Genomic DNA, 72,089 nt, shown 5'->3' with positions numbered 1-72,089 from the left:
CATTTGGTGCATAAGTGCGTTGGCCTGGCCGCATGGTGGGACGTGGGTTGGGCTGCATCGATGTGTTGCCCTCCTGTCTTCAAAACGGGCCGAAAACGGGAATCTCGAATAAAAACGGGATTCCGCAAAAATGGGTGGGATGAGACCTCACCCGTTTTCGGATGAGTCCGTCCTGTTTCCGTCGTTCCCGCCAAAAAACCCAAAAAACGAAAACAGCCGGGATAAAACAGGATACAGTTGCGGGACGGGACAGGATTTTCGCGTTCATCCCTAGGTGTTTTAGTTCAAGAAACCACTCTGGTACAATCTGATTGTAGCATTATCAGGTTTTGGCACTACCAAGATGTGAATCAGAGCTCCTTGATACAAGCCTAAGCCTCTGCTTCATCTTGTTCGGCACCCGCCATACTGAACACCTAAGCATAATGCTTCATCTTGTTGCTCAGGCATCAGAATGTGAGGAATCGTACAGAGTGCTAGATCAATGTTCAGTAGAACTGGTGAAGGAAGTTGAAGAAATCCTACAGAAACAAGCCAGCATCGATGCATCAGCAGCTCAGCCTGACGTTGAGGACATCCAGATATCCTTATCTGCTAGTACCACAGACAATGAATCAGAACAAGCAATGGACTACTCGAGCAGTACAAGAGCAAAGAGGCCAAAAAAGAAAAGCTGTAAAGGTAAAAGTCAAATAAGAAGATGTGTCGGAAAAGGTTTTGCAGATTCAGAACAACCTGCAATGCAGTTTGCCATGTTGGATGCTCCTACTCAACCTGGAAATATTTTGTTTCAGGTAATTGCAACATTGTCCTTCACTATGGTGGTGAATTTGCATTATGCGTCTCCTATATCCAAGCAGCGTGCTAGTAATCCTATATTGAATTTATTATGAAAAATAACCCTGTGTTGATTTACCTCTCGATAACAACATGGATGTGCTATTGAACTTTCCTTTCTGCAAACCTTTAGCAAATCCTTGGATTTTCTTTTGGGGTGGTTCTTCTGTGCTTCATTCTTTCAAGGGGTGTTGGCATGCTGCACAATCATAAAGCATTTGAACCGTAGACTCTAGAATCAACCTTTGGCCTGTGCTTTAGAATTTATGTAATTCTTGAAGAGTAAAGCATTGTCCAGAACTCTTGTCAGATTGTGCTACATAATGTGTCCTATGAACTTTGCTGCAAGTGTGGAAAGTCCAGAGCACTAGACACTATTCTTAAAGTTCTTTTCATATGTGATGCATCCAATAAACTTCCCTGTTATCCTGAGATTATGTGGCTCTAGGCCTCCAGAATTCAACTGTTATTGTATGATTCATCTCAAGTTTACGTTAGTTGTGCCTTTGTCCTGTTTTTTTTTTTTTCACATGCTTCATCTCTAGGATAGAAGAATTTATTGTATGTTTCATATGAAGGGCAGTAAATAAAAAAATTCCAGTGCAAAGAAAAAAGTCCCTCTGGATTGCCATAGATCAGCTGGTCTTACGTTTTGAAGAAGACATTTTCAATGCCATTTTTCATAAATTTTGTGTTTCATAAGCCTTCTACAATGTGCAGTTCAGGGGGTTTAGCTGAAAGCCAACCAAAACTATCCATATCACCCATAACTAATAACTAGTGGTAACTGGTTGATTTCCACTGTGATCAACTGTACCTTGGAGTGAAGAATCTTATCCTCACAATAGTGCCCACCCCACAATATTTAGTCCAATATTTCCTAATACAACCATGTCACGGTCCTCGGATAAAAACCGCAACATGTGACTATGTGAGGTGAGCCCATGGGTGGACATGGCCCTAGGGCACCAGGCTGCAAGGCCCTAGAGATGCACGCATTGAAAGAGGAAGTGGTGCACACATGGGAGGGAAATGTGCAGCAGTGGGGGAGAGAGAGATCTGTGGAGAAGATGGACTGACATAATCTACTTTGTTTATTCCTGCTTGCCAAAACCAAAGGATTATTACCCTACTAACAGTAGAGTTCCTGACAGATTATTACTAGATGGTTTATTTGATTGAATCGAACTAAAAGATAACGAGCTAACAAACTGAATCAGCTAATAGATCAGGTGTGAAGAAACTATTTTATCTTCTCCTGTTGGTGACGATCTTGTGTGCCTCATTAGCCCATTATGGATGACATATGGAATATAAGCTTCTGCCAAAGATTCATATGTTTTTTGCAAACCTCTGGCCACTTCATATCAAATATTTGGTTATGTTAATTCCTTCCTTTTCCTACATCCAGGGGGTTGGCCTTTCAAGTTCATTTCCAATGGGACAATTGAATTACGAAAAAACACAGCCAGGCTTAAATCCTACCTTCCCTGCCGTATCGAGAGTACTGTCAGTTGTCCTTCACTCTCTCTTTTTTATGAAAAGAAAAAGGAAAAGATACCCTCCACGTCTTACTTAGGTATTGCAAAAATTATTCACGCAGCCATTGCCTTTCAGGAACTAGGTTTTGTCACATATCATGCTTCGGAACCATGAAGTAACAGCGTGCAGTTGCCTCTTTCCCTTCATGTTTAAATCTACATTTCTTTTTCATTAATCTGGGGCTCTGTCACTTCTTTCTTGTAACGAGTGAAAAAGTTATTAGTAGTTGATTTCAGCGGTTTGCTTTCCATGTTTTCAGGGTTTGTGTCGTAAGTGACAGTGCTCATCCGTTTGATGGAGGGGACCTGCCACCTCTTCAAGATTGAATCTGTTGTAGCAAATGTGATAATTTGAGCAATGATATTATTCCACATATACAGAGACAAAAGGATAACAACATGAAACAAGTATACATGACCTTTGAAAAGAATAACAATAAAGTAAAATTATCAGATTTCATAATCATGTATATCACAAAATCTAGACAATAGGTGCTTATGAAGAATAAAAGAGCTCTCAGAATAAGCATAACAGTTGGCCTCAGGACATAAACAAGCCTCCTCCCTAACTGTTCTAAAGAATACATCATTGACTGGACAAAATTCACAGATAACAACTAGATTAGAACTTGAGCAGTATCTAAAGAAGATATATTATCACTCTGGTCTTAGCTGCTGTCACAAACTGAGTGAAGAATGTTGTGCCAAGAACAATCACACAATAGTAAAATCTAATAAGAAGCCAAAGGGCTAATTTGGCTACTGAGTCAGGAAACAAAAGAGACATACACTCGGTACAGACAGCAGCTATCAACTCAAGTTTCAGGCAATTCACCAGAGTGATAACCAAAGCATTCAATTCAGTTGACCAGATCAGATCAGGTCATACAAGGAACTTAGATACCAGTGACCACCAAATAGAAACAAACTCTTAGATAATGCACAAAACTAACTATTGTACTCAAAATTCTGTCCAGTCTCTGTATATGTATTCATCACCGAGCAAGGAAAATAAGCACCTAAACTGTCCAGATTTACAGAGAGGGGAGGGAGATGCGAAGTGGATATACTCACAGTGCGATGCACTCAAACGAGTCAATCAACGAGGCAGGGCACGTCAAACAAGCCGCTGACCCAGAAATCCTATTCGCCGCAGTAGCCGTCGGCGAGAAAGTCGGAGATACAATGCCTCACTGCACCGCAACAGTGCGTACGGGCGAGTCTTAGCTTTCACGGCTCCGAGCAACACCAACACAGTGACTCCCCACACAATCTCTTCAAGAACCGAAGCACCCAGATTGGAGCACAGAGGTATTTTCAACTCCAAATCACGGATGACAATCAAATCGAAGAAGGAGACAGTGAGAAAACCAAAAGGGGAAAGTGATTTTCTTCCTGCGCAGGGAGAGGAAGCCGGCCTAGATATGGAGACCTCCACGCCCTCCATCTCAACGACTTCCGAAGAAATCGCTGAGGGTTGCGCAGCCGCCACCAGCTCTCTCCGCCTGCTATCCTCTCTGCTGCCTGCCCTAGCTGCCCAGCCGATTTTGTTCAGCCCCTAATGGGTCTGGATAGCACATGGAAGCATGGGCCAGCCGGTCCAGCAAAAGAAAGAAGCCCAAGAAAACATTGAAATTCATATTTTCCTCAACAGAATCAAGCTTCAAATTCTGATGCTGTCTGTGTATCAGTCAGAGATTGGAGGCTACTGAGGATAGCCATTTGCCTTCATCAGTTTGTGCATGCCATGCAGCACACACAATGCAACAAACGGTCATATCTCTCCTGCAAGTATCGTATCAGGTTGATTTCTGAAATTCAGATGCCTTTGTGCATCAGTCAGCAGTTGGAGGTTTAGGGCTCGTTTGGCAGGGCTCCAGATTCTTTCAGAAACGTTTCGGTTTCAGATTCTCCCTAGAAACGTTTCAAGGTGAATCTGGGCACGTTTTGGTGCGTTTGGCAGGGATTCTAGAGAATCACCGGAGAATCTGAAACGTTTCTTGCAACCAAACGTCTGGATTCAGATTCTTAAAAAGGATATCAAAATTCACAGAGATAAATATGGTTCATAAAAAATAACAAAACTTTTTTTGGATGAAGAACCATTCAAATGTGACCTATTTTATCTGGTTTAACTTGAAAAGGATTAAACGTTGGCCCGTTTCTCCAGCGGAACTGGCCTCAGGCCGTTTCTCACGTGCAGGCTAAAATCAGTGAAACGTTTCAGCCGTTTCTCACGAGAATCGCTCGCGCGTAACACCGTTTGGAACTGATTCTATCGATTCACGCAAGAAACTGAAACGTTTCAGCATGCCAAACGCGCCCTTAAGTTCAGATGTTTTCTGTATACCAGTCTGCTGTCAGATGGAGCAGACGTGTAGACTCCTGTGTAGCGTGCAATCGTAGGTAGATAGAACCTGCACATAACCTTGTGGGGCAAGGTTTAAGCCAGTTTAGAGTAGAGTTTGACGTCTTAGCTACTGTTATGGTCTGTTTGGTTGCTTGGGTTAACGTTGCCCAGGCCATTAGGTACCCTAGGCCGGCCCAAGCCTAACCAGTGCAATGCAATGAGGCCGTGTTTGGTTTGCTGCATAGGCCCTATTGCATTGCTCTCGACTGTTTGATAGGTTGTATATGAAGGTGGGTCTGTGTTAGAATTTTTTATTTTTTTATTTTTTCGATTAAAAATTTAAATAATTAGATTTCTCTGTGCAGTATTTGCAAAACTAGGTGGTTGCCGTCTTCTGAAAGGGCTGCAGCCCTCTCAGAGGGCGGTAAGGGCTCCTTACCGCCCCCGAGAGGGTGGCAAGGGGCCCAACCGCCCTCTCAGGGGGTGGGTAGGGGCAGCCGCCCATTGAGAGGGCGGGTACATTCCAACCGCCCTCCCAATGGGCGGGTACGCCATTTTTTTAAGTTACAAAATATATTGCAAAATGTTGCTCGATATTTGAAATTGTTATTTTGTAAAATTTGGAATTAAAATGGTTAAAAAATGGCTAATACGGTATAATGGGTAAGCGATATTTTGGAGTAGTTTACGTATTGTTAGGAGGATACAAAATCAATATTTGTGAACAAATTATATATGTGAAGCACTCGCAGCATATTATGCGGCAATGAGGTTACAAACGGCGACAAACATAAGATTATACATATGGTGAAAAATATTACATGAGACTGTAACCACGATGACAAAAAAAAAGTGGCATATACGGTTCGCACAAAGACCTACTTAATAGTGCACTGCTCCTAATCATAACATGACTTAAGGAGTGAAAACATGTCAGGTTACATTAGATACTCTCTACCAAGTGCACCTAGGATATTTGCCCTTTAGCAGGGTATCGAGACCTGCCGCCTTAGCGCGACGGGCGCTCTCCCGCTTCCTTTCCCTCTCAGCTTCGCGGGCCTGTGCCGCGGTATGGTCCTGTGTTGCCTTCCTCATGCGCTCTTCTTCCTGCCGCTTCAGGCGTAGTTCCTCTTGTTGTTGCTCGTACTCCTGGCGTGCATAAGCTTCCCTCCACCGTATGGTCATGTCGACCCACCGCTTCTGGTCTTCATTTTGCTCAATGTCGAGCCATTCAATAAAGTCACAGATAAATGGAGGAGACTGGACATATAGAACAAGATGAGATATTAGTAAAACAGTGTGTGAAATCGGGAAAGATGTGGCTGATCTGTGTTGCTATACCGTGGATACTTATACGGTCCATATTGAGGCTTGTCGTATTGGTAGTTGGCACACATGAAGAAGCGCAGCCCATAAGTGTAAGAGATGTTCTGGGACTCGCGAAGCCTACAACGGTCACCACAGAAGCACATCGATGGTTCGACCCCATGGGGGATGAAAATCCCACAATGTTTCTTGGGTGGGTTTGGTGGAGCTGAGGAAGATATTGCAGTTGAGAAAACTGAGAAATAAGTGGTGTATCTATGTATGAAGGTTGGGTTATTTATGGTGGAGGAAGGCAGAAGCATTGGATTCCCTTTTGAAGAAATGAGTGGGTGAAAGGGCTTAGAGGGGTGCATGAGTATTGGATTCCCTCTTGAAGAATGGAAAAGTTTTGGTATTGATGCTGGACAAAGATTCCTTGTATCAAGGTACATGTATTGTCATTTAATTTTTGATAAAAGTTGTCATGTGTTGTCACTTCTTGTCTATATACCGCGCAAGGACAAATGTGTTGTCATTTCATGGTAAAAGTTAAGTGGTGCGGTTAATTCGTGTCTGCAGATTACGCCAGGACAGAGGTGATGTCGTTTAATGGTTAAAGTTCAGTTGTGTGGTCACTTCATGACTAAAGTTAGACTCCCGATAGAGTTTTTGAGTGGTCACTTCGTGTATAAGTAGCTTTGTAAGAAATACTTTTCTAGGTTTGTCGTGAATGGTTCATACGACGAATGTTACGAATTATTTACTTGATTATAATTACCTATGGACGTGCACTGGAACAGTGCAAATGTGGACGAGGAAGAAAGCCTGGTAGCACCCGAACTGCCGTATGACGCGGTGCGGGGAGTACTCCTCGATGAAGATATCGAAGACAAGCGGTGTCTTCGTAAGCCAGTACTCCTCGTCGCGGGTACATAACGAAGACAGACCCAAACCCGCACGGCCTTGGATGGCCAAGTAGCTGTACGGCGTCTATACCACGTCGTCGGGACGAAGTCGGTCGAACTGCGACAAAAAAACTCATATGCGCTGTGAGCCTGGTCATGCGCCCAGTGTAGCTGTGTGAGATATATAGTCCAAATTCAAAACAAGAACAATGTATAGCGGATCCAACTCAACTCCATTTCAATTACCGGGAAAGCATTTAGTATTTGCTAAAGCAACAACATGTGAATGTATTCTCTTCTCAACTAGTTGTGCTTCCCTTTTCTTTTGAGACGATTAGTAGCTGTGTTTCCTTAATCCAGTGAAGTGCTTCATGACTCAATATGTGTCTCTATTTTCCATTCAAGTAAAATTAAATGTTCCATGAATTGTGAAAGCAACCATTTCATTGTGAAAAATTATATACTGTATAGCTTTTGAATTATGTTTACCTTTTGCATTTGCAATATGTAGAAACAAGAAGCTATCGTTGGACATAGTTAGCTGCTGACATGATGGTAAATGCAAACGGAAGGCTTAACAGATAGCTTCTATGTAGAGATAATTCAGCAAATTTTAATTGAATACACTATCATCTTCCTAATATCGCATATTCTAATATGATTAATTGATTTTATACGTAAAGAATCATTTCACAGTAATTATGTGATCATTTTACATTATTGCCTTGATCAAATCATCAGGAATTAAGAAACATCCATCTTTACATCAGCTCAATATTCTAATAGAAGCAGAATTGAATCATTGTTGGGAAATTGGGACTCGAGATAACTTGGGGTTCAGCATAGGGCATGTCATTGTTTTGATGATGCCTTGTAGCATAGGAAAAACATAGTGTAGCATATACCCATAGATGAAATAACCATGAATTGTCACTACTTAACATGTACAAAAGCTGAGCTAGCAGGCAGTTCAGCCCACCTGCTATAGGAGATGTGACGATCAGATTAAATTGCTCAACTTCGAGTTAATTATGTTACCTACACTGATTAACATGAGTTACTTATATTGCCTAGAGGTCAAGTGCCATATTTCTAACTTGTTAAGGCCAACTACCTTATATTACTTCTGACGTTGCTTGTACACTAGATCACGGTTATTCTCATGCCACTAGATCACGGTTAGCAGCTCTACCGTGCTTGTACACTTGTATAGATATCTCACATGATCAATACATCAGTGTGCTGGATTCTTCTTTCTCTGAGTCCTCTCGTTCTACACAAACAGCCCCTTAGTTCTTATGCGCGAGTTTTTCATAGTCTTGTAATGACCTTTTTTGTGTAAGTAGATATCTGTGCAAGTTTTAAAGTCAGATTATGATTACTTTGCTCAAATGCCTGAAACGTGTCGTCCTAAATTGATCAGATGTATGTGAAGCAAAATCCTGAAACAATGGCTTCCCTGAATGGCAATTTGTGAACATGGTTTGCCTGAAGCTTAACCCAAACAAAATGTTGTTTACTGAATCCAAAACATACGGCAACACAAAATCCACCCAAAAGGTATCCAAGCGCCACGAAGATTTCAATGTGGTGATCGCACAACATTCAAACCGTCACCACATTACAAAACCTAACAAAATAGTGGTCACAAAAAATTGAAATGGCACCGGTAGCACAGAATCTAAGAGAGCTCGTGACACCAAATTCAGATACCGAACATGCTAATGAGACTGGGAACATCTTTCAGATAGGATTTCCAAGTCAAGTTTCATTTCCATTAAGATAAGAAACCACCATTACAGCATTGCAAGATAAACAAGCAGGTTACCCAGCGACTGAAATTCTCCTAGCACCACGAACAACCATACTGATACTAACATGCCACCACAAGGAACCCAAGAGAAGCATAGATCCTAGAAGCCGACACTCGGAGTAGAAGGAAACGATGGCGATGGAGATGACGACGGGAGCTCGGTCAGGCCCTCTCGCCCCTGATGCGGCGCGCGAGCTGGATGTCCTTGGGCATGATGGTAACGCGCTTGGCGTGGATGGCGCAGAGATTGGTGTCCTCAAAGAGCCCCACCAGGTACGCCTCGGCGGCCTCCTGCAGCGCGGCGACGGCGGACGACTGGAAGCGGAGGTCGGTCTTGAAGTCCTGCGCGATCTCCCGGACGAGGCGCTGGAAGGGGAGCTTGCGGATCAGCAGCTCCGTGCTCTTCTGGTACTTGCGGATCTCCCTGAGCGCGACGGTGCCGGGGCGGAAGCGGTGTGGCTTCTTCACGCCGCCCGTGGCCGGCGCCGACTTGCGCGCCGCCTTGGTCGCCAGCTGCTTGCGGGGGGCCTTGCCTCCGGTCGACTTGCGCGCCGTCTGCTTCGTGCGAGCCATCGGTGCTTGTTGGGAGCCGGTGGGGAAGCTGGGGAGGATTTGGAGTGAATTCTAGCGAGCTGGAGGTGATTGCAGGCGGTGGCTTTGGGAGGGTATTTATTTGTAGGGGGGAGCGGGGGAGGAGCCGGGAGCCGGGAGCCGGGAGCCGGGAGCCGGGAATTTTTTCGGATGTGGATGGACGGCGAAGATGAGGTGGGAAGGGGTGGCGATCCGCGTGATGGGGAGCGATGGGTTCCTATTGGCTGCCTTTGGTTGGGAGGATCAATGGGCCTACAGATCAGTGGACGGAAATGGTTTTTGAATTTTTTTTCTGGTGCCGCGCCAGCTTGGCAGTTTGGTTTGGTTTCGCGGTGAAAGTAAAAGAGCGCGGGACGACGGGAGGGATTGCGAAAATGGATTTTTTTTTTTTCGTGTTTGGGCGCTGGATTAGGATTTCGATTTCCAAATATTCGTAATGGCGCGTGCCGCATGTGATTAACTGTGCTTTTTTGCGAGCAGATTAAGGTATTTTTTGGCATAGCTTTATAAATTTTTAAACTCATGTGTACGGTTACAATAACATGCTAAAAGAATTATGCTTTCGAAAAGCTCAATATACAAGGTGAGTATATAGGCTGATGATCACTCACCTACCTCATTGATCCCTTTTGAGATTTGTGCAACGTTCATACAAGTATTCGTACCTCTTGTATTTCTCAGGTGACGGTGAATACATTGCCTGGTCGCTATGAACAATTTCCAGCAGAGCTACGATTGAGACCCCTTTCTTCCTTATTTTTGGCGCTGAGATAATGCTTCCCTCTGAGATCGAGTGGCCAACTACTTGGACAATGACCAGGTGGTACGACGCGAGGATGATGTAAACAGAGTGTGTGAAAAACCCAGAAAAGAAGAAGTTCTACACACCGGAAGGTCCGGTGATGAAGACAGTGCACACCAGAGGCTTCATCGGAGAATTTAACAAAGTGTGTGAAAAATCCAGAAAAGAAGAAGTTCTACACACCGGAAGGTCCGGTGATGAAGACAGTGCACATCGGAATATTTTGTGCAGAGAAGAAGTTTGTCGCGGTCTAGCTCAGGATAGCTCGCCAAATAGTCTGATGATGAAGAGGATGTATACACCGGAGTATTCGGTGTTCAAAAGAACTCTGAGTGGAGTTCCAATAGCTAGTTTTTAAGAATGTACACACCGGATGGTCCAGTACTTGTACCTCTGTTAACACCGGATCATCTGGTGTTCACAGAATATTTGAGCCGTTAGATAACGGCTAGTCAGCGGGGTTGAGGCTATAAATACTCTTCCACTCATTCATTTGGAGTAGCTGGAGTCCAGAGAAACCCTTGTACACCTAATAAGACATCTAAGCCATCCAAGAGCATAAAGTGTTCATCCAAGGTGATTAAACACACCATTAGTGAGTGATTAGTGCTTATAGGTCTAGAGAGAAAAGTTGCTAGGTGCTGCAACCTAGAGTGTGGATCAAGGAGTGATCCAAAAGTATACCGAGAGGTACGCCGGCGCCTTGGAGTTTTTGTGACTCGCCGGTAACTTGTTGACCCTCCGACTTGGTGTGGAGCGGCAACAAGAGGATTATGCGGGGACACGGAGGCACTTGTCTTTGTGACTAAAGCTCCAAAGTGAAGACGACGTACAAGTGGTCGGAAGAGAGGTTAGTGGTGAGACCTCTCCTTGGTGGCTTGGTGGCTCATCGTGCTTGAGGACTTATCTTTGTGACTTGGTATCTCAACAGCCGTGACTGAAAGAGACTTGGCGACCAGGAGCATATCCTTTGTGGAGCTCCAACGTGGACTAGGGGTGGCTTGTGTGCCACCGATACCACGGGATCAAAAATCCCTCATGCCGAGTTTGTCTCTCTACCTCATTTACATTTTCGTATTTACATACTTGCAATTTACCTTGCAATCCTTATGAGCGGTAGAAGTAGACACACTAGATAAGCCTAGAGCATATTTAGATAGAAATTGAGATAGGTTTATCTTGTGAAAGTTTTGGAGCCAATAGTTTTAAGTGTCCTAATTCACCCCTGCTCTTAGGACGTCCTCGATTCCCTTCACCCACGATATCAAGCCCCCAGACAATGTAAGATCTAGAGTGGTATAGTTTGCAATGTTTGAGCTGGTAGATTGGTTTGACGGTCATGGTACTAATATGACTCGCACTGTTTCACCAGCTCGTAACCATCCTGGGAGGGCAGTGTGCCAATAAAATCCTTATCGGAAATCTTCTCCGACCAGAGTGCGGTATGAAGCATGGATACCACATATGCCTTAATGGATATCAGAGAGCATTGTGCTCCCCTCTTCCTGAGTGATCCATTTTAGTAAAAGGTCATTTCTCCCTTGGCGGTAAAGGCGTCCCTCTATGATGGAGTATCTGTGGGCTTACCGCGAGACCCTTTTTGCTGACGCGTCATCGTCAGGATCGCTCAATTTTGTAAGTAGTTCGAGATCTGATCCATCCAGGTCATACCCGAATCGAGTAGGACGACCACATGATAGCCACTCGAGGTCGATGGCACCGAATGAGGCATTGCTTCCAAAGGTGTTGCCTCTGGTGCTCCGTTTTCATGCGGAGCATCACCTTCACATTGGCATGAGACTGCACTGGATGGTCGTGTGAATCTTTCTTCAAAGACTTCGATCGGGACAGGTTCGCGAGAAGAAGCTAGATGGGTAGCTCATCGGCTAGGAAGTTGTCCTTGCGAGGGACAGTGGCCCTCGAGTACCCGAGTTCCCCGATGACCCGAGAAGACCAAGTGCCGAGAAGAGAGTGCTCAGGGCTGCGAACAGTAACCCCCGAGCACTCAAGTCCCCTGATGACATGAAAAGCCAAGTACCGGGAAGAGGGTGTTCGGGGCTGCAAACAGTGGCCCCCGAGCACCCGAGTCCCCCGAGGACCCAGGGGAAGTCAGTTTTGGGAGAGAGTGCTCGGGGCTGCGAACAGTGGCCCCCGAGCACTCAGTTCCCCGAGGACCCGAACAGCCAATTCCGGAAGAGAGTGCTCGGGGCCGTAAACAGTGGCCCCCAAGCACTCGGTTCCCCGAGGACCAAGAAAGAGCATATCCGGGAGAGAGTGCTCGGGGCTGTGAACAGTGGCCGCCCGAGCACTCGATTCCCTGAGGGCCTGAGAAGTCCTTCGCCGGTGGCCCCCACAGAGGTCTAGTGGTGAGATGTCAACTGGTGAGAGGCCCGATGCCGCATTTAAGAGGGCGCGTGGCATGTCATTTCCAACTGCTCCCCCCACGCTTTCTGTCAGTCCCTGTCACAGCCTGGCAGGGAGGCGTGGGGACATTTAATACACGGGTGCCATCATGGGACATTCGGCGCGCTGCGGGATAACATCGCGAAGCCCAAGGCTCCCCGCCTACCGCCCTGCTGTGTCAGGCTTGCTCTGACCGGGCGGCACGCTAGGCTGCTCGGTGGCTGCCCGGTGGGCCCTCCCCGCGGCGCCCGTTGAAAAGCGGCATGATGACGAACAAGACCGGACGGGGTGCGTTTTCAACCCTCCCCGTCACCTCGCGCAGCAGCACATGATAGTTGCTTTCCATTTATGGCGCCTTGGAGCTCGCGCCATCCCTTTCTGTGCACGCTACCGCCCCGAAGGGTATATATGCCGGGCGGGCTCGCCGAAGAAGAAGGCGGGACAGTAGAGAAGTGAAGCACAGACAAGTTGGACAACGACGAAGCTCTAGACTAGACAAATATTCTTGTAACCCAGCAAACACTCAGAGAGACATTCTCAGAGCATTTATAACATACACACAGGAGTAGGGTGTTACGCTCAGTGCGGCCCGAACCTGTCTAAAAATCCCCTGAGCATTTACTACTTCCTGCAACCGATCATTCCATTCCACCTGCATCTTATTTACGCCCATTTATTTCACCCGCAAAACGGATTCAGAATCATCCCCCCGGCCGAATCTCAAAGGGGGTCCCTCCAGATCCCCGCTTGAGGAGTGCACCCTCCGACAGTATGTATCGACGGATTAGCTCCTACTACTTGGAATGCTTTAAAGATTGCTATGCGTAACAGATTTGTTTCACCCTCTTTTAAACGTGATTTACGTAAGAAATTGTAGTGCTTAAACCAAGGTGATAGATCCGTAAAAAAATATTACCAGGAGCTACAAATTAGTATGTTGTGTTATGATATTATTGAGGATGAAGATACTGCAATTGCACGCTTTTATAGAGGGTTAAGGTGTGAAATTCAGAACATAGTTGATTACAAAGAATATAATAGTGTTTCTAGATTGTTCTAACTTGCATGTCTGGTAGAAAAAGAATTGCAAGGACGATAACAGAGGCCAAGGAGCAATTTTAGAAGCACGACAACTTCAAAATCAACACCGAGATAAGTCAAAATAGCCCTACATTCAGCTACATGGTCTGTTGTCCCCTTCTCGAGTAGGACGCGTTGAGCAATACCTTCGACACCATCACATGCTCTTGAGGTAAGCAAATCCGTAAGTGTGCAGGGGCCAGCCAAGAGCTCTTCTTCAGTTGCTTCTACAGGCCGATCGACCGGGATTGTATGCCACCGATGCAAGAGAATGGGCCACATCATGAAGGATTGCCCAAGTCAGCGAGTGTACATTGTAACAGAAGACGGTGGATATGTAAGTGCTAGTGATGTTGATGATGAATATGCACTTGCAGCTAACCATGCAGGCGATGAGGATGAACGTGAGACGGATATTGACAATAAGGAAGAATTGAGTGCAACTGCTACAGAGAATTATAAGACACTCATTGTGCAGCGAGTGTTAAGTACTCAAATGGAGCAAGCGGAACAGCTACAATGCCACAATTTGTTTCAGATGTTCCTCATAGTCAAGAATTATCGTGTTCGAATCATTATTGATGGAGGAAGCTGCAATAATTTGGTAAGTTCAGATATGATCAAAAAGCTTACCTTGCCGACAAGAAACCATTCTCACCCGTATCATATTCAATGGTTCAACAACAGTACTGAAATACCCCCGGGATTACCACCTATTTGAGGGATTGAACATCAAATTGATTTGATTCCGAGAGCAACTTTACCAAATCGTGCTGCATATAGGACCAACCCGGAAGAGACTAAGGAAATTCAGCGACAAGTCCAAGACCTTTTGGACCCCGGATATGTCCGATAAAGTCTTATCCATTGTGTTGTTCCTGTTCTTTTGGTTCCTAAGAAAGATGGTAGTTGGCGTATGTGTGTTGATTGTAGATCCATCAATAATATTAATATAAGATATTATCACCATATCCCTAGGTTAGATGATATGTTTGATGAGTTGAGTGGTTTTATAATTTTTACTAAAATTGACTTGCAATGTGGATACCACCAAATTAGGATGAAACTTGGAGATAAATGGAAGACTGCATTTAAAACTAAGTTTTGTTTGTATCAGTGGTTAGTAATGCCTTTTGGGTTAACTAATGCACCTAGTACTTTCATGTGCTTGATGAATGAAGTTTTACGTGCTTTCATTGGGAGATTTGTGGTGGTTTACTTTGATGACATCTTGATTTACAACAAGTCATATGAACTATATTTTGATCACTTACGTGCTGTTTTTAACACTTTGAGAGATGCACATTTGTTTGGTAACCTCAAAAAGTGCATCTTTTGCATGTATCAAGTTTCTTTTCTTGGCTATGTTGTTACTCCACAGGGAATAGAGGTGGATAAAGAAAAAATTGAAGCCATAAAGAGTTGGCTAACCCTTGAGACTGTTACTCAAGTGAGAAGCTTTCATGGTCTTGTTGGTTTCTATCGACGATTTGTGTGGGATTTCAGCACCATTGCTGCTCCATTAAATTAGTTGATAAAGAAAGGAGTAGTTTTCAAATGGAGATCTACACAAGAACAAGCATTCAAGTTGTTGAAAGAGAATCTCACTCATGCTCCATTGCTTCAACTCCCTGATTTTGGTAAGAACTGAACTAGAATGTGATGTTAGTGGGATTGTAACTGGAGGTGTGCTAATTCAAGAATGTAAACCTGTTGCTTATTTTAGCGAGAAATTAAGTGGGGCAAGTCTGAATTATTCCACTTATGATAAAGAATTGTATGCTTTAGTTCGTGTGTTTGAAACTTGGCAACATTATCTATGGCCTAAAAAAATTGTTATACATTTTGATCATGAATCGCTGAAACATATTAGAAGTCAATCTAAACTGAATAAATGGCATGCTAAATGGGTAGAATTTATTGAGTCTTTTTCACATATCATAAAATATAAGAAAGGACAGGACAATATAATTATTGATGCGCTTTCTATGTGTTATACCATGTTATCTCAACTTGATCATAAAATTTTTGGTTTAGAGACCACTAAGGACTTGTATGTTGTTGATTTAGACTTTAAAAAAGTGCTTGAACATTGTAACGAAGGGAAGATATGGAATAAATATGTACTGAATGAAGGATTGCTCTATCGTACTAACAAGCTATGTATTCTAGCTAGGTCTGTTCGTCTTTTGTTGTTACAGGAGGCGCATGGAGGAGGATTGATGGCACGTTTTGGAGCAAAGAAGACTGAAGATGTGCTGTCCACCCACCTCTTTTGGCCAAAGATGAGACGTGACATGGAGCGCTATGTTTTATGTTGTACCACTTGCAACAAAGCTAAGTCTTGCTTAAATCCATATGATCTCTAAGTCTTGCTTAAATCCATATGATCTCTATATGCCTCTTCCTGTTCCTAGTGCACCATGGGAGGATATTTTTATGGATTTTGTTTTAGGACTGTCTAGAAAAATGGGGGGAGGGATAGCATATTTGTAGTTGTGGATAGATTTTCTAAAATGACGTATTTTATACCTTGTCACAAGAGCGATGATACTACAAACATAGCTGATTTGTTTTCAGAGAAATCGTTCGTCTACATGGAGTGCCTAATACTATCGTCTCAGATCATGACATAAAGTTTTTGAGTCACTTTTGGAGATCACTTTGGAATAAATTAGGGATGAAGCTACTGGTTTCTGCTATGTATCATCCTCAAACTGATGGTTAAACAGAGATCATCAAACGCACATTATCGACCATGTTACAGGCAGTTATAAAAAAGAATTTAAGGATGTGGGAAGAGTGTTTACCACATATTGAATTTCCTTACAACAGGTCGGTATACTCTACCACCAAGGTAAGTCCATTCCAGGTAGTGTATGGATTTAATCCCCGTGCTCCTTTTGATTTACTATATTTACCTACTTTTGAAAGACTTAATTTAGATGCTAAGAAACATGCTGAATTTATTCTTAAGTTGCAATAAACAACTAAAAAGAATATAGAAAGCATGACTGAAAAGTATAGGATTGCTAGATGTAAAGGTAAGAAGGAAATAAAATTTGAACCGGGAGATTTAGTTTGGTTGCATTTGAGGAATGATAGGTTTTTATAACTAAGAAAGTCAAAGTTGATGTCTAGAGTTGATGAACCATTTAAGATAATTGAGAAAATCAATGACAATGCATACAAACTGGATCTACCTGTAGATTTTGGGGTTAATCTCACAATTAATATTTCAGATTTGAAGTCATATTTGGGAGAAGAAGATGAGCTTGAGTCCAGGACGACTCCAATTCAAGAGGGCAAGGATGATGAGCCCATGGCTTCTTCGGATACGATCAATACCACTAATAATCCTCAAATCATACAAGATACAATTACAAGAGCACGTGCACGACAATTAGACCATGTGAACTCGTCCCTTGCTGTGCATGCTTCCTTGGATGGATTACTACTAAATTTTTATGATATTTTATTACTTAAGAACGTGGAAAAAGCAACACAACCTTACCCGGATGTCACCCCTCGAAGGCCAAGTCTACTCGGGCTCGAGACTGAGCTTTGTTCGTGGTCGAGTCTTAGGACAGCACGTCAGTAAAATGAGCATAACTCTCTTATACGAAGTCCATTTTAGGCAATCTTAGACATTCCAGAATAACCCTTTCAAATGGATATGAGCTCGATCAAATATTCCTTATGGTGTAGTCAGAGTTGAAGGAATAAGATGATGTGCCACTATTTTGGACCTAGTTGGGTCTTGTAATCATGTCGGAATCGGAGTCCAGATTGTGTATGCCTTTTTTCACGGCTGCATAACCCTAGGTCGACCTCCTCACGTCCCCCCTATATATACACAGTAGCTGTCATAGTTTAGGCTCGGGTCTAGTTTACATTATTTTATTTTAGACAGTTTTGTCATTTATCATTTTGTTGAACCCTAACTCGAGTACTTCATTGGTCATTAGCAATATTCGGATTACATCTATATGTTCTTTCTTGTTTTCTCGATTCGCTTGCAAAAAAAGTCTTCTTGGTGAGGTCAACCAAGTTTGGGTACGATTGATAACCACATAGTAGTGGTGTAGTGGCTGCAAGGGTTCTCGATCTGTACTATTCGAAGCCTTTGGATAATCAACGTCGAAGCTCTACCAATCGACTTATCATATTACCTTTCAGAAGATCGAGCAAACGCGCATCACCTTCTGCCCCCACTGACGTTTAGGCCACCGTCAAACCGGACTCGGTCCACTAGCTTGGTCCATGGTGGACCGCACACCCAAAGACCACTCTGGTCCACCAACCATGGGCCGAGTCCGCCGCACAGTACCTCCTCTAGCCCACGCATCCGATGCACCGTGCACCCACCTCACAAATCCCCCTCGTTACACAAATCTGCAGATCAAGTTCATAGCATAGTGCCTTTTCTAATTTCCAAAAATTATCCTTTCGGCAAAACATCTGAGCACCATTAACTCCGATTTCGGTGGTTCTTTCACTGATATTACTCTAAAATCATAATCTATCTCTCCACCAAATATTGTGATTTTTGGAGTTCGTTTAATTTTCTCATCCGGTATTTAATTCGTGTCACGGTGTTTAATCTAGGTTTAGATTTTGTCTTTTAATAAATAAAATCTAGTTAGTTAATTCAATAACCATGTTTAGGTTATAATCGTAATTTAGTCGTGTATGTTAATATAGCTTAAAGTATATGTTTCATCCTTATGATAATTAAAGTATAGTTTTAGAATTAGAATAACTAAAGAATTAATCTTTTGCTTCATGTTTAGAATAGTTTATTATTCGATGCTATAGTTTATAAATTAAACTCGATTTAATTAATGTAATAAGATTAACCCATGTAACTGCTAGATAAATAAATACCAGTCATTAGAATATGATAGAATAATTTAACATTGGTAATTAATTAATTGAATACCCTTTTAATAATTAATTAATTAGATTAATACATTAGATTAACCTAGTTAATTAATTACATGCATGCTTCAGCAACAACAATAGTTTATAGCTTAATTAGAATAGCAATTAAGCAACACTAGGTAATTAAGATTAATTACTAGATAACCATGGTTAGTGCAAGGTTAGAATGTTTAATTCAACACTTAAGCACTTATAGTTTTAATCACCTAGAGTTCTACTTACGTATATGTGTACATGCTCATATACATATAGACGTAAGTATCACACACATGCTCATATCTGTACACGTGCACTCACCTATATGTAGAAACCCTAACAGACGCTTGTCAACAGTTGATCTAATAAGCACTCACTTAGTGATCGTGACTTGATTAGGTTTTCTCTTAAAGTTAATAAAACAATTAGGTTAACAACTTAACTTAGTTTCACTAGATAATCTAGTTAGACTCCGTATGTTAGTTTCGCATAGCTTAGAGTTGTCGATCGTCTTCTTGCTAGATAGCTTTTGTTGTTTCCGAGTAGTTCTTCTTTCGCTTTGGTATTCCTTGGTTTTATTCTGGTGTTATTTTTTTAGTCGATTTGTACTTTTCGTCGTTAATCTACATAGGCTCAAAATTAAGGTTCCAAATAAGGACGCGAAGAAAGAACTGAAGGCAAGACCTGATGATAAAGAACCCATGATGCTCAAACGACAAGACAAATTATGAATTGACTTTCGTGAAGGTAAGTCCTATTTTCCTAATTATATTGAACTTATGTTTTCAAATAATCTACATGATCCACTAAAGCTGGACTTATTATCGTATGAGCTAAGTATCGCGTTTTCTTTAAACTGCTTATAGTTAATCCTATCAACACTTGTCATGCCTTAAATGTCATCATCCAGAATACATATCACCCTAGGATTTACCTGTTGTTATCTATATTAACGACGGATAACGCCTTGATATCTAGCATGCTTAGGATTGAATACGTCTCCCTGGAGACGTCACTTTTGAAAATATGTCTCTTCGGAGATATACTTCATTGTTTATCAAATTGACTCATATATCATGAATCCTTGATAGTTGCAAATTCTATGATGGTTGTGAAATCCTTGATGTCCTATGGGATATGGTGAAGAATGTGTAAAAATGAGTGAAAACTGTTTGGCGGGGGCAAGTGGAGTTGTACTCTGGATGAGGATGCTCCTGGGGGCTTGAGTCACCTCTGTGGTGTTCATTGTCAGAAGATACTTGCCTCAGTTGCTTAAGGACCGAGTCATTGCACCGTCTGGCCTAGCCACCCTATGCAACCATGCGTCCTGAATATGCAAGACTTGTCTTCTCCTTTACCGAACTGAGTTGGGCATCATACTAGGAGACTGAGAGCAGCGAGCAGTTAAGTGTCCATTTGTCCCTCTATTTGTCAGTTACTAGTACCAGCCTAGGCTTAAAAAGGGGACTGACCTTCAGTACATAGACCCTAACGCTTTGGGGTAAATCTCGTAGAAAAGCCCAGCAGGAAAGGTGATTAGAGTGTTATGTATGATTCGCTCCTCCTCTTGCAACGGTTGGAGGCTGAGCATATCACGTAGGTACAATGTACAACCTCTGCAGAGTGTAAACCTATTCGAATAGCTATGTCTACGGTTATGGACATGCGAAAGCAGCAATCGCATTGACTAGACTTTGGGTGCGTGTTTTGATGAGTGAGTGTATAGACTAGATGTCCGTGTGGTGAGATTGCTGGCTAAATTTGCTAGGATCTGTGTGGTACTAGAGGTACGTCAGATGTGATAAAATGGACTGTGAAGTGAGGTGTAGCCCCTCCTAGGACCGAAAACCCTCCATATATAGCTTGTTACCTGGTTTTGAACTATTTAAACTATTTTAAAGTCAATCCTAGATGATACAGTTGGATACCTGCATAAATTGTTTTACTTTTAAAACTAAACTGTAAAGCATTATCCTTGAATTACCCTCTTTATGCATCTATCAACATCCTGAAGTAATATAGGGCTTGCTAAGTACCTTTCGTACTCACTCTTGCTGTCATTCAGATGAAGAAGCCGATGCCGACTTCGCCGGAGGTGAAGGTGAGAATGAAGAATAGTCTTAGAAGTCGCGTTCGCACTCTGGCTGCTTGTGGCTTTGGGTCTTTGCTTTCCGCTGTGTTTTATTGGTCTCTCGGTCAGGTTTGTAATATACAGTATAAGTTGTGACCTTTTATACTCTGAATCTTAGTAATTATGTACGAAGTTTGACTGTGATACTACAACTATTGTACTATACTTATCAACTACATGACCCAGGGACTGATATAGGAGGTACAGGAGATCCCAGGATTAGGGTCTTACATGGTTGGCTTGAGGTGCTCGGCCTTCACTCTTCGGCAGATATCACACTCAACAATATATCAAACAATTTCTCACTTCATTCGAATCCACCAAAATCTTGCCTTGAGGTCTTAGTACATTTTGGTACTCCGTATTGTAGGGCCAAGATGGACGAAGGCTTCCTCGAGCTCACCCCCTTCACCCTCGTCGTCGATGAAGTTCTCACGTGAGTTCATCCACCTTAATCCCTACACCACCCCAAGACCTGATCTCCAAATCGGATCTTTCCCAGAGTGAACCCCTCTAATAAAAAACTTCCCTACACTAAGGTGAGGCACCCCTACTGATTCACCATCATTCCCAAGCTCGAGGAAGTCCCCTCCGTCGATCTCCAGTCGTCGTGGATGTCGAGGTGGTCTCTTACTCTCTCTTGGTATGGGTGAAGGAGTGAGTGGGAGTGAGAGAGAGAGTTGAACGATTTACTTAAGTGGAGCCTTTGCGCTATGACGGTCAAACTGCAAGATGTGTCAGTCAGATTGCGGGAAGCCCACGTGGCAAGCCAACATGGCTGCCCTCTGGTGGTCAAACTGCGGGCGCAAGAACGATCTTGTACTAAAAACTTGATTCTATTCCTCTTTTCTATTCTTCTTCATCTATAAGGTATTTAGAGTTTTCCTAAAAAGCTTTAAATTACCTCCAAGTACTTTTGAAATATGTTTAAACTCAAGTTATCAAACTAATACACATAAACATAATGTAATGATACTTATGAATGCTTAATCACGTGATAAACGTTTTGAGACCTGACAATTGGCTCCCAATTTAATAGCAACAATTCCAAGGAGGTTTATCAAGAACAGAATCATCGCTCACGCCTTGCATGCTCGATCTTGGGTCCATGGTATTCACGGTGCACTTTCGATCGCTATAACCGTTTTTTCAATCAACCAAAAGTCACATAAGCTACAGAAGGTAGGACAAAAATCAACCGTTTATAGAAATTCTTACTTTTTTTAAAATAAAAAGTAACTTTTAAGCCTATCCAAACGGAGTAAACCCTAGTACGCCGAGCCCAGGCCTGACGTCTCCCTCGAGACGGATTGGGCCTATCTTCTACTGGCCCATAATTAATGGACTGGCCCATTTCACGCCAACTCTCTTACTTCGATGAGAAATCTGGGCTCTCCGGCCCAGCCCAGCACACAGCATCCTCCCCACCCACCCTAGCCACCGCCGGGTCAGAAGCTTCTTCTTCCCCTTCTCCCTCCGCGCATCGCCCCTCCCCACATTCTCGCCGCCCGCTCCCGACCTTGCCGTTCTCCTCTCGCTCCGGTGAGCCCAGATCCGTCTCTGGTTCGTTATTCATACAATCTACTAGTTTTCTTCTATGAGGGTTAACCGCCGCTGTCCTCTGCAGTTGGATTCGGGATTTTCCTCGGCTTGCCGGGAATCGCCGCTCACATGTGAGTAATCCGATCCGATCCATCCCCATCCATTGTGATCTCCTCGCGCTGATCTGTAACCTAGTATCACGCGTGGATTGATCGGGTTCCATTTTCGGTACTCGGATCGACCGTGACCCTAGTGATTCATGGATGCTTGTTTGCCTGTTGGGAAATTCGTGGATGCAAGGCAATGGATTTGCGAGATGAGCACGGCGCCTGCTGTGAATCGGTGCCGTGCACTGCATCCACGTGCGTTCATTAGTAATTGCTGCGTTTGTGCTGCTGGCTAGGGTCTGCCAGTCTAGGAGTACCAGACTCACCCTGCCTGCCGCATTGGCAGGATCGCAAGGATGAGGCATGTGTCATCAAACAAATATTTGGGAATTTGGCACCCTTGTTGCCAATTGCCAGTTCTATTTATGTGTCCGGTTCCTGATGTTCGTGTTTGTGCAGCTGTTCTTTGGTATGATGAATTGTGAACGCTTTCATTGTGCTGACCACTGTTCAAAATATGTTAGATGGTAGGCGCGCAATTAGGTTGTGCATAATGCCTAATCAGCCCTAGGCCTCTGCCTTGGCAAGCTAGGCGATGATTAGGTGCTAGGCAGAAGGGTGACACGTATCTCATATGCAGGGTAGGCAGCTAGATTTTGGAACAGTTGTGCTTATTCTGGTTTACCAGCACTTGCCTCTGATTGTTTTGGTATTCACCTAACCGGCATTGCTCTGCTTTGTAGTTTCCCCTACATGCTAAGATTTGGTTAGGTGCTTCCTCAACTCTATATCATTCAGCACAGTATTTATGTTAGTATAGCTAAAAAGCAAGTTGGTTGTTCCTCTATGAATTATGACTTATGAGTCTGCCAAGCTTGATAATGGAACCAGGTGTAATACATTTTCTGTTTCAATAGGTTAGCTGTTAGCATGTTAATTGGAAACCAGAAAGGTACAACAGTCTGTGGTTCGATGTTTGATAGCTCAGTATATTTCTGTGAGTGTTACTGAAATGTTTTGCTTGCTAAAAGGTTCCTGATAACTTCATTTTAGAAATAGAAACTGCTTCCAGTTTTTTAAGTGATTACGCGTGTTTGTGCTAGTTATTTTTATTTACAGGACTTGTGCTAGTTATCTAATGTTATAGTTTCAACTTTCAACTAGATTTCTTGTTTTAATCTCTGGATCTTGAACTGTATTACAGGGCGGATGAGGAGGTATCTGATCCAAAGGCGCTCCTAGAGGAACGCACAAAGGCTAAGTGTGTGTCACAGTGGTATGAATATCAGGTGCAGTTCTAACTGCTGTTGAATGTTCAGTTCTAATTGATGCACACACAAACCTGGTTAGTTTATTCCTGTGAGTTATATGTCCTAAAAAATTGCTACATGAATGTGCATTAGTACAATTACTGGAACTATTGAAGTGCACTTTTGGAACTACTGTATTTGTGTAAGTCAGATAGGCTGCTCTCACAAGCTGCATTTTGGACAAGTTTGTCTCAAGCTGCTTCATCAAGGCAGTTCAATATGTGTTCTATTTATATCTTTATCTAGAAAGGAAATCTACTTATTCCTGTAGAATCTCGTACTATCTCTAGGACCCTTAGAAGAGAACCTTCCATTAAATCTTTTTTTATCAACAACAATATATTGCTTAGAGAGCAGTAGTAATAGATAAGGCAGCCGCGGTCTTTGGTTTAAACCACATTTGTAACCTGCTGTTTATAGCTGTGATCTAGTGTTTTCGCATAAATAATTACTACACCCTGTTGGATTTACCTGTCATTTACGACATGGACACAGGCTCCCATCCACACCTTTGACCATTTCTTTTTCTAAGAACATATTAACAATAAAATTATAATGGGATAGTACTTTAATGATGAATCTGTTACTATCATCCCCTTATGACAAATCTAAATATGTTAATGTATAGTAGTGACCAAAGTTTAAAGTTAGGCTGCAAGCATTTTAGGATGACATCTATGTTTGACTGAAGGTATTAATATTCAACAGCTACCTTGGTGTTCTGTGCTTATGTTGTAACTTCACAATCCTTGAACGTCAGGATTGGTTATCTAGTTGTCGCTTGCTAGTTTTATCTAAGCATTTCAAGAAGTGTTCCTTGACCTCTTGACCGCTGTAGATTATGTTATCCTTTGCTTAGTAGCTATTGTTCTTGTAACACTGCATCAAGATCTTATGCCACTTATGTTGTGCACAGAAATGTGTTAAGAGAATTGAAAATGATGAGACCGGGCACAAGCACTGTACTGGCCAATACTTCGATTACTGGAAATGTGTTGACAAGAATGTGAGTGCTTCTTGCCTGCCTGCAGTCATCTTGTTGATTTGATAAATAATTTTAGTAGTTTTCTTTTAAACCATCAAGATTCTGGTAACAACTAGCTTACTTGTGTTGATCATTTCTCCTATGCAGGTTGCTGAGAAACTCTTTGATATGTTAAAATGACAAGGAAAATGTCCTGTCTTTCTATTTTCTTCTCAAAATTGGTAATAATCATGTCACTTGTGCGTCCTATAGACACATGGTCAATTCAGGTGCTTAATATTTGTCAGAGAAGTTTTGCCTCTTGGATAACACAACACCTTTTCCACTGTCAGTTTACATTTCATCTACTGCCAGAAGTATCGAACACTTTACAGCAGGTTTCCTCCTGCATTGTTGGATAAATATTTTTCAAACGAGACATTCCCAAGATTGTGACCGAGGGTTCAATGCTGTCATTTACATTTTTCTATTGCCTTTGTGGTGCTTTTTTACGAGCATATAGCCAATTATTTGGGTTCGTAACTTAGATGAAGACTCTGAATAACTAGTCTACGCGATCATAATGCATACACTACTACTAGCTGGTGCTAATGAATTGTTATGATCATAATGCATACACTACTACTAGCTGGTGGCAATGAATAGTTATGATCATAATGTTGCACTGCAAAGTTGTCCTTGATATGGACGAAATGAAACATGATGAAGAGTCACTTGCATATCGCTGTACTCGCTATTGTCCAGATGTTGTGGATGCCACGTATGGATGCTGTTACAAACAGTTTGTGGTCGATGTTACCTCTACAGATAGTCTTGCCCCCATCCATAACTATTAGTGGGTCGTACGGGGAGAAGATTGCATACTTGTATTTGGCTCATCTGATCCATCCAGCAGCACAATTGTACGTGCAATTGAAATGCTTACCTTGTGTGATGTAAAACTCACTTCTGTTTGTGTGTGTAGTTTTCCATCAGTATATGTTTACCATCTATGTAATGGAGTTATCTGGTACATTTTGGTAGGGTAAAATCTGATGGCATTAGAAACTGAGTCAAGTGGTTTGGTTAAGTTGTTAGTTGCTTGGTGTTTGTCGTGTGCCCATTTTTGCACTGGCTGTGTCGTGCCATGGTGCCAACTGACAAGAGGTTACTTGTGATCGAGATCCCGATCAGCGGAGTCGGAATGTTAAATCGTTTATCTCCAGTACCCGCCACGATTTCGATGCATCGCTCTTTTTTCCTGACTGAATTAAATAGATTGGATGTTTTAATTCCCTTCGCTGTGGATGACAGTGACCAATGCACCCTGGCATCGCATAACAAAATCTGCCTAAAAGACTCTTGTGGTGCACACTAACCTATAAATGCCTGTCGCTTGGATGGTACATTGAAAACCTTAGAAAGTTCATAAGGTATTCACGAGATTGTACTCAACTTTATTTGAGGTTTTTGTGTTAAGGTATGATCGCTACTATTTCTAGCTACCATTGTCGAACTATATGGTAGAATAATTCGAAATATGCATTTCATTCTGTGTCAAGTTTTTTGTGTTAAGTTGTTGCATGGAATATGGAAGGGGCCTGTAAATAAAATACTATACCGTATAGCAGTGTGTAGTTGCATGCTGTCGCTATCAGCATCCATGGGAATGTAAAGAATATTATCTGTTTACGAGTGTTCTAGTTCAGTGCGCCCTGCATCCGATTTTGGTTTGTTTTCCAGTTCTATCATGCAGAGCGCCACCCACATCCGCGCCGCCGGCGCCCGACTAATTTGGACAGCGACCACTTTCTGTGTTTAGGTCCTGTTTGAAACACAGAAATTTCGCATGAGAAAGAATACCATCGTTCAAAACAGTGCCTTAACATGAACATGAGCTTGGAATGCTATTAAGTTTGCTTAATTCAACCAACTCGTTCACGTTACACTAATCACGCTATAAACATGTAATTTAGCCGACCTAACGATCGATCTAAAAAAGGGCCTAAGGATCTTCAGAAAGCTTGATTCTGGCGCCGGGCTGCCTGCGTTTTCAGAAGCAAACGAAGCAGCTGGATTTTGCGTCTTGACTTGGGCTGACCATGCACCCAAACCAAAAATGCTTGATTCTCCTTTTGTGAGGCGTGATGCATAGACTTTTTCCTTATTCCTCGCAAACTCCTCGTGAATTTTGTGTCCCGTCTGGATTCTAGTTTATTTACAAGACAACTATCTACTGTCACACATAGTATTGCACTTCGTTTAGCACAAGATTCTCTTGCTGAATGTCAACAAGAGAGCGAGTGGTAAAAACAAAATTGCCCTCTCACCTGTTTTACCAAAAATATTTAAACGAATCCGTTCTGCCAAAATACTTTTTCACAGCTATATCTGATGTGATCGTTAAACAACAGTTGCTCATGCACGCGTACCAAATGGATGCATGAGGCCAACATGATGAATTTGTGATAGAGCCAGAATCTTGAAATAATGTGTACATTAAACTTACTTTTGCGCAATGAGGTATCACACATTCTCATCCAATGTCTTCCTCACTAGAATCACCTTACTATAGGTTTTTTAGATAAAATAAAACATATTCTAGCCACTACATTCGAAGATGTACAAAGTCGTTCACTGTTACACAGTTTTTGCTATGACGTAGACTGCATCTACCATATAGTCATAATTCACCAATTAAGTAAAGAAGATTTAACAGAGAGATAATGTTCATCTCAAAATCTATTCTATTGCTAAACTTCCATCCATGTTTGGTGAAAATATTCATAATCATTATCTCCAAAAGACGGTATGCGGATAACCTTACTACATGTAGTGGAGTTGTGAGTGTACAACCTCAACCGTCAAGGATTAAGTATTGATTGTCCGCTGTTATACATGCATCTCATAAGGATAGCGCATGACCCTCCTCCATGAGGTCATGTATTTACTATCATGAGCCTCCACAATTTTGGCACTAGGTTTGATTGGCATGTCGTGTGCATATCAGTGTAGCGGTGTAGTTCATGTGCATCAACTTGCATTTTTTTTTATATAAACCACATGTAGTATTTTGTTTTTAGAGGCAATTTGCTGAGTAACATCATAAAAATTGTAAAAGTTGGAAAATAATACTGGTGTAAGGATGACATGTGGATCATGTGCTCATATATCATCCTTACAACTAATGGTATTTTTTAATATAAACATTTTTACGATAGTATCCATCTAATTTTCAGATTCACCTCGATGATAAACACAAAGCTACTACTTCTGTACAATTTAAAGTGCACAACACAATCTACAATTCAGTGATCGATTGGCCTTTTGTTTTTAAGATCTAGTCTAAAAATCATACGGCGTGATGAGACCTTCTGGCCGGAGGGGCACGAGGAACGCCCGCACCGGCGGCTCGGTGCCGGCGTGGGCGTGGGCGCAGCCGGAGCCCTTCTGCGGCGCGCCGAACAGCGACTGCCTGCACGTCGGGCACGTTGACCGCGCCAGCAGCCAGCGGTCGACACATCGTACGTGGAAGCCGTGGTTGCACTTGGGCAGCACCCGGACGCGCTCCCCGGGCACCAGGTCAGCCAGGCAGATGGCACACACGGGCCCGCCGCCGGCTGCCTGCAGCGGCAGCCCCTCCGAGTACACCATCGTCGGCATCGCGCGCAGCGCCTTCCGCCTCGCCCCGGCCTGCGCCATCCGCGCCACCGACAGCCCCAGCTCCGCTGACTGCTGCTCTCCACCGGCGCCGGGCGACATCCGGTTGGAGCACCGGAGCGCGCACCGCACGATGGAGTTTAGCGCCAGCGCGCACAGGAGCGCGCACAGGAGCACGGCCAGGATCAAGACCACGTTCGCGTCGAAGCTGCTCCCGGCGCCGCCGCTGACAGCGTCGGCCGCCGGAGCTTCCTGCCCGTCCACCACCTGGCTCGCGGCAGCATTCTCCCTGTAGCTGTGCAGCGGAGCCAGCAGCATCGCCCTCCTCGAGTACATGTACCCTCCTTCTTGCATGTTTGCTTCACTTGTGATTTTCTGATGCGAACTCTTTCTTCCTAGGTGAAGTCACACTCACAGGCTTGTGTTCTCTTGTGTAAGAGTAACTCTGCAACAATGTAAGAGTAAGTTTCTGCTGTGTTGAACCTGGAGTGGTATATATAGACTGCAAGATCGCAGGTAACAGTTACATGTGGTGTGAATTTACATAGTTTTTGCTTTGCCATGAGTGTCACCATCACATACACAGCAGTCAGGGAGCCAGTGGAAAGGCGCGAAGGTTATGAAGCACTATGAGGCTGTGACCGAGTGTGTTAACAGTAGTGGCTTTCTGGGATCAGAGGGGCACTAGCTAGCACATAGCAGCACCAGGTCTTGTCTGCCTGATCATGAACTTAAAGTAAGATAAAGAAGCTAGAACACATCATCAAGAGAGGGATTAGAAAAGCACTGAATTATTTGTGTAGTTGCACTCTTTTGCAGGCCATGTGGGGGAGGCTGTATATTTGACCTTTGATTGGCTGCCTTTGTGGTTCATGGCCTAGTGGACTTGGGTTAAACTCTGGTATAGGCGACACAACAGATGGACATGTTCCGCCTACAAGATGGCATGGCAATGTGGTGAGTTGTGACTTCTGAATTCTGATTTCTTTGAAGGTTACAATTGTTTTCTACTCTCAAATAGATATAATGAAGTCGTCATATATGCGAGATCTCCCCCATCTTTTCTCTTATGTGTTGTGCCTGCTAGATCGACTAAATGAATTAGAGAAGATATATTATACATGTCATTCCGTGACACTAGTGCCTTCTTGTATCAGTTATAGGGAGTGTTCTTCCACCTGATAAAAAAGAACAGTCTGGATGAGAGAAATAGTGATCCAACAAAGTTAAAAATTTGACTAGTATATATGACAGTTGACAGTAACACGCACCTATCATGTAACAAATCATATCCTCGGGAACAATCATGAGGCAGTAAAATACTGAGACATGAATGATTACCACTCACAAATCACGTTGCATATGTTCATTGGCTCGTTTTGAACCCCTCCACTTTGAACGAACCAGAAGCGGTCGGCCAGTTCTCAGAACCGGCAGCTCCTGAATCCTGACGGGCCGCAAGCTCTGCTTTCAAGAAGGGCGTCAGGTCAGCTCCAACAATGATCTTGTTGAGACTTTGCCCAACTCGATCAGTCAACGATCCAGAGAAGCTTCATGGCAGTTTTGTTTTAAAAAAACATTAACAAGATCTGACCATTTGATGCCTTAAGAGGGTAGTAACTGAAGCAGCAGTTGCATTTCCTGAAAACTTATAGATTAGATGACAAGCAGAGGAGAAAAATCAGTTCTCTGACAATTATATACTAGCCTACTAGCCTTGCAGGTTAATCGCTCACGCTTCTAATGTCTAGGCACGCTAGAGTGCAGCTTCAGAGTATATTTTTTGAGTTTCTCATGAAATGATCATTTTCATATGTGACTGTATCCAATATCCAAGGAAGCTAAAAATGTCTGTCAAAGGCACACTGGGCGTCTGAGCCTATTCAGTGATGAAGTTTTTTTTTTAACACCGACCCCTTTACCGGGGCCTTCGGAGGCCATAGACTGTCCCCAACAATATTCCCTTCATTTCGTTCCTTTCTCGATTCCCTTCCCCATTTTCATTCCCTTTATTTTCTTTCATTTCCAACAGCTTCTCTTCGAGGGGAATCGCGAAAGGAAAGGAGAGAGAATCCCGAGCTGGAGGGAATGACTCTGGGAATCCCTTCGCGACGGGAACCGTAAAGGGAATCCGTTGGAGCGTTGAAGGGAACGAAAATCCCGTCGTGAAAGGATTTTAGCCCCTGAAGGAAAACCGTTGGACACAGTCTAAGAGGGTGCGACACCAGAGGATCGAACCCGGGTGGGCTCGGCAGCACCCTGCTGCTTGGCCACCACTCTCCAGTGATGAAGTTGTTGACATCTACGTGTAAGTCATGATCTTCCCAATGTGTCTTTAAATCCTATATCTCCCAGCTCTCTCTACTTTGTGCTCGCTGGAGAGTGTAGCCCTTGCAATAATGCAGCCACTGGAAGTTACAAGGATAGCTGAAAAGCCAGGACCTACGAATCAGTCATATGCAGAATGTACATGAAGCTAAAAGGGACAACGCAGAATCCAGATACTGATGAGCAGAGTCCGGATAACTGATGGCTGGAAAGCGATGGGCAAATTCATTTGCAGAATGACAACACAACATCCATTCTGGGACTTCACTGCCTTACACCTCATGAGCTAGGTCTAGGTGAAACTAAAACTAGGGGAAGGATTGGCCAGACCATAATAGAATCTGCATAGGGCCAAGCTTTGGCACGTTTTCACTAAAGTACTTTTCATACACAACAATGGTTTCTGGAAGAGGAAGTAAGAACATCAATGCCTTAGCATTTGAAAGTGAGAAAAAAAGAGGCAGAGGCACTGCCGCATCAATGTCTGGTACAAGCAGTTCAGGAAGATACTATTGAAAAAATACGCCTTAAATGACCAAGAAATAAAAATTTGGACTTCTTTCATTTGCTTTCGCGAATCACAATCCACACAACAGCAACTCCTTTATCCTTAAACGCATTTGTTGCTTTTGATGTAAGTTTTTTCACGCTAAATGTTCCCTGTAACTTTTATGAGTGATTCAAATGATGCTGTGATATTCATTTGTCACATCTTGCTAGCCAGATTTCCTTCCTTTTCCCTTTCCAAAAGGCTTTGAGGATAGGGTATTGAGATAGGTATGCTCAGTGGCGGAGGTTAGTGGGGGCTAAAATGGGCCTAATCTTGAAAAAAATGTTGAAAAACACTTAATTTTACTACTAAGTGCTAACACATTGCTAATCTGACTCTCATAATCTGAGCTCATGCTAGATTGGTCCCCTACTTTTTTGTTCAAGCTCCAATGGCCTCCTGGTGGGAAGCTGTTGAATACCAAATACGAGTCTTACGACAGACTCGTGTGTTCATATTCTATCTTTTGAATACCAAAGCTTCTAACAAATCTCCAAAAAGGCAAAACAGATAAGCATGCTGAAGTAGATTAACGGATGCAAGATCCAATGTATCCCCATCTACCTAATCCTTTAATTATCTCAATAAAAGATTTATGCATTGGTTGTGGCAAATTGATGTCACATGTACACTTGAAAAGATTATCCTTCCAACATTATGGGCATATGGCATGGCCATCAATGAGTAGCAAAAGGATAAGAAATGGAAGCCCACCAAGCGGTTAAGCTGGTTGACATGTTCAAAACTTGATCGAAAAGCTATGAGGAAACCCAATATATGCAGGAAACTAATAGCAACTGGCATGAAAAATAAGTGAAAGGCATAAAAGCAACCAAAATAGTGAAGTGATGACATTAACCTTTCTTTGATTTCGTACTCTGCCAAACAGTGTCTGTTGGTGCCCTTTTTCTAGTTACTGTAAAAGTACCCAGCAATTTTTATGTTAAAAGACTTAAAAAAAATCTGCAATTTGGATGCAGAAGTTATTTTTTTAGTCCAGAACGTCCTAATCTAACATATAAATTTAAACCTCTTGGAATAAACAAAGAACTCACAAAGCTTATCCACCTACCGATACATATCCGGAAATCACCTGCTTTTGTTGGGCTTTCAAGATTGAGTCCAGCTAGTGATAAATATGATATTTAGTGCATCTGAGCTTCCAGTCTTATCTGATAGAAAGTAAGATTTACCCTTTTTGCTGCTAGTGGCAGGTGAGGATCTCAGTGTAGATACATTGTGTTGAGTCAACCATGACCAAGACAAGACTGAGGGTTGCCAGTAAGATCCACATTTAGGCCTAAAGGTTATTCCATGTGACAGTCAAAACTTGCTGGAACAAGAAAATAAAAATGGTCAAAATTACTGCCGAGAGTTTTGGGGATTCTGCTTCCGCAGTTGTACCTGCCAGATGGTCCTGCTTTGCTAGCTCTGACTGAAGCTTGAATAAAGCAATGGCTAGGTCTGCATTTTTACCTAGATTCGCTGTACATTTGTGAAAAGGTAATAACAAAATGAGATTGTTTTCAGTGCTTGGTACCTAACAGGCTAACACTAGTCCAATGGATAGAAAGAGTAAAACCTGTGTATTTCCTTGACAATGGCAAAATTGGTTAAAAATGATTTGCTATGCATTTCTGAAACATAAGCAAAATCAGTAGTACCACTGTGGAACAGTGGAAGGTAGGCAGATAGAGCGCCAGTTAGTCCGGTTTTGTCACTTTGTTGCAGCAACAGCATCTAAGGCCTCATCAAAATAAGTCCGGTTTTGTCACTTTGTTGCAGCAACAGCATCTAAGGCCTCATCAAAATAAGCCCTTGATGAATGCTGTCCAAGTGCTCCTACAGATTACAGAAGCACAGCAGAGTACCGGAAAATAAAATTGAATTGTTTGAGCACAGAACAGACGAGGCAAAGGTGATGCAACTTCCACCCATCAATTTAATTGAAGGATTATTCTCACAACAAGAAATAAGCTACACTGCGGAACGCATTAACAGTTTGACACATACAAAAGACATGGATACAGTACAACATAACACATTAGGACTAACTCAACTCGCGAATGAAGACCCTTGTAAAAAGCTCACTACTTGTGAAGACCACAGAGGCAGTTATCCATGCCTACGTCTCTGCCAATGCAGGGGGGTCGACTTATTCCATCCTGGTACCAGGTCGCCCGCTTTTCCACTAGTTCGTTCAGGAAATAGTCCAGCTTGTCAATGGTGACACTGGGCATCACCACAACGTGGGCTATGTTTCCCTCGCAGGCGAGCTGCCACCTTCGGACAAACTCCTCATCCTTTGGCCTTTCAAACACTACCGTGCTGCTGAGCTCGTTAAGCATCGCTCCAATTCCTGCTTCCTTGAGGCGATCTTTTAGGTAGTGTGCGTTTCTCAAACACTTTTGGACTTCCTTCTGAAAGCCTCTGTAGCCTTTCCTATTGAGTGTGTACCAGAGGAAGATAGGAGCATGTCCATTCCTGCTTCCCATGATTGTCGCATCCCTTGACGCCAGATACTCCACATTGCTAGAAAGGGCGTTTATGTGCTCCAATCTTGTTATCTGGACACCACATGGCATGGGGCATCCAACAAACTTGTGTCCGGAGACACTGACACTCCCAATAGGCTTCTTAAATGTTACTTTAGGTGCCTGCGAAGATACATACACAGATATCAGGAGAATGAGCTATTAAGGTAGATGCGCAACTGATACAGCTTAAGGGTTAATACTGGATAAGTAGGGACCGATGGAAAATCCGAATCACCTTCTTAACAAATGGTATCATCAATCCAAAAAGGGCGCCATCACAATGAATATAAAACTGATCTTTAAAGCCACTTTCCTCGAGGGTTTTGATAACCAAGTCTAGATCATCAACTGCCCCCTTCACAGTTGTTCCTGCACAGCAATTTTGTTTAAAAGCAGAACACATGTGATAACAAGGTGTTAGTCTGGGAGTAAAAACTCACCAATGTTAACATTAATAATGGCAGGCTTGTCTCTGTTCTGCAATAGCTTTCTCTGGAAATCAGCACAATCTATTTCCCCAGACATAAGGGTGTCGACTTTAACACATTCCATCCTGTACATCCTTGCTGCTTTGAATACTGAATAATGGGACTCGCGAGAGGCATACAAGATTCCATCAGGGAACACCTCCCTCCTGTAAAACAGTTAGTAAAGAAGATTTAATACAGAAGTGACATTTCACATAAGCAGTGATAAATTGCAGATCTAACATGTCTGCAGGTAAAAAAGGCAGTTTCAAGTACTACCCAACAAGAATCCCATGCAGATTTCCTTCTGTGCCACAGTTAGTGATGTATCCCCAGTACTCCTCTTTTTTTAACTCCCAGAGGCGAGCAAACCAATCCAGCACTCCCACCTCAAACTGCCTGGAATGGACACCATAGTTGCTCTCGATGAAGGGGTCACCAAGGTTGTTAATGGAAAAGTGCTGCAGCTGGGCCAGTGCACCATAATCGAAGTCCAGATTGTATGGGTAACCTTCATGCGAACAAACAGATGCCGTGAGATAACAGTATTACATTGCTGACCATTTTTAGTTCTACTACAAAGGAACATCCATATAACTGTGGTCAATCTGTCCCACTGGATTCCAGAATTCAGATTTAAGCTTGCGCTGCCTTCGTTAAGAACTACTCCCTCCAATTACAAAAGAGTTTAAATTTTGACACGAACAAAGTTTGCAGCATGCAACTTTGGCCACTCATTTATAAAGCCTAGTAATTAGAATATTACGAAAAGTACTTTTTGAGACTACATAAATAATTTGTATATGCTTAAACTAAACGAATAACAGTGTGCATGTATTATTGTACGCTATACAGATAACTGTATTATTTTTTATACTGATAAATCCTGCTCCAGTATTATTGTACGCAATACAAATAACAGTGATCTAAAAAAAAAGGTAAAATGGGCTCTAAATTAGCACTCAAAATGTCATGTGCGCACGAAAATCGCTCATATGCCACACGATTGAAGCATCCCTGCACTCCAAGGCGAGGCATTTTCCAAGACGAAAGGAACAAAGGCAGCATTTTTAGCTCAGTCGAATAAGAAAAATTCCAGAGCGCCAGACGACATCAAGAATGTCGTAACCGGGACAGCCGCAAGCGGCCAATCCGCCCCATATCGTCCGGCACACACGCGTGTCACGAGATCGGGTCACCGCGAACGAGATCCAGACGGAACAGAGAAAGGCAAAATGGACGGAGCGGGAGCGGGAGCGGCGCCGGTAACGTACCGAGGTGGTGCTTGGTGCGCTCGACGAGAGAGCGGCGGTAGAGCGCGAGGACGCTGGCCATGGTGGCCTCCCGCTCGCCGGTCTCCTCGTCGTCCGCGTCGGGCTCCTTGACCGCGAAGCACGAGGTGTGCACGTTCCTCCCCATAACGATCTCCCTGCTCCTCCCCGACACCCCTCCCTCCTCCCCCTGACCCTCCACCGCCGCCACCATGGCCTCCGGCGGCTCCAGCTCCATCGGAAGCGGCTCCGCCGCCGCCGCCTCCGCCAGATGCGGCGCCTTCCCGACTCCGCTCACGGTGGCGGCACCCAGATCCGCCAGCCCGTTGCCAACACTCCCCACCATCTTCGTCGCTGCGGGAATTTTGGCGAGGCCCTGCGCAGATTTGGAGGAGACGACCACAGAGGAAGCGCAGCGGCGGGATGGGGTGAGGAGGGCTTTGCGGGCTTATTTATAAGCGGGCGGCGAGAAACCGATCACCGGGAGGAGGAGGTCACGAGCCGCGCGCGAGGCTGGTCTGGTTGGACGCGGTGGAGGCCTGCCGCGGGTCGATATTTTCATTCGATTCACTGGAACGTGGGACCGGTTGTCTGTGGGTCCTGTTTGGCAGTAACGAGAGGAATGGAAGGGCGGGTTCGCATTGGTGGGCGTGTGGAGATTGAGTCCTGACAGAACCGACGTGGCTGTCGTTTCTCCCGGTCGGTGAAGCGCTCCCACGGCCGATTCCGCTCCCCATGGTTTGACCACCATCAGCCGTCCTCATCGTGACCATTTTCTTCGCTCCTCCATCCGCCACCATCAGCAGCGGTGCCATCGCCGCCACCACCCTCCCACGAACGATCCCTCTCACACCGACATCGACCTCCGCGTGACTCCGCCCTGTGCGCACCTTGGCACCATTGCCGCCGCGAGCTCCGGTCCGGGTACCACCGCTCACCACCGCCACGTCCGCTCCTTATTCTCCTCCATAGGGAGCAGGAGCAGCGGCAGTTTGAGGAATACCTGCAAGCGCCGCCCAACGACACGAAGGACCTGCTCAAGCTCCTCGACGTGAGCCTTCTCTTTTCTGAACGTGTGTTCCTATCTTATTGTTTGATTCTGTATCCGCTACGATTGCGCTTCAAGGAAATGTCGCGTTTGCCTGTGTGGTTTCGGTTTTGTTTTAAGGTATATTGGTGTCGGTGCAAAGGCTGAGGCTTCGATCTCTCATGTTTGCGAGGATTTCGATTAGAGATGAGATGTTAATTGGATTAGGGTGTAGCAAAAAAGTTGTTCTATTTTGATGTGATAGCTAAGGAAAACAGATAGCTGGATTGGAGAGGTGGATAAGCTATTTTGGAAAATTTTCTCACCATATTATGAATTAACTCTTTCTCAGAGTAGCTAAATCTTTCTAAAGTAGACAACCTTTAATCTGTCTTCAACACTTACGTATACATCTGTGGTCGTAAGAGGCACAAATTTGTTGGTAATAACCCATATCTTGCTACTCCCTGATTTCATACCTACATTATACAGCTATTTGGCTGTTCTGTGAATTATGTGTTTGTTAGCTTTCTAAAGGATAAAATCTTGGTACTCCCTGATTTCATAACTATATTATACAGCTATTTGGCTGTTCTGTTTTGATTTGCTAGCTAAGAAAAACAAATAGCTGATTTGGAAATATTGCAAAGCTAGCTAGCATCTGATTTTGCATGCGGCATGAAGGATAACATGCGAGATAAGGTAGTTCACTTACATTTTCATTCTAAGTGACAGTAAGATAGTTCTAACCAAATGGATTCTTACTTTAGTGAAATGAGAGTTTGCTGAGACAATTGTCATCTTATTTTTCTTGGTTCTGAATTTTTATTGCCAGAAATTGATGGTAATTAACAGTTCACAATTTACTCTGCAAAGGTTAAAAATGGTAGTAGTTGTAACCATTCAAACCTTGCTGGATTTTTACAGTGTTTGCATGAATGATTTCGATCCCCCCTCAAAATAAGCGAAGGCATTGATTTTGTTCTTATCTGATTCATTACGTAAAGACATTGAGAAATGGTATGCAGGTTTGTTCCAAACTAAAAGATATGTTATTTGTTACCCCTCTTTTTGATTTCACTCTCTTAATAAAGGCATTGGGCAGCACAGTGTCCTTCTACATTGTCAGACATATATATTCTCCTTGTTCCCCTTCTTTCTCAAACCCATCTGCTTTAAGAACATAACTGAATTAGCTGCTTGTTTGATGAGAAAATGTGCATGCATTGGAAATTAACTAAAGATAATTGCCTATGGTGTAACCTCTATGTTCTACCGATCAGTATAGGATGGTAGTATAGTGATAGATTTAAAAACCAATATTCTAATCAGGTTTTACTTTTTTATATTGTAATACAGGATAAAATATTCTACAGCTTGGAGGCAGTGATAAAAATAGAACGACAAAGAAAAGGAAAGAAAAAAAGGAAGAGGAAGAGCTCAAAACCCAAGGTAAATTTATATACTGTTTTTACATTACACATCTGCCTACTATGGAATCAATTAAAATAGGTTTAATTGGATTGTTAAACCATGTTATCAATAAATACAATATAAATTATGTATTACTATCATTATTGAGGTCTACTCTCAGGATGTTCATAATTGAATAATTCATTCTCTATTCTCTAATTTGAGTAGATATACATTTGTCCATTGCCTAAGCTTCGTGTCTTGCGCTTGTTTCGAAATCCTCTACAGTATGTTCCTGAATTGCCGGTGCATAACCTTAGGCATCTCAACCTACCAAATATTAGAATTGAACCACTGGAAGATTTTAAATCTATCACTATGCAAATAGAGGTACCTAAACTATCTTGGTTCTATATCATTCTCTTATCTAGGTTATCTCTTAACTACCAACTTTTTTTCATTTGTGTGTTTGGGTTTTGTTTTCGGATTGAGGATAATTTCTACTTCATTGTAGCCAGACACAAACTTAATGCCGCCTTTATCAAATAATACACATAATTAGACTTATTGCACACTCTACCTCAACGACAGGCCACACAACACACCAACGGCGCGCTATTTTCTAGTTTATATCTATATTTACACTGCAAAAAAAAAAAAAAAAAATCAAAATTTACCTCACGGTTCAAGAAAAACAAAACTCATACCTTGATTGCTTCAGATATATCTCTCCTCAGTAAGAGTAGCTAGTAATCGTGTAATACTGACATACCAACACATAGCGTTTCCTACCGTCGCACTGAAGTCAAGAATTAAAAGGCTCATATTTTGCAATACGTGCTCTGCTGATATAGCGAAGCAAACTCTTCTAAATGAAGTTTGTCTCCCACATATCATTGAGACTTTCAATCAAGGTAAAAACAGCCTTTGCTAAATGAGTATATCAAAACTGTCCTGGCAACATTCACAAACGATTTGAATCAAGATACTTATTCTCATCCTAGTCACAACTAAAAAACAGAACCGAACCAATCACATACGAAATCGAGAAAAATGACATGAATGAAATGCTGAGCTAATTTGAGGATAGAGCGGAGGTAATTAGATCTCATCGCTCTCCCTTGCAGCAGGTGACTGAGAGGGGCACTAAACGCAAAATGGATTTGGGGATCTGACCAAAATTGAACAAACCCTAGAATATAACAGGACAAATGGATTAAAAAGAAGAAAACAAACCGTACATCACAGCAGGACATCACCCCAATCGGAGAGCATCATGAGAAAAATCCGTGCCAATCTGAGAATAAAATGAAATGGACTTCTATGCTGCAAGTTGTCTGACCTCCTACTTCTCAGGAGGGTTGTGCTCGCAGCTCGCCACTGAATGGCGGCATCCAGCTAGGGAAAAATTTATCGATGATAGAATTTTAATATTTTCGATATTTCTGTTTTATCTGTTGGGTCTGGTAAATTTTTTTATCGTTCAAAATTTTTATTTTTTAAAAAATTTCCGTCTAGCAACATACTAGTACATCACTACTGTTGTATTTTTGAATCAGTTAAATTCTTTTATTTCTATATTATTATGTGTAGTTTTTTATATTAAATAGTTTAGAGACAATCGGTGTTATTTTCTAGAGAAATTGAGCATTTTTTTTAAATTTTGACTGAAAAATTTATATATCTCCGATAGGATTCTAATAAATTTGAGAATCCATCGGTGAACCAGCTCGTCAACACTTCGCTCCTCCGCTCTGCTGCTGCTCGTCCTCCTAGAATTGGCACGGGCCTAAGTGGCCCACTGGTTGGTCTTCTCTTGGCCCATTTTTGCTAGTGTACTGTTGAGCCATAGATAGTATGTGGGCAAAGACTCAAACAAGGAGCGGCCCAAGTTGTGGTTACATGTCTACGGGCCATGCAGCCCATGCAACAGCAGGGAGACGCAGTACAACGAACTTCATTGCTCTTCTGGTTGACTGGTAGCTCAAGTGTCCCTAAAAAAAAGCAAAAGAAAGGTGTGGTGTTACCTCTTCAAAAACAGAAAAAAAAAGTTTTATTTTTACCCTACAAGACCTTGGCGGCAGAATTTTGTCGAAGCTGTCACGTTGCATTGTTCTTCAACGTGATCGATCATCTGTTTCTTCCCTTCCATGTACTACAGTCGTTGTACACAGTGGCCAGGTCATATGAACGAATGACACGTTGGACCAAGTGATGTGACGAAAAATACGGGGAAAACCAGGGTTGCATTGCAAGCGCATGCCACGCGTAGCAACTAGCATGCGATAATAATTAATGCTGCTCGCCACGGTATGGTACTTCCTCGGTCGAGAATACATGACTTATATTTTGTTTAACGATATAAGGCTTATTTTTAAATTCCAATGCAAAACGTGCGTGTTTACTTTGCATTGTTACATACCTGTATTGAATATAGTGTTTAGAGATGGTAAATTAAGGGTAATTTAGTCGTCTTAATCGGTTCCTTGGTCCATACGAAAGACAAAATATGCCTTGTATTTTTGGATTGGGAGAGTATAAGCATGCCGACATCCTGTCCTTGCCGTGTTGCACCTGCACCTCCTTTTGCATATCATGTATCTGAGTATCTCATTTCTTTCTTCCTTTTCCAACTCATTTATTCTGCAACACTATACTCCTGCCCGGATACCCTAAGTCATCTCCTAACTACTACCTACAACAAAAAGAAGTTTAGTTTTAGACATTGTCACGGTCATCAAACACACCAGTTCTATCACTAATTACTAATAATATATATATATATAATATTAAAATTATAATATTATAAAACTACTTCTCAAGACAAATCTAGCTATACTATTTTTGAATGTTCAATTGAAATATTAAAAAATATCAATGGTTCAAGTTTAAACATATTGACCACACACAACCTAAAATGTTACTATTTTGTGATTAGAGGGAGTGGTTAACAACATTTGGGATGAATTATTTTTAGCAGTACAAGAAGTATATTCTGGTTGTCCAATGAGAATGGCGAGCTCTTCAGAATGTCTGGTGTCATGGCGTACCATTTGCTCATGAGCAAACCACGTACCAGCGGCTAGCATTGCTGTTGGATTACTATCACATAAAGTGTCACCGACAATTTTTTAGAATTCGTCATTGACAAAAATATCCTCCTACAGTTGTGTCGGTGTATCAGGAACCAGGGGTCCCTGAGTCCCGAGGTCCGGCTAGCCATCCGTCACATAACGCCATTCCACGAGGTCCCTCCTAAAGGATGAGAAAAGCTCAAATCCCGGGAGAAGGTGCTCGGGGCCACAGTCGGTGATCCCCGAGCACCCCAGTTCCCCGATGATCCACAGAGCCTAAAGTACCGGGAAGAAAGTGCTCGAGGAGGTGCCCGGTCACCCCCGAGCACCCTAGTCCCCCGACGATCAGAAGAGCTAAGTTCCGGGAGAGAGTGCTCGGGGCTGCGTGCGGCAGCTCCCGAGCGCTCGGTTCCCCGAAGATCCATACAAGAGTACCCGGGAGAGAGTGCTCGGGGCTACACGTGGCAGCCCCCGAGCACTCGGTTCCCCGAAGGATCGTGCAAGAGTGCTCGGGGAGGTGAACAGTACCCCCGAGCACCCGGTTCCCCGAGGATAAGTATAGGCATTCTCGGGGAGGTGAACAGTACCCCCGAGCACTCGGTGCCCTGACGACCCAGAAAGGCCCCCGAGGGGCCCACCGATGAGGTGTCCACCAGTTAGAGGTCCGAGGCCACATTTAATGAGCGTGCGTGGCCTGACACATCCAACTGCTCCCGCCGTAGTGTCAGTTCCTGCCATGTTTTGGCAGAGAGGCGTGGGGCTATTAATTGCACGGGTCCCGTCCCGTATCATCCGGCTTGTCTTGGGATAACATCGCGAGGATCAAGGCGTTCCGTCTGCCGTCCTGCTGTGGCAGAGGAACAAGACAGGGCGGGCACGCCAGGTTGCTCTGCGGCTGCCCGGTGGGCCCTCTCCACGGCGCCCGTTGCCAGGGCGTTTATGGTGATAGGTGACCGGGCGTGCGACGCATTTTCCACCCCCGGTCACTTCACCCAGAAGAAATGATGACGCCTTTCCCAGTCACGGCGTCTTGGAACCTGTGCCCCCTCCTTCCCGTTCGGGGCATGTCTCGGCCGGCAGGTGCTTAAAAGAGCCGGTGGCACAGAGGAGAGAGACCACAAGCATCGAAGCAGCGAGAATCGAACCATAGACGAACACAACGCACAAGGCACAACGTCAACAAAGAAGAACGAGAGACACTGTGAGCTAGGTTGAGTACAGTTCCAACCGAAGAACAAGGAGCCTCAAGCTCTTAGTTAGGCCAATATTCTTGTAACCAGCAACATCCTTGAGGGACTTCCTCAGGACAGTTATTGCATCCATACAGGAGTAGGGTATTACGCCCCTGTGCGGTCCGAACCTGTCTAAACTCCGGTGCATTTACTTCTTTTTGCACTAGGTCATCACCCCCACCACCGGCCGTTGCATTTACTCTCATTCATTTCTCCGACGAACTTATTCAGGATCATCCCCCTGGCTGAATCTCTAAAAAGGGGTATCTCGGGATCCCTGCGACAGGAGTTAATCCTCCGACAGCTGGCGCGCCAGGTAGGGGGGAACATCCCTGAATCTGTTTGTTTGTTTTCTTCCACAGAAAAAATGGCCGGTGGACACCGCCTCCAGCGTTCCGGCTCCAGTTCCAGCGAGGAAATGCAGCCCCTTGCACAGGAGGCCCTAGCCGCCGCTGCGTCCCAGCAGCAGCTACGATCTGCACACGCGGCGTTCCCTTCCCAAGGGGACCAAGGCGCTGGGCCCAGCAGGGCCGCCGCCGCCGCCGCTGGTGCACCATCCGACCCCCAGCTGGTGGTCGAAACTCCAGCCGCCAGGTCCGCCTCTGGACAGCGCCGGGTGCCTCTCCGGCGTAGGCTCGCTTTCAGCGAGGCCGACCCCGGGAGCGCGCTGCTTGCGGCGCACGCTCTCCTCAGGCATCCGCCTGTTCAAGCGACGCCGGAAACCCTGGAGGGCCGCTAGATCCAAGAAGTCGCTGTCCTGGTTGGCACTGCTCGCCGCCAGGTGCTGGCCAAGAGTTCTCGCGCCACCACCCAGCGTGGCGCCGCCAGAACCGGCCCATCAACGGGCAACGTTCGCACAGGCCGGGGGGCCTCCAGGCAGAGCGCCACCCCCCTGGCCGCGTCCGAAGCCCAGGACCTCCGCTTGCGTCTCAACGAGCGGAGGGGCCACGAAGATGCGCGCATCACTCTCGAGCGCTAGCGGGAGACCCGGCAGGAGGCCGAGGCTGAGGACCAGGCTTCCTCTTTGCCGGCCCACGATTGCCAAGATTCCCCGGCTCATCAGCGTTCACCGCCAAGGAACGCCACCCACGCCACGGGGTACGGCACCGGCTGCCGTGCCTTCTCTAGTGAGCTCTGACGGGTCAAATGGCACTCCAAGTTCCGCCCTGAGCTACCGAAGAAGTACGACGGGTCCATCGACCCCGTTGAGTTCCTCTAAATATACACTACGGCCGTCCAGGCGGCCGGTGGCAGTGAAAAGGTGATGGTAAATTACTTTCATGTTACCTTGAGGGGCTCTGCCCGTTCTTGGCTCATGAACTTACCCCTAGGATCTATTAGTTCCTGGGATGATCTCTGCCACCAGTTTGTGGCTAATTTTCAGGGCACGTTCACGCGCCCCGGCTTGGAGTGCGACCTCCATGCCGTCAAGCAGCAGGAGGGGGAGATGCTGCGGCGCTTCATTCAGCATTTCAGCCAGGTCCGCAACACCATCCCGCGGATAGCCCCCCACGCTGTCATCGTCGCCTTCCGGCAGGGCGTCCGCGACGAGCGGATGCTCGAGAAGCCAGGCACGCATGAAATCGAAACCACTGCGAAACTCTTCGCACTGGCCGATAAGTGCGCCAAGGCGACGGAGGCCCGGGATTGGCATGCTCCGCGGCCCGAGCGCCCCGCCACTGACCAACCAAGTTCTTCCTGCTCCGACAGGCGGGAAAAGAAAAAGAGAAGAAAGCGCGAAGCCGCTCCTGTTGAACCGGCCCAGGGCCCTGCCCATAGACTGGCCCAAGAGCCCGACCGCCGGCAAGAACGCCAGGCGGCCGCCGACAGACGGCCTGCGCCCATGAGGGTCCTGGCCAGGGCCCCTCCTAGGGCCCCGGCTCCCGCGAGGGCCCCGGCACCTGCAAGGGCACCAGCTCCCGCAAGAGCCTCGGCACCCGCCAGGGCTCCTGCTCCAGCGAGGGCCCCTGCTCCCGCGGGGCCCGAGCCAGGCAAATGGTGCCCCATCTACCAGACCAGATGGCACGATCTCACGGAGTGTCGTACGGTCAAAGGCCTCGGCGAGCAGCGCCAGAGGGAGCACGATGAGTCCCGCGGGGGAGGCGATGCTGAGGCTGCTCCCGGCAACGCTGAGCTCGGCTTCCAGGAACCCGAGCATACCGTCACCTTCATCGAGCACCTGCACAAGTTCTACCCGTAGATGGTCATGTTCGCGGCTCAGGTCAACCAGGCCAGGGGTTTCCCCCCGCCCAAGTTGACCGGGGGCTGCCACTAGCTGGGTAAGTCACCCAACCTTGTAAAAAAATTGTCAATTCAGTATGAATATTAATGTACAATCGTGTGTCAATTTTATTTTTTTGGATTCCATATGTTTAATCTGTCTGGTGAGATGCTCGATTGTGCGAGAAAAGTTCGCTCTCTCTTTTTCCCCGTTGATAAAAGAATCCCGATCGGTATGCTCGCGGGCAGTTGCTACTGACTTACGTCCGATGTGGTAGGCTGTGGTGTTCGGTGTCGTGGCAGGCTCCCGGGCACTACCGAGTCCCTGGGCGCCCTGGGTAATCCTATCGCTCGAGCTGCTCGAGTAGTCTGGAGCCTAGGCCTCAGGGGCGGGCTGTCGGTGCTCGGTCTGGTTTGTCATACCCGGGCGCCACTGAACCATAGGACCTCTGGGTTATGCCTCTGTCCGCTCTTGTCCACCGATCTGGGTATTCGAGAGGTCTCGGGTCAAAAACGAGAGCAGTCTATAACAAGTACCGCACTAACAGAGCGCACCAAACAAGGATTTTCTCCATTCTCTCTTAAGTCACAGATCGACAATCAAGGCAAAAGCAGCTCGACCGCGAGGGCCTCGATGCCTAGGTCGCTGCTCGGCCCCAAGGGTCCTCGGGTGGTCCTACCGCTTAAGCATGAGTGGTCGAGATCACCCGACCCCGGGCTCCTCACGCTCCCCTTGATGCTTGGGCGCCCCGGCTGAGGGAACTAAGTCCCCGGGCACCCCGAGCTCGGAGCCCACGCCCCTCCTGGATTGGTTGGCCGAAAGACCAACAGCTGTCCGGTGAGTGGTTAAATTCAGACGAATTTACGTTCAATAATATTTTGTTCCCAAGTCGTCCTCGGGGGCCCTCGTATTCTAATCTGCCCGGTGAGATGGTCTCCTCGCGCACAAAACCCTACCGCGTGTCCACTTTTTCCTAGAATGACAGAACGATCCGTAGAAAGGTGTACCGTACGTGCGGTAATGTCTGATCGAAGTCTTTCATTGTGGTCGTGGTGTTCGGTCCGCTTTTAAGGGCCCCGAGCACTACCGAGTCCCTGGGCGCCCTAGGTAATCCTATCGCTCGAGCCGCTCGAGTAGTCCGGAGCCTAGGCCTCAGGGGCAGGCTGTCGGTGCTCGGTCTGGTCCGTCTTAAGTCCGGACACCACTGAACCATGGGGACTCTTGGTCGCATTCCCGCCCGCATGTGTCTCCAGTCTGCTGACTGAGTGGTCGCAAGGTGGAAAAGTGTTCACCGGTCGTGGCGTGCTCCGTGCTGGATCGATCTATCTCCCGAGCAAGGAAGTTCGTGTCTTTGTCTTTTGACTTAGCCGATGCGGACTCGCGAGGGCTCGAGGGCTGAACGCACCGAGAAGGACGGTCGGGACGACTTCATTCTAGGGGAAGGAAAGGTCGGATCAAACCGACTAAGTACTCCTCGGGGCATCAAGGCAAAACATCAGAAGAAGCACTAAGTACTCGAGAATACCGGAGTTGCGAGCCCGAAGAAAAGCTTCCATTATATTTACAAAGGGAATACAAGCATTTCAAGGGATCACTCCCGTATTTACATCAAGTCAAAGAAAAATGAAAGAAGAAGAAACTACAAAAAGCCTAATCGGAGTCAGCGTCGGAGTCGGAATCGTCACGACCACCCCCGGGGGCTGGCGGCGGCGGCACTTCCCGCTTGAAGCCGGCCGCCACCTCGGCAGCGGTGCTCCGAACCGCCTCCCGGGTGGCCTCTTCCTCGGCTTCGACTACTCATTCCTGAGCTGGCTTCAGCGGGAAGTTCGAGTCTCTGCTCCGGTAGCAGGCTAGGACGTGCTCGGCCACCGCTTGGGCCAAGCCGCGCCCTTCCCGGGCTGCAAGTTCCTGGACGGCCCAGGGCAGCGCCTCGAGGCGCTCGCAGACCTGCTGGAGTCCCAGGACGAATTGACTGGGACCGTCGCCCTTCGTCTCCACGACGAGTCGCCCAAGGTCGGCCCTCGCCACGGACCGCCGCATCCGCCGGAGTGTGTCCTCCAACATATGCTGCAGGCTGGCCCGTGCGACAAAGGCGGCCTCGAGCTTCTCCTTCGCGATCCGTAGCTGCTCCTCGAGCCCCTGGCCCCCGACCGCACCAGAAGAGCCGGCGTCGGGTGCATGGCCGGCGGCCTGCTTCACTTGCCCTGCCAGCTCGGACAGGGTCCGCTCACGAGCGGTCAGCTCCGCCTCCGCTCTCGGGCGCCCAGGTCCGCCGACGTGATCTCGGTGTCGACCTCCCTGATGGCGACATCCTCCTCCCAGTGTCGGAGATCCCCTTCGATGTCCTGGAGCTCCCCTGCCCAACGTTGGAGGTTGGCGCGTGTCCGGTCGGCCTCGCCCTCTCGGCGGGTTAGGTCAGCCTGGAGGGCCTCCGCCGCCCTCTCGCGGCTCGCGACCGCCTCCTCCCGCTCCTGCACCTGCCTCTCCCTAGCAAGGGCCTCGGCAGCCTGCTGCCGCGACGCCTCAGCTAGGCGGGCGGCGTCTTCTCGCTCCCGCGCAACTTCTGCGCGGGCGTTCTCCAAAACTTCCCGCTCCCACGCGACTTCCGCGCGGGTATCTTCCAAAAACTTCCGCTCCCGCGCGCCCTCCGCGCGGGCCTCCTCCATGGCGCGTTGTTCCTCCTCTTTGGCGGCGCGCACCGCGACGAGCCGGGCTTCGAAGGAGCACCAAGCAATTGTGAGCTGCGCTCTCTCCGTGGCCAGTGCGGCGCGCTCCGCCTCCAGTTGCGCCGCCTCCTCCACCGCAGCCGCCTCCAGCCGCTCCATCGCCTCCCGGACGCTCCCCAACGCGGCCGGGAGGGGTTCGGCGGGCTGGCTAGGCGGCGGCTGGGCGCTGGGTCCCTTGCGAGCCTCCCTCGGGGGGCTCGGGGTCCCTGAAAACTTCCGCACGATCATCCGCCCCGGGCTCGGCACGCTCGAGGTAGGCTCGGACGACGCAGAACGCTCCGACGGTGGCTGCGTCTCCGTCTCAGCCGTCGTGTCTGCCAGCACCCTCTCGGCCGCCGCATCCGCCGATCCCAGCAAGGACGTCGCGTCCGCCGGTTCCGGCTCTGCCGCCGCGTCCGCCAGTTCCGGCATCGCCGCCGCGTCCGTCTGCCCCGTCTCTGCCGCCGGGTCCTCTGGCCTCGGCCCGGCCGCCGCGCTTGCCAGCCCTGGCTCCGCCGACGCGCTCGGCTCGGGGGCTGGCACCGGCCTCGACGCCTCCGGCAGCCCCTGGACCTCAGCGGCGCCCGTAGGTGGCCCGCAGGAGAAGAACAAAGATCAAAACCGAAGCTTAGTTCGGGCGAAGCACGCCCTAGAAGGAATGAAGAACGAAACTTAAGCGGTCTTAGTCCCTCGGTACTGCCACTTGGCCGCCGGAATCCTGAACTTTGGACCCGGTAGCGCCGGCTCGGAGTCCTCCCTCCTCCTCTTCCGCCGGGGGCTTGGCGGGGCTGCCACGCGGTCTTCGGGCCCCGGATCGGGCCCCAACCGAACGAGGCGCGGCTCCAGATCAGGGAACGCCGCCGCTGCCGACGGCGACGGCGGGGACTCCGGCACGGGAATGAAGAGCCGGGGGCGCTTCCCCTGGTCCTCCGGCGCCGCCGCCGCTCCGCTGCCGGTGGTGCCTCCTCCTCCGGCGCCACGGCTGCTGCCCACAGCGGCCCCACCGCTGCCTGCGGCTAGCCGCTCGCGGCGCCCGGGCCACCGGTCCGCACCGGACTGCTCACGGCCCCCTCACTGGCCGCCTCATCCAACCCAGGGAGCTCGGGGGCCTCGGGGCTCCGGCTCCTCGGCCGGTCGACGAGCCCCTGGGCGTCGAATTCCGGCAGCTTCGCCTGGATCGCCACGCGCTCGGGGTTGGCGCAGAGCGCCATTTCCCTCCACAGGAGCTCCGCCCGGCTCATGTCCTCCACGCCGGTCACCACCCCGGGTCATGCCCCTCAGCTCCGCCGGGCCTAGGTCCCAGCTTGCGCCGATTTGGGTTCGGGTGATGTCTTCGGACCCTGTGTAGAGCCAACAGGACCGAGCCCGCTCCCGCAGGGGCGCCAGGCGGCGACGCAGGAAGTCCGCCACCACCATCACCGAGGTCAGCCCAGCGTCACGCAGGAACCATATGCGCTCAAAGATCGGCTCCAACCTCGCATCTGACGGCGGTGGTACCTCCCATGTCAATTTTTGGGGCTCCGCCGCCACCTCCGGCATGGCGAGACGGTTGTGGGGGTCGACGTCGACACAAAACCAGTCCCGCCGCCACTCCTCCCATTTGCTTCGCAGCACTTGGGGGATGTACCGCTCCCCCATGCCGTCCCGCAGCCGAAGATTGCAGCAGCCCGTGACGCGCTATGGAGTACCCTCTCTTCTTCCCGGCGGATCGCAGGGCGTAGAAATGCCGAAGAAGCATCACCAACGGTGCCACTCCCACGAACATCTCGCAGAAGTGCGCGAACACTGCCAAGACGATGACTGAGTTGGGGCTCAGATGCACCAACTGGACGCCGTAGGTGTTGAGGACTTGAAGAAAGAATGTCGAAAACGGCGGCACCAGCCCCGCCGCCACAAAGGATGTAAACATGACGATACGCCCGGGGTGGGTCATCGCCGGCGTCACCTTCAGGGCCCCCTGCTGGCCCTCGGGGACCAGCAGCTTCCTGACCCTCTCTGCCGCCTCCTCGTTCCTCAAGCGAGACTCCGGCTGTACGCTGTCCGGAGTCCTATCGCGGCGGCTTCCCCCAGCTCTCGGCATCTCGTCGGAGGGGGAGGTTGTCTGGGTGGTGGACAGAGAGAGAAGTACTCTGATCGCCTAGGGGATTCTAAGGGCTCAGGAGCGTGAAGGAAGCAAGAGCAGGATCGCGAGATGGCGTAAAGAGGGGGGCGGATCGCTCCCCTCCCCCTTTTATACCTCAGAGAATTCAAACATCTCCTGTCACGGCGCACCCGGCGGGACGGTTTCCTCGATCGACGTAACTACCAGGCGAATCTCCCACTGGTCGTGCGGTGTCAGCGGCTGCCAGGCGTATTTCCCTCGATCTACGCAGCAGCCGCACGTGCCGCTCGTCCCGTTGTCATGCCCTTTGGGAGTTGTGTGGACGCGCGTCCATTCGTCTCCCCGTTGGGCCGTACCAAAGGCTCGGATCGAGGGGGCCACCATCTGAAAGCTTGGCAAGTGGCGTTCGCACCGGCTTCGGCCTCATTCGCGACGAAGGGCCCATCCACAGTCTCCGTGCCATCGCCTGCCAATGGACCCGGGGGCTACTGTCGGTGTATCAGGAACCGGAGGTCCTTGAGTCCCGAGGCCCGGCCAGCCATCCGCCACATGGCGCCATTCCATGAGGTCCCTCCTAAAGGATGAGAAAAGCTCAAGTCCCGGGAGAACGTGCTCGGGGCCACAGTCGGTGGTCCCCGAGCGCCCCAGTTCTCCTATGATCCACAGAGCCTAAAGTACCGAGAAGAAAGTGCTCGGGGAGGTGCTCGGTCACCCCCGAGCACCCTAGTCCCCCGACGATCATAAGACCTAAGTTCCGGGAGAGAGTGCTCGGGACTGCGTGTGGCAGCTCCCGAGCGCTCGGTTCCCCGAAGATCCATACAAGAGTGTCCGGGAGAGAGTACTCGGGGCTACACGTGGTAGCCCCCGAGCACTTGGTCCCTGAAGGATCGTGCAAGAGTGCTCGGGAGAGAGTGCTCGGGGAGGTGAACAGTACCCCCGAGCACCCGGTGCCCCGAGGACAAGGATAGGCATTCTCGGGAGAGGGTGCTCGGGGAGGTGAACAGTACCCCCGAACACTCGGTGCCCCGACAACCCAGAAAGGCCCCCGAGGGGCCCGCCGATGAGGTGTCAACCAGTCAGAGGTCCGAGGCCACATTTAATGAGCGTACGTGGCCTGACACATCCAACTGCTCCCGCCGCAGCGTCAGTTCCTGCCATGTTTTGGCAGAGAGGCGTGGGGCTATTAATTGCACGGGTCCCGTCCCATATCATCCGGCTTGTCTTGGGATAACATCGTGAGGATCAAGGCGTTCCGTCTGCCGCCCTGCTGTGGCAGAGGAACAAGACAGGGCGGGCACGCCGGGTTGCTCTGCGGCTGCCCGGTGGGCCCTCTCCACGGCGCCCGTTGCCAGTGCGTTTATGGTGATAGGTGACCGGGCGTGCGACGCATTTTCCACCCCCGGTCACTTCACCCAGAAGAAATGATGACGCCTTTCCCAGTCACAACGTCTTGGAACTTGTGCCCCCTCCTTCCCGTTCGGGGCATGTCTCGGCCGGTAGGTGCTTAAAAGATCTGACGGCACAGAGGAGAGAGACCACAAGCATCGAAGCAGCGAGAACTGAACCATAGACGAACACAACGCACAAGGCACAACGTCAACAAAGAAGAACGAGAGACACTGTGGGCTAGGTTGAGTACAGTTCCAACCGAAGAACAAGGAGCCTCAAGCTCTTAGTTAGGCCAATATTCTTGTAACCAGCAACATCCTTGAGGGACTTCCTCAGGACAGTTATTGCATCCATACAGGAGTAGGGTATTACGCCGCCGTGCGGTCCGAACCTGTCTAAACTCCGGTGCATTTACTTCTTTTTGCACTAGGTCATCACCCCCACCACCGGCCGTTGCATTTACTCTCATTCATTTCTCCGACGAACTTATTTAGGATCATCCCCCCGGTCGAATCTCTAAAAAGAGGTCTCTCGGGATCCCTGCGACAGGAGTTAATCCTCCGACAGGTTGCTAAGATAGACGTATCTATCACAAGATCGATATTTAAGTGTGCTTGAACTCACAGACGGTTTTTAAAAATCTATCTATTTCTATAATACAGACAAAGACGACATGTACAAAAATTTATCTATATTTGTATGATAGATACAGGCAGATTTTATGAAAATCCATATGTATTTAAAGACCCGTGAATATTTTTAAATTTGACCGCTCGTCTCCCTAGGCTCTTTTGGCTTCCCACACACAAAACTCATTTGTCTCCCATGGCTCTTTCGAATTTTCACACATACACACAACCCGCTCATCTTTCCTTAATATAAAGCGACAAGGAGCTTCTTCACTCGCCATCCTAATGTTCATATCTTCCACTGCATTGGGAATCGTCATCCTCACTTACCATCCTAACATCAGAGAAGCGCGATCTCAAGACCGAATCCCTTCACTACACTAAGGTGAGTATATAGTTCTCATCATGGTTTAGTTAGGGTTTATTAGATTTTTGTGTCCGTAGAGAAGTGTTTCCTTTGGATGGAACTGCTCGGTTTCACTATTACTAGAAAAAGGAGTTCCATAGGGAATAGTAATCCAAAGCTTTTCCTGGATATCCCTAGTCATGATGAATAATACCAAATAGTATCGGAACAAGATCATGAAAGGTTCTGCACACATAGATCTCAAAATAGTGTTTTAATAATATTAAATTAAGTTTTTACTGTTTACACGGTGTGCAAACAGTACAAAATAGTATCCGAATAATGTCAAATAGTATCCAAATAGTAAACCCAGTGTCGCTCTGTCTGCTGCCTGAAGCTGCCTTCTATAGCCGCGAGAGGGGCTCTTTCCTCCTTATTTAATTCTGTCTAGATAGTAGCCAGAAATCATATAGCCTGAAATATTTAGAATATATTCGTCTGCCGACAAAGCGTGAACTCACATGAAGTTGTCTTTTGTTCACTTTTGCTTGAGTGCTTTTACTTATTGGTGTCTTCATCTTCACATAAATGTCTCTGATTATCGGTGTCTTCAGGTCTATCGTCTTCTGCATTGTGTGCATGGGTCTTCCGCGCTCCAATTATTGATCTTATCAACACATTCGTACATATACTAATTTTTTATTTTAGATTTTGCCCATGTCCGGCAATATCCATTATATCTTCATCTGAGAGTGGAATTTCAAATTTTTCATCATAAGTTTTCTTCATTTCTTCAATTTATCTTTCATCTCATTTCTTAATGCTTTTAGAATTTCTTCTTTCATTCCTATATTCAATTGTGGTGATATTGATTCAAATTTTTCTTCAACTTTCCAATCTATATATGACTTGTCCAAAGAATCTACATCTTTTATCAAGCATTCTTTATATGTATGCTTTTTTGAAGATTCTTCTTCTTTTATAATTTTACAAGGTGCTGTTGCTGGCTTTGTGTCATTTATTAATATCTTAATATTGTATGCTAACTAGTTATGGATGTTCCTTATTTCTTACATATCAGTGGATGTCTCTGATTTATTATCATCTATCATATGTACTATTTCGGGATATTTTATAAAGTATTTCTCATGAATAATATTTTTTGTGTATCATGTGTCTACTAATGCCAATATTTTATAGGTAATATTTGGTCTTAATTTTACCTTTACTAGAATTTTTATTCCTAATGTTTCATTAAATGATAACTTAACTATATACTTGTTTCCAAAGTTTGTTATAGCATCTTTTAACTGGATTATCTTGTCACCTCTACTATCTTTTAACGCTATAATTTGCTTCTGGCATTCAGTATTTTCTATGAACTCATATTCTTTTAATTCTGTATTATCAATTTTAGTTTTTAGTCCTCTAATTATACTTCTAATTTATTTACTCTGTTTTGTAATGTTCTTACTTTGCTGAACATTATTCTTTCATTTTTAGTTTTTAGGTCATCTAATTATACTTCTAATTTATTTACACTGTTTTCTAATGTTCTTACTCTACTAAACATTATTCTTTCATCTAGTTCTAGTTCTAGTTCTAGTTCCTTTCTCTATTTTTGACTTTTTCTTTTAAACATTCAAAGCATACTTGTTTTAGAGTTACAAACTTTTATATATATATATATATATATTATTTTTATTAAGACGCTCAAGGATCCCGAGAGGGACCAAAAGAAGTTGAAGAACATCAAGCACAGCGACAACATCAGCCTCGATGGTGTCATCAAGATCACAAGACCATGAGGCTTAGGTCCATGGCTAAGGACATGTCTGGCATCGTCAAGGAGATCCTCGGGACCTGCGTCAGCATCGGGTGTACAATCGACGGCAAGGACCCGAAGGACCTGTAGTAGGAGATCGACGATGGTGAGGTCGTGATCCCCTCCGTAAAGGGTAGACATCTAAGGAAATTATCATCCGAGGCTACTGAAGTGGTGTTGTTACGAATGTTGTTTATGTACCTCACCAAACATTGTGATTCCCACCTATTTTTGTACTACCTCTGTTTTCAAATTATTGACACTGGTACTGTAGCAACTAGCAACTTTGACCAATAATAATTTTTAAAATATTTAAGTAAGTAAAATAAAATATTATTGTTAGATTTGTTATCAAAAATAGTTTAAGTATGTTGTATACTTAGAATGATCTACGTGTTTATTTGTGAAAAATTGACAGTCAAACATTAATTTTTGAAGTCAATGGTGACAGTTATTTAAAAACGGAGATAGTATTTCTTTAGTAGTGTTATCTTGTGAAACTCAATGTTACTACCGCATCTAGGTTTCATTTGGAATTGAAATGAAGTTTTAAGTACTTGTACAACTTAATAAATAATAATAATAATAACAAATTAGATTTAGATACCGAAATAAAGTATTATGAAGAAAAGTTAAAACAAATATCCGTAGAATATAACAATACTATGACAAGTGAATGGCCTGCACTAAGAGACAAAGAACTTTATTTCTATAGAGAATTATTATGGTTAAAAAAGTTAAAATGAGATAAGGAATTAATTCCAAAAAACTCAGAAAATAAAAAAGATATAAACAAACCAAGTGTAGAATGAATAGAACAGGTTGATGATAAAGATAAACAAATAGTTAATAGTAAAACCGCAAGTGAAGATAAGTAGTGAGATATAAATGACCAAGTGAAGATAAGAGTGTAATTTCTTGTATAACAGAGTAACTTCTTTTTTAATGTAATCACTAGTTTGACTGGATTTATTTTGCTCGGTCTTGTTTTCTTCTAAGACTTGTAAGATATTTTTTTTTTGTTATTTATAAGAGAATATTTTTTTCCTAACTGCTTGTGATCTTTATATACCTTTCTAATTTTAAGTCCAAGTCATCTTGTCTTTTACCCTAAGTTATATAAAAGTTTTGCAACAAGTCTACAATTAGATTTAATTGACTATGAGAAAAATGCCAACTATGATCTTCGGAGGAATTGAGTTTGCACCGAATATTAATATTATTCTTTGTATTAACAACTTTACCTGTACTAACTTCTAAATTTAGATATTTTAATTTTTCAATTATGACCGGGCTCTGATACCAAATATATATATATATATATATTATTTTTAAGTTTTTTACTGTTTAAATTTGAGTTAATATTCACTATTAACAGGATGACTAGCAATATTTATTGTTAGCGTATGACTGTGTAAGGATATAATATTATAATATATTTCAACAACTCGTCCACTTTCTGTGCGTAATTTTATTTTCGAGAATTACTATTTGGATACTATTTGGTATTATTTAGATACTATTTTGTACTATTTGCACACCATGTGAATAGTAAAAAAACTTAATTTAATATTATTAAACACTATTTTCAACAGTACAATAACACTAAAATCTTTAATATTGAAAGCGATATTTCTTGATTCAGTAGTATTTAGCGATGCTATTCAGGATCTTTGTAGGTTGGTGAAACAAATAATTCAGTCGGTTGCATAATAGTCGTAAAAAAATCCTACTCGGTATTCATTATTCTTATCGCTAGCTTATTTCAGGAGTAGCAATGCTTTGTGTAGAATGCATAGAAGAATATTACATAACAAATTTTTGTGTAGAATGTATAGGATTATAATCATTTGTACCAAATTAGTGCAGAGATATAAAATCTAAAAAGGATATAGCGAAGATTATACAAAGATTGGAGGATATCCAAATAATTAGAGAAATACTAATAAACATTAGGATAAAAACTCTATTGTATGTAGAATTAACATAATAAACTCAGATTATATAATCAAAACATGTCCTATAGAAGGCACTCCAAAAGGCATATAAGAGTTTAAAATGTATGTTGAGGAGTTATTAAAATTAGGGGCAATAAGAGAAAGTAAAAGTCCACATAGATCAACAATATTTATATTAGACAATGCGTCTGTTATCGAAAGAGTTATGCCTAATTTCACTGGTGGCTGGTGACATTCATGTGAAGGCACTGAAGCAGATACTCAGACAGAACTGAATAAAAGACAACATCACGTAGCTTCACGCCTTGTCGGCACACGCATTCCATCGGCTGGAAAATATATTCTGAATATTCTAGGCTATGTGATTCCTGGCTACTATATATACAAAATTAAATAAGAAGGAAAGAACCTCTCTTGTGGCTATAAAAGAAAGCTTCAGGCAGCAGGTAGAGCGACACTGAGTTTACTAGGAATGAGAGAGGGGTAGTGGAACAGAATGCCTAGCAGCATTTATAGTAAGACATTCCATCAACATTGATACATTCATGATCACGTGTGAACAATGCCCGCCCCGTTGGCGACACTGCCGGCCCAGCCAAACTGGCTAACCTTAGCTGATATGATAGGCCAACAACAAACTACAGAACGTGTGTGTGTATAAAATCTTTTTAAAAGACGGCATCGATCAGTTCAAGTTTTTCGATCACTTTTTTTGTCTTTCTGAAGACGGTGTCACCATAATATCTATTACCTCATTCTTTTGAAAGACAACATCGCCAATGATGTATTGCTAGGGATTGTGTTTCTCTAGCTAGGTTTATGTGTTCTGAACAATATATGATGTTCATAACCCTTGTAATATGTAAATGCATGTGTTTTGTGTTCTGGATAATATGTGACGGATGTTATGAACAATGTTTAATCGATGTTTTGAACAATGTATCAATGTGTTGTTTAATTTGTAAATTATGAAGTGTGTATGCCATATCACAAGGGCAGTCAAGAAGCAAATTTGCTTATAGGGGGAAAAGGTCACACAAACGTTTTTTTAACTTTTTCTTGGGACAATTAACACATATGGGTTTAAACAAAAACCATCTGTGACTCTAACTACTCACAGACAGGTTTCAACAAAACTCGTATTTGATCCTTATTATGCACAGAAGGTTTTAAAGAAAATCCATCTGTGTGTAACTATATTGCAGACGGTTCTGAAACCGTCTTAAAACCGTCTATAACAAGGTTGATATCACAGACTGTAACAACCCAAATTCTGAAAACTAAGAAAATAAAAACTTGTTCAAAGAAAATAAAAGACTTTTGCAAAAACTAAATAAAACCCTAAGTGTATATGTGTGCATGTATGCATATGCACATATATGCGGGCATGTGTGTTATACGCATAAACATATATGTACATTGAGGGCTATTTTGTTATAAAGGAATATCCATATCCATATCCATACATATATATATATATATTGGTTGATTATTTGTTTAATTATTTGGTTGTTTGGTTGATTATGTGACCTAATATAAAAGATGTATATGGTTTATATAATGTATGTATATATATGCACATGTGTTTATACAAGAGAAATATAGATTTAGGAAATGAAAAAGCCTTTCGGGTTAAAAAGGCCGAAGCCCATCTCTTCTCTCTTTTCTCTTCCGGCCCACCCAACCAAACCAACCTGTCTCCTTCCCCACCTCTTTTCTTTGTTTGCTGGGCCGCCCTACCGAGCTGGCCCAAGCCACACCGCCTTCCTCTCCGCGCTAAGCCGCTGACCAACTGGGCCCCCATGTCATCACTCATCTCTCGTTGCTCCTCTTCTCTCCCTCTTCTCTACTTTTCAAATCCGAAAGCAAAAGGAGGTCCGATCAAATACTTTAAGGACCAAACGGATGAAGGCCTCTAGAAGGATGCCATCGTGTTGCACGTGGACTCAAGCACAAAATCAAAGGAGTTTGAGCTCAGATTGGATCGTAACGATGCCAAACTCCACTGAACCCTAAACTACGTTGATCTCGACCTTCCGCACCTTATGGGTATAAATATGTGACCCCTACCTATCCTCTAGAACACCCGCAACCTTTTGCCCATTTCGCTGGAGCAAAACCGACCCTAGAGCCCCTTACCTTCGAGCCCATAAGGCCTCCCCTAGCCCTCTCTGCTTCTTGCCTACGACCACATGTAGCTCAAATGGGTTCGCGGTGACCCACTGATCCTATTCCACCGCTCGTGAGAGAACATCACGCAGCGTGATGTGATTCCGACCACGTTCCGGCAGCGCGACGCCGCTCTGCTCGACCAATGACCGACGAGGTAACCCTCAGTCGCCTGATCATCTTCCGATGGTTGAGATTAGAATCCGTCGTCCAATTCAAATCCGTACTCTTGGGTTTTATGGAGATAACGGCCCGTCACGGGACCCTAACGCTATTCGTCTGCCACACCACCTGCCACATAGGCCAATGGTGTCAACATATGTGTACTCATGGCAGCGCCACATCAGCAGCTAAGCTAACATGGAGTGCACAGTCAGATTTGCCTTTTCTTTTATTTGTTTTAATTGTTGTGCTGACGTCATAATGTTTATATATTACGTACTAAATAGATTTCTAGTGTAAAAATACTTTTAATAATAATTATTATTATGAACTAATTTTTAATAAGTTTAATAATTTCTTATAGGTTTATTTAATTATTTTTAATAGTTTAATATAGTTTTATAATCAAATAAATGCTAGAAAACTCCAAAAAAAACCCCTAGAAACACTAGAAAATCATAGATGACCTTGGAAAAATTATAGAAAATTCATAGAAACATAATTTCATCTGTAGATAATATTTTTAGCTCTATATTAATCTTTAAAAAACTATAACTTGTTAACCATAGCTCCGTTCTTTCACTGGATTATTCAGAAAAATGTGATCTTGTGTGGGTTGATGTTTGTTGAGTGTTTTTTGGTTCTTTTTAATCTTGGTGTTTATGTGTTTCCTTTTCACGTTTGTTGCGAGTAGACACCAACGTTCTAGAGGAGCTAGAAGGACTGTAGAATTAAGACTTCAAAGACTCAACTGAGTTCAATGAAGGCAAGTTGTGTTCTTAAATATATTTATCCATTTTTTTAAAATATTTTTTTACAAACAAGCATGCAAGTAATTTTTTGGGAATCCCAAGAGTTAGGCTTTACTCTAGTGTTCCCTCATCATCCTTGTCGCCATAGTTATGGTTTGGGCTATGGAAAGGTAGATGATGCTTAGCCTTACTTTGGGATGGTGATCATGATAATTGTTCTACGAATATGATAAATATCTTAAGCAACAATGATAAAGATAATGGAATAAATTTTGTAGCAACATGGCATTGGGATTTAAGCATGTGGTATGAGAAGATCGGTACAAGATGTACGAATGAGAATGTGGTAGTCTTGATTGAATCTAAGGACCGGTTCATGGGGTGATATTTCTGTGTTTATAGCGTAACCATAAGCCTGGTATGGGACAGGTCTAGCCAAATAATTTTCTTTACTCTCAGCATAGTGTAAACCAGGCAGATGAACAGGGAACGGATGAGATTTCCTAGGAACTATTGGCGTAAGAGGGGGGATTTTGTAATTGAGGTGTATTCATGCAGCAGTGAAACCTTAGCGGGTATGCATGTGCTGAGATGGGCAGTGTAAAGGCTTTGCAGTGAATTCCTAGCACACACTTCGAAAGTATGCAAGAGTTTTCCATCAGCTAACGAATACTCGACAAATGAGAAGAAACATCTTATGGGTAAAGTGTGCAACCTCTGCAGAGAGTTAAAACTGGTTAATCAGTTGTGCTCATGGTTAAGAGTAGCATAGAAAACCTATGATGATTAGAACTTGATGGTTTTATTAGTTGGTGAACTATGATGGTGGGTATCATAGTTGAAGTGTGACCAGTCATAGTGGTGGGAACTATGATTAAGATGTTCAACCTTGGTAGTCAGAACCTTGGTTAAGGTATTGGAAAATGGGTTAAGACAAGATGGTTAGAATCTTGATGTGGTTTGTTATTTACAATTATTTACTTAATCACTACTGCTTCTCAAATGCTTTTAAATCAAAATGCGGATTTATGCAAAAGAGTCATATTGTCATATTCTTTTTAGATCCTTCATATGCATACAATTTCCTTCACAACTTACTGAGTATGGCAAGTGCTCACTCTTGCTATCACCAAACAGTTAGTTAGAGAAGGTATCGAGGAGTACGCTGAGGATAGATTGTTCTAAGATGCTTTCTACGTCGATCAAGCCTATAGAAGAGTCATAAAGGATTAGAGTATTTATAGTTTATTTAGGATCCGTTGCAGTGTACGATGGTATTTTTACCGTGTTTGTGCGCAATCCCTGTATACGTATCTATACAAAAAAAAAGAAAGAAAGAAAGAAAAGAAAAAAAGAAGAGAAAATAAGCCAGCCTCTCTACTACCGGGCCGGCCTGGCTGCCCTTTCCCTTTTCCCCACCGAGTCGGCTCGACCTGGTTAGTCCCGGCCTCCTTATCCCCTGTTCGCGTCGCCCTATGGCACCGGGGGGGGGGCACTGTTCCTCTTCCTCCCTCCCTCGCGCCGCCTCTCTCGCACCGTGCCCCTCTCTCCCTCACGCGGCCTCTCTTGCGCCGCACCACACGCGCGCTCAATCCGAGCCGCGCCCCTCTCCTCCCTAGCTCTCCTCTCCCCTCTTCTCTTTCTCTGTCCCCAGGCCCTCGCACCCGAGCGTGCGCGCCTCGGCTACACCGCGCCTGAGCCGTTCCTCTTCATGCCTATCCTCTCCCAACCTTATCTCTTCCCCCTAACTTCTCGATCCGGATTCTTCACGTGGGGAGCTCCCTAGCCGCTGCTATATAGTCGTCCGGGGTGCCCGTGGGGGAGAAGGGGCCGGATCTGCGAGAGAGAGAGAGGGAGAAAGCTTGCCGCCTTGATCTTGGCCTTGCCGTCGCCTTTTTGCCTACCGGAGCACCATGGCCGTCCTTGCCTCGTGTGCCGGTGGGTCTCTTCCATAGCTACGCCTCCCCCTCCTTCTATTTGCTACAGGGCCACCAGCCGGCGTTCAGGCCGCGCGATGCGATGAGCAGGTTTAGCCGGTTGGCCCTCAAGTCGTGTCCATACATACAGGTGCTTTCGACCGGTTCCTCTTTGTGTTTTGTGTTGAGCTAGCCGGTGCTCGTCGACTGCGTCTGCGCAGGTGGTGTCGTGGTGATGATGATTTCTTTTGCTCGGTGATTTGGCTGGCCGGTCCCTGCGCGTGTTAGGCTGGTTGTGTTGTGGTGTGGTGATGGTTTCGTGTGTTGGCTGGCTGTTCTTTTGCTTGGTGATGGTGTTGGCCGGCCCTTGTGTCGTGTCCGTGGAGGTTGTGCTGTGTGCCGTGGCTGCTGGTTCTTTGCTCTGTGGTGGTGATCCGGCCGGACATTGTTGCCGTGTCCGCGGATATGTCCCGTGCGCTGGTTTGTTTCAGCCAGGGATTCTTTTGCTTGGGTGATGAATTCAGCCGACCCATGTTATCTGGGGTGTGCTATTGTACTCACATATGGCCGGCTGGGAGTCGGAGGGCCTCCGGTTTCTTTTTCCAGGCTGGGAGTCTGAGTGCCACCATGTGAGGTATGTGTTGGCCGGTCACTTTGTTGTTGAGTATGCTGATGAATGGCGCAATGCTAGCTAGTAGCTATAGATGCAATAATGATGATGGTGTCGGTTATTTCCCGAGAGGATTGATATTACAGTTAGATGATCATGTTACTTATCAAGTTAAGGGCTTTTAATGTTAAGTTCATCATAGATATTGCCTATGTGAATCCCCTTTTGGTGCTTATCAGAGAAGAGGCTCCCTGTTGTGCTGAGCCCTTTGATGCCTTGTGCCGACATGGTCTTTTACTCACTGCTATGGTGGCCTTGATATGGTAGCTTATTGCTGTTGGCTTCGATCTCTGATCATGCCGTGTGTTGTTGCTATGGCTTGGTTGGTTATAAGTCTGATGATGCCAATGCCATAAGAGATGTTGTCCTCTTTCTGTTGGATAAATAGTTATGTTAAGGTTGCCCATTTTCTATTTGACCAGCAAAATGATAAGCCAAGTTTGGGAGAATTAGTGCTTTGATGATTGGCTGTTGTGGGATAACTTACCTCTGATACTTGTGGGTTATGATTGAGTGTCGCAGCCAATGACGTATAGCGAGGACCGATAGTTCCTTTGTAGCTTGTTATTACCCTTCGCCTTTGTGGTGCTAGCCTTCGTGGCTCGGTTGCTGTGAGATGAGGTTAGAGGTCGTAGATAGGAGTTTAGAGGCATTGGTCAGTTTGCCAGGCTCCCGTTAGGTTGTAGCTGGCAGACTGCCGTGTAGCAAGATTCTCTCTCCTTCTATCCTCGTGCAGCACCTGAGGTTAGGGCCGATGATGAGGGACTACAGTGTCTGAGGCCTGTGTGGCCGATGATGGTCCGGGATATATAAACAGTCCATAAAGCTCATGCTAGAATGTTTGTCCCGTTTCTTTTACTATTTTGATTTCTGACGTTATCACTTTGCTTGGTCTGTGCTGCTTGTGACTACAGCCTTCAGACTCACAGATGACTTGATGACGACCAGTAGCAAAGCGGCTTAATCGGAGGTAGTCCGGCCGGAAGCCAGACATAATTAACCGGTGGTCTCACGAGGCCCTGGGAACTAGAAGACACAGTCGCCAGAAGTAGTCGGATAGCATGTGCGTTGTACTCTTGTGTGTGTGACATTGTAATCATATGAAACTGTACTTTACAATTTCAAATGATGAATGAATAAAGTTACGTGTTTCTATTACAATTGTCTTTATTTCTTCTCATATACTTTGAGTATACTGGCACACCCGCAATATATACATACAGTTACACTTATACATCAATTCAAAGCGCCGTGTTTCGAATCCGCGAAACATGCAGTTTATTTTTTTCTTCGACCTTTGAAGGTCACTTGTGTCAGACGGTTTAATCGATTAAGGTATGAATATTGTAATGATTATCATTAATGTGGTCACTATGTGTTGGGATTGATTCATGTGCTCAACACATAGATGAGATTGGTTTGTTCCTTAAACCAGTCTCGACATAGACAATTTTGCAGAGTCAGAACCTATAACCGTCTATGATAGGGTTTAAAACACGTCTGTAATAATCCATTCTGAGGTAGTGGATGATAATATTGATGGCCAAGATGTGCCTGGACCGGACTTTGTTCACGTCGAATTAGAAGCAGCTAATGTGCACCATGAGTGGTACGAAACTTATCCTAATCAAATTGACATTTTACTAACGTACCATAACTCAACTTTAGAGTTGGTTAGTAAAATGGTTGTGTGCATCCTGGATGTCTTGACATCACATAGGAACTGAGACTAGCTTAGTTATTGCGGGTGTGGACCAAGTCTTCTTGGATATGAATTTGAGTGACTATTTAAAAAAAAAATAGTTGTGTGCATCCTAGACATCTTGACGTCTTGTTGGTGCAGAAGCCGAAAGTTGTACTTCATTATAAAAAATTACTTCTTTGTTAGTTTGTCGTAACCTAATTCACTCGCCTTCTATGCATGCACGGAGTTTTGATTTTGTGTCTAGTGCAACGGTTTCCGAAAGTACGCTTTGACCTACCAATCTTCTTATGAGGTCACTAGAAAACATGTGGCTGACTTTTTATTATTTTTCGAATTGAAGGGGATTATATTAAAACTTTGAGTAGTACAAACTCCTTATACCAAGAACCATGAAAGACGAGCAAATTACACAAAAATTATATGTAGGCCCTTCATTTATCTTCTCCAGCTCCAGTCTCTACCGCCACCCATGGCATCGCTCCATTGGACTGAAGCAAGGTAGAACGAAAACTCAAATCGTACAACAAGATCCATCAAACAACCCTAAATGTTATAATCATTGCAAGATCCAATTTAAAAGAGCCAAGAACAAACATACCTCAACGACGGCCTGAGGCGCGTCGGATCCGAAGATGGCACTAGATACTTTTATTGATGCTAAACAACACTATAAAGACTGCTAAATACTACAACAGAACTGGTCATTCAAGTTGGATCATCAGTGCCAGGTATGCCAGAATCGGCATTGATAAAGTATCAGGGCTCGCTCAATTATTGAGTTGGGATCGAACCGACACTGATACTTCAGCGCTATTGGTAATCATGAACTGGCACTGATACTTTTTATCAATACTGGCTATAGGTATCAGCCGACACTGATATTATTTCCTACATATCACTACCCATTAGCTGTCTCCATGCCTCCACTCTCTTTCTCTCCCCATCGTGCCATGCCCGTTGCCTCCTCATCGCCGCGCACCCTGGCCCGTCGCCTCCTTCTCATCGTGCACCGGCCCACCGCCGCCTCCTCATCATGCGCCAGACCACCGCCTCCTCATCCTCTTCGTGCGCTGGCCCGCCACCTTCTCCTATTCGCACAACTGACCACCGCATCTTGCTCCTTGTCGCCTCCTCGATGTCCCCATGGTGAGCTGCAATGGTAGTGGAGGTGGAGGGTATAGATACATATATCATGGAGGCGATCGTTGCATCCTATTTGACTGCCTGGGTCCGGATGACCTCCCTCGCACTCGCGGCTTCCAGATCCTCAATGGCATATCCATGCCCAACCCGCAAAGGGCTACAAAACACCTGAGTTAGTTCTCAAATTCTAGTTCTCCAATTATAGTTAGAGATTTTAGTTAGCAAATTGCAGTGAACAATTTTAGTTAGCCAATTTATGTCCTGAAATTTGTATTAGCAATTTAGTTGTGTTGCCTTGTTCTTCGAGATATTTCCTAGGGTTTTGGATTCTTAAAGATGGTGCAACAACATGTGGCTAATGGTAATTCAAAGTTGTGATGCCTTGTTCTTAGGCCAATGATGATAATTTGTGATATGTTTCCTAGGGTTTTGGGTTCTTAAAGATGGTGCAACGTGGCTAATGGTAATTCAAAGATACTAAAGACCATCATTGAGTCATTATCCACATGTTGTTGCACCTTTTTTTTTATATCAAATTTGAGTTACTAAACCCTAAACCTCTATGGTAGTCATTATCTGAGGTCAATTTTGACTTAAACTTTAAATGGGTCGATTGATTTGGCATTGCTGTTTTTTTTCTCTAGGCATATAGATGTACATGTGACTTGTCCCAGATATATCTCCATGCTTAGTGATGAAAATCCCTTTGATACAAATTATAAGAATGTTAGTTAATATTACAGTTTGAGGTTCACAAATTTTGACACGATAAATTAATAAACTAGCATACTGATTGATGTACATGCTTCCTCAACTACAATATCTACATGACATTATTACGGAAATCGGTGGCACATAACCTGTAACATCTTGAGTTTTAAGTATGTTAATTAAATACAAATTTTGCTACAAAGTAAAACTATTTATGATTAATTAGCTAGCTAAGTTTAGAAAAATAGGCATATGAATGTATATACACCAGTATATATACATTCATATGTGTATTAAGTACGTTAAGTTGACTAGGAGTCCCAAGATGCACTAGAGTCAAATTCAAAATAGTTCTCGCATTGAGTTTGTTCATATACTTTGGTTTGAAGTTTTTATGGTTGTTTGTGTGGAGATTGAAATTGAATGTCTCTCAATTTCAAATCTATTCTTAGATTCTATTTCAGTTCAAATCCAATTTGAATTCAAATCCTTTGATTCAAATCATTTTAAAAAATCCCAAGATCTAAATCCAAGATCATAATTCAAATATGTTTATTTGAATTGATCCTAATCCAAAGTCAAATCTCATCTTTGAATTTAAACCCAAACCTTCGTTCTTTTCCTTTTTCTCAATTCTCACCGGGCCTAATTTTTCCCTTTCTTCTCGGGCTGTCTCCCCTTCCTTCCTCTCTGTTTTGGCCCAAGCGCCAGCCGGCCTGGCCTTCTTTCCGCCCTCCCTCCCCCCCCCGCACGCTCGGCCCACTCGGCGCGCTGCAGGCCCAACCGCGCCAGCGCGTGCGCTCGCCTGTGCCCGAGGACGCACGATCGTCCACGTGTCGGCCATCCCACCATCGCCTGCGTGCTCTCTCCCCTCTCTATCCTCCAGCGCGATGCTGCACCAACTGCCATTTTCCTCTCCAGGGAAAAAAATCCTCTACCGGCCTCCGGGCCCTCACTCTCTCTCTTCTCCCTTCTCTCTCTCCGCTCATGCTCACACGCCCATGACTCTGCATCGCGCAACTTTCACACCCACACACGCACATGGACGACGCAGAGCACCCGTACCACGGAAAAAATGGTGGGCGTCGCCTTGCCACCTCGCCACTGTGCTGCCCACCGACATCCACCCGACTCCAGCATGATCACCACCTCTCCGCTCACCTCTTCCATCTATAAATAGCGCAGCCCGGTCTTTCTCTCTCTTTCTCCATTTTGTCTCACCACCGCACTGCCACCATCGCCATTCTCGCCACCACAGCTCGCCATTATCGATCCGCTTCCCGCGTGCTGCCCAGGAGCTCAAGGGGACCATCATCTTCCCTTTGTCGCTCTCCGTTGGTCGGAAGCCTGACGGGAGACCGTTCGAACCGGAGCTGAGCCGCTCCACCGCCAACGCGTCGACTCTCTGCCGGTCGTCGTCCCGCTTCTCACCGTCTTCGAGCACAGTGAGCACCCCGGGCCCCTAACACCCCCTCTTGGATATCTTGTAGTTGTCCTCATGCTCTCTCTTGACCGATTGCTGCGCGATGCTATGTGTTTCTCTTTCACCGTCGTGCTTTTGCTCATCGCCGGCGTGCTGGTGCCCCGTGTGTGTGGTCGGCCATCATGCCATGATACCTAGGGGCCTCAGGCCCCTTTCTTTTGCAGGTTGGCGCCTCCCAGTGCAGGGGAGGTGCTGCCGTCTGGTACCACTTCCGTCACTAGCCGCTAACGTTGAACCCACCACCGAGTCCGTCGTGTTGTGTAGGATCCTCGGCGTGGAATTCTTGTCGCGAAACCCTGGCTGGAACGCATCACCGGCAATCTTTCCAGCAACCTCCGCCCTTCCCCGTGAGCTAGAAGGAAGAGAGAAGCTGTGGCTGGCTTTGTTCACTCGGCTGGCTGTCACAGGTCTTTGGAAGCAAATAATAAGCAAAATGTATAAAAGAAAAAAGATGTATTCACCATTTTCATCCACCCATAGGTCGCACCCCCACGGGCTAGCCCAGCTCCGCATCCCACTAAGCCACCCGGCCCAAACTGTGGAGCCCTGTACTATGCAGCCCAAGGCCCAGCCCAGCCCAATTGGATACTATTCATACAGGTCCCACCAAATCACTATTCATGGGGGCCCAGTATAGTATTTAGTGGGCCCCTGTAGGCCCCATCTATGAATAGTTCTATTTTGTAATTTCTCGATTTAATTTAGATTATATCTTTCAGGAGTCATAACTTCTCCGTTCTGGCTCCGATTTCAACGATTCTTTCACCGAAATTCATCTAAAATCAAAATATAATAATCTATCATATTGTGATATATATTAGGACTCATTTGAATTTACATTTGGTGTTATTCTATTCTTTTATAGTATAGCTAGTTGTTGAGCGTAGCTGTAATTGCAGAAGCACCCGAGTTCTGCGAGTGCTGCACAGGAAGCATCAGGAGTGAGGAGGATCCTAACTACAACCAAGACTTTGAAGGAAACCTCAGAGAAGGCAAGTCCTATCTCCTTGATCATATTGAACCTATGTTTTCAACTAATCTACACGATCAACTAAAATTGGACTTATATCACATGTGCTATGTAATGCACTTTTACAAACAACTTATAGCAGTTAATCCTATTAAACACTTTTCATGCCTTAAATGTTATCATCCAAAACACATATCACCTAGGTTTACCTGTTGTTATCTATATTAATGACAGGCGACATCTTGATATCTAGCATGCTTATGACTGAATACGTCTCCTCGAAGCCGTCGCTTTTAAAACACCTCTCCTCAGAGATAAGATTACTATTATCAATGATAACTCATATACCTTGAATCCTTGATGGTTGTGAAATCCTTGATGTCATGTGGGACGTGGAGGGTGATGTGAAAAAGTGGGTGAAAACTGTTTTGGCGGGGGAAGGTGGAGTAGTACTCTAAATGAGAATGATCCTGGGGCTTGAGTCACCTATGTGGGGTTCATTGCTGGAAGATATCCGCCTCGGTCGTTTAAGGACCGAGTTAATTGCCTCGACATGCTTAGCCACCCCTGTGCAACCATGTGACCTGAATGGGCAGGACTTGACTTTTCTTTCGCCAGACTGAGTTGGGCATAATACTAGGAGGCTGAGAGCAACGAGAGGCCAAGTGTCCATCTGTCCCTATGTATAAAAAGAACCAGCTTAGGCTTAAAAAGAGAGCTGGCCTTCAGTACATGGCCTCTGGGACTTGGGGTGTCTTATAGAAAAGCCCGGCAAGAAAGATGTTTAGAGGGTCTCGGTATGATTCGCTCCTCCGCTTGCAGCAGTTGGAGGCTGAGCATATCACGTTGGTACAGTGTACAACCTCTGTAGAGTGTAAATCTATTTGAATAGCCGTGTTCACGGTAATGGACATGCGAAGCATGACCCCAATTGACTGCGGAGTGAGGTGTAGCCTCTCCCAAGACCAAAAAACCAGTAGATAAAGCTTGTTACCTGGTTTTAAACTCTTTAAACTGTTTCAAGGTTAATAATAAATGATACAATTGAATACCTGCATAAAACGCTTTATACTTAAAACTAAACCGTAAAGCTTTATCCTTAAATACCTATTTATGTATCTATCAAACACCTTAAAGTAGTATAGGGCTTGCTGAGTACCTTTCATACTCATTCTTGCTGTCATTCAGATGAGGAAGCCAATGCTGATTTCGCCGGAGATGAAGGCAAGGATGAAGAATAGTCTTAGAAGTTGTGCTCGCACCCTAAGCCGTTTGTGGCTTGGGCTTTTGCTTTCCGTTGTGTTTAGTTGGCTTCTCGGCCAGGTTTGTAATACACAGTATGGGTTGTAACCTTTTGTACTCTGTAACCTTAATACTTAAGTGCGAAGTTAACTGTGATACTACAACTATTATACTGTGCGTATCAGCTACTTAATCTAGGGACTGATACAGGTGGCACAGGAGATCCCGAGATCGGGGTCTTACATCACATGTGGTGACGACCACATTAGCTAATAACAATAAAATGAAGATCACTATATCTTTTGAGGTTGCAATATCTAAAGAAGGATATATCACTTTAACAATATCTAGCTCCGAAACAGACCAAAGGCTTATGGTTGAAAGATCTGTTGTCCATGCACTTCTACAATTTTTTGACTTACAACTTGGATATATGTTTCCGGATTACAACTATTTCAAATTGAAAGCGCTTGAACAAAATAAGGATGTGCTTGCAATGACTCCTAGGCTCTCACGGTTACATGCAGCTGAAACGGTTGGTGACATGAACATGTTGCTTGTAGCTATGATTATTTCAATAATATTAAGCTTTTCCTCTATGTTCTGCTCTTTGCATGTAGGATTTTTACTGTAACACTCGAATGCGAACAGATCATAGCTTGACTTCAATTTTACGTCTTCTTGCCTGACGATGGGGGTACACAGTGCTTGGCCCGCAATGCAGGAAGGTTTGTAAAGGAAAGTACCTGTCACACCTTAAGTTTTGGTGTGATAGCAACAGTTTCATTATCTACAGAAGTCCAATATAACTTCTGTTTAAAGCAATAGCTAGTGCGCTTATTTATGTATTGAACCATTTTAATGTAATATTTGGAGTTGAAATATTAGATATGAACTATGCACATAATGATATTTGATGTAATTTTAGAAATACTTGTTGTTTGAATTAATGTACTAGTGTTTATCATGACTAAAATATCTGCTTATGAGTGAAATATCTATATATGTGCTTGTTATCTATAATTGAATTATGAGTGAAATATCTGTATTTGTGCTTGTTATCTATGCTATTTCCTGGATGAATAGAAACTAAAACTAACACTGAGAATCAATATCAGTGCCGGTTCATAACAAAGAACTGACACTGATACTGATCATCAATATCGGTTATATAACAAAGAACCAAAACTAATAATCACTATCAGTGCTAGTTTATAACAAAGAACCGACACTGATAATCCATGATTATCTGTGTCGAGTAATCAGTGCTGGCTGAAAAATCGTCACTAAAGGAGTTTTTGAACCGGCACTGCTGACATATTCTGTTGTAGTGAAATCTACCAAGAGGCTCCCCGCTCCTTGTTACCGCTGGCGAGGACGCCATATGAGAGAAGGAGAGGGGCCTAGAGGCAGCAGAAGAAGCCCTAGGAAAGCAGCTAGTCCCAGAAAGATACGCCGTGATTATAAATTGATGACATCTCGTAACTTGAATACCTCATGTGCGGATTTTGTTCAGGCCCCCATTCCATCGTTCGATGCATTATACGCTAGATGTGAAAACAGATCGGATATGGACAGATATAGCTCATTCTGTATCGTATACCATATTTTTTTCTCAGAGTTGAAGGAGGGCACGGATACTGCCGGACAATTATTTCTTCATCTTATATCTCATCCTATATTTTTTTCTCGAAGTAGGAGTCAGAACGGATAGTCGGATAGATGGAAAATTTTTACTTCATTTGCATCCTCATACAACACATTAAACAATATATAGTGGAATAAAAGTTAGCACAGAAAGAGTGATCGATGAGATGCAAAAATAAGAGTATTTAGTATTATCTGTCTACGGATATATGATAATCTACCTATATATTATCATGTTTTTAAGTGAAATCATAATAAATTTTCTCATAACACCTAACATTCGAATACTTCGGACGGATATCAATCATCATGTATTATATCCTACATTTTTTTCTTGGATCTAGAGTCAGACATGTATACCAGTCATCTCGTATTTTCTTTGCAAGCCTTCGAGTAGTCAGGTGGGCAGAAAATATCCATCCTACCTCATTCCATGTCAGTCGCCAAAAAAACAAAAACAAGTGAGCTCAAAGTGTTTCCAAGAAAGAGGTGGCCAAACACAACCATGTCGTATTGAGTACACTCATCTCCCCAAATGAAACAAAAACATTGGTTTAAAACTTAAAATTCCATACAAATTTGGAAATGAAAAAACAAGAAACAATTCAGTTTTGCAATAATCAATAAAGAGAAATTCACACTTTCCGAACGACGACGTGAATGGATAGAAGCAGGAGTAACACTCTTAACCTATATAGATTTTTTTTGTATTTTTAATATAATACTTTACTAATAAGCTCTCAACATGTAAATTTCCAATTCCGAACCTTTTAGCATGTCTTGGAAAAACACTTTTACCATGCCACAAGTATTGGTGTGGCAATGCAAGATGTGCCACGCTGGCATGGCCCGAACCACACTGCCAGCATGGATGTTGCATGGCAGTCTCTGTCAGGCCAGAGGGTGGCATGGTAGTGCAGCCACATCAGACAGCATTGCGTGGCAGAGACAAATATAGAGGGCCATACGACCTTCTTCCCCTTCTCTTTTTCTCTTCTTCCTTTCTTCCTCCTCCAAGCCCTGGACAGATGGCTTCTCTCTCCCCTACCCAAATCTTGCACCAAGATCTAGCGATTTGAGGCTCCATTTGAAATAGGGCACCACGCCTCATTTACTGTTGTGACAGTGTGTATTTGCAACGCAGCTTTGATATGACCAAAATGGTAAGAAAATGAAAATTAGATCGAGAGGGTTTATCTATAAAACATTAGATTTAAAAGGATTCAGAAATAAAAGATCTCACATTTTATGCCTTTATAAACGGCTCCACCGTATCTTTCCTTGCCAAGGATTTGTTTTTCGCTCTGCTTGTTGGATCAAGTGCTTTGCTGTCAGTACCATTGGGATAGGAACAGAAGATATTCCGCACGTACATCGAATGATTTCGTTTCATTTGTTTAAGTTTTTAAATCTGAGCAATTCACAACACAATCACCATTCGAAACTGCCAAGAAACCCAGCGTGCCTGCGTTGCCGGGCCAGAACGGAGTTCACCAATTCGGTTGATATTTGAAAACCGGACCCCAGCAAATTTTCGAAATTCACGAATATCGTGAAACCCACTCAAAACTCGGTGATAATTCACTCAAAATTTACTAGATCAAATTTGTAAATTGGACAAAAAAACACCGAGACGATATTTGGTAACCGCTCGATTTGGACCGAAAATCGAGCGTATTACACCGAAAACCAACCGTATTTTCTCATTAAACGCATTTTGAATAAATTTATAAAAAATCGTTCAGTTTTACCGATTTACCGAGCAAATTTTCCAAATTGCAATGAGGTTCAAGAAAAAAAAACTTAAAAATAGCTCAATCTTGTAAAATCAATAACTAATTCATCTTAGCTTCAAATCAAGTGAAATTAATTTTGTTGGTTTCTTTGTAACATGATATACATGATAAAAGTATTTATACTCATTAAAAAGATGAATGTTTTCTGTGAGAAAATGTATTTGCTAAATATAATTAAATGCATAGTTAATTCTTTGCTAATGCAAAAATCATGAAACTGATTTTGTTAGTCTTCTTACATGATCCTATGTTTTTAAAATATGTATGAACTCATGCAATAGTTATTGTAACATTACATGATTGTGTAAATGTGTTGCAACTAGATTAATTCATAACAAACTCATCACACCTCAAAATTAGTGAAACCACTTTTATTAGTTTACTTATAC

General features: G+C 44.6%; 4 protein-coding genes across 4 annotated transcripts; 1 reads left to right on the top strand and 3 right to left on the bottom strand.

Moving 5' to 3' along the window:
* Positions 1-8,691: 8,691 nt before the first annotated feature.
* On the bottom strand, positions 8,692-9,385 carry LOC133919052 (histone H3.2). Its single transcript, XM_062363277.1, has one exon. It carries the CDS (start codon positions 9,322-9,324, stop codon positions 8,914-8,916), a length of 411 nt encoding a protein of 136 aa, XP_062219261.1. The 5' UTR covers positions 9,325-9,385; the 3' UTR covers positions 8,692-8,913.
* Positions 9,386-27,383: 17,998 nt separating this feature from the next.
* On the bottom strand, positions 27,384-30,044 carry LOC133917535 (RING-H2 finger protein ATL73-like). Its single transcript, XM_062361417.1, has one exon. The coding sequence runs from the start codon at positions 28,613-28,615 to the stop codon at positions 27,947-27,949; it is 669 nt and encodes a 222-aa protein (XP_062217401.1). The 5' UTR covers positions 28,616-30,044; the 3' UTR covers positions 27,384-27,946.
* Positions 30,045-33,058: 3,014 nt separating this feature from the next.
* Positions 33,059-35,849, bottom strand: LOC133919051 (serine decarboxylase 1-like). Its single transcript, XM_062363276.1, has 5 exons — positions 35,418-35,849; positions 34,423-34,654; positions 34,117-34,310; positions 33,912-34,045; positions 33,059-33,796 (listed from the first exon to the last, which is right to left on the bottom strand). Exons 1-5 carry the CDS (start codon positions 35,758-35,760, stop codon positions 33,230-33,232), a joined length of 1,470 nt encoding a protein of 489 aa, XP_062219260.1. The 5' UTR covers positions 35,761-35,849; the 3' UTR covers positions 33,059-33,229.
* A 10,710-nt stretch (positions 35,850-46,559) lies between these two features.
* On the top strand, positions 46,560-47,762 carry LOC133917901 (uncharacterized). Its single transcript, XM_062361722.1, has 2 exons — positions 46,560-46,704; positions 47,188-47,762. The coding sequence occupies exons 1-2, from the start codon at positions 46,560-46,562 to the stop codon at positions 47,760-47,762; spliced, it is 720 nt and encodes a 239-aa protein (XP_062217706.1).
* Positions 47,763-72,089: the final 24,327 nt, after the last annotated feature.

This window comes from Phragmites australis, chromosome 5, assembly GCF_958298935.1.
Source record: "Phragmites australis chromosome 5, lpPhrAust1.1, whole genome shotgun sequence".
NCBI lineage: Eukaryota > Viridiplantae > Streptophyta > Magnoliopsida > Poales > Poaceae > Phragmites > Phragmites australis.
Note: the sequence above shows the minus strand (reverse complement) of the source record. Positions and strands in the feature narration are given on the sequence as shown.

Excerpts from the sequence above, each read along its gene's own strand:
- LOC133919052 (XM_062363277.1), bottom strand. The coding sequence starts at position 9,324 with ATGGCTCGCACGAAGCAGACGGCGCGCAAGTCGACCGGAGGCAAGGCC.
- LOC133917535 (XM_062361417.1), bottom strand. The coding sequence starts at position 28,615 with ATGCAAGAAGGAGGGTACATGTACTCGAGGAGGGCGATGCTGCTGGCT.
- LOC133919051 (XM_062363276.1), bottom strand. The coding sequence starts at position 35,760 with ATGGTGGGGAGTGTTGGCAACGGGCTGGCGGATCTGGGTGCCGCCACC. Across the intron at positions 34,655-35,417 it reads GCGCACCAAGCACCACCTCG|GTTACCCATACAATCTGGAC; the intron begins GTACGTTACCGG and ends GTTCGCATGAAG. Across the intron at positions 33,797-33,911 it reads TGATACCATTTGTTAAGAAG|GCACCTAAAGTAACATTTAA; the intron begins GTGATTCGGATT and ends GTATCTTCGCAG.
- LOC133917901 (XM_062361722.1), top strand. The coding sequence starts at position 46,560 with ATGGCCGGCGGCCTGCTTCACTTGCCCTGCCAGCTCGGACAGGGTCCG. Across the intron at positions 46,705-47,187 it reads GGCGACATCCTCCTCCCAGT|CCGCCTCCAGCCGCTCCATC; the intron begins GTCGGAGATCCC and ends CCTCCACCGCAG.